The sequence below is a fragment of the Mustelus asterias genome, chromosome 1 (genome assembly GCF_964213995.1).
Source record: "Mustelus asterias chromosome 1, sMusAst1.hap1.1, whole genome shotgun sequence".
Classification (NCBI taxonomy): Eukaryota; Metazoa; Chordata; class Chondrichthyes; order Carcharhiniformes; family Triakidae; genus Mustelus; species Mustelus asterias.
This window is the reverse complement of record NC_135801.1, coordinates 63,147,346-63,219,434: the sequence shown is the minus strand read 5'-3', so window position 1 is coordinate 63,219,434 and position 72,089 is coordinate 63,147,346. Positions and strand designations below refer to the sequence as shown.

General features: G+C 42.2%; 2 protein-coding genes, 1 non-coding gene and 1 pseudogene across 5 annotated transcripts; 2 read left to right on the top strand and 2 right to left on the bottom strand.

Annotated features, from left to right (window-relative positions):
* Positions 1-15,704: 15,704 nt before the first annotated feature.
* On the bottom strand, positions 15,705-15,936 carry LOC144493157 (dolichyl-diphosphooligosaccharide--protein glycosyltransferase subunit TMEM258 pseudogene; annotated as a pseudogene).
* A 1,996-nt stretch (positions 15,937-17,932) lies between these two features.
* On the top strand, positions 17,933-44,627 carry tada2b (transcriptional adaptor 2B). 3 transcript variants are annotated; one of them, XM_078213322.1, is made up of 3 exons: positions 17,933-25,751; positions 37,757-37,890; positions 44,129-44,627. In XM_078213322.1, the coding sequence occupies exon 1, from the start codon at positions 17,997-17,999 to the stop codon at positions 19,257-19,259; it is 1,263 nt and encodes a 420-aa protein (XP_078069448.1). In that variant the 5' UTR covers positions 17,933-17,996; the 3' UTR covers positions 19,260-25,751; positions 37,757-37,890; positions 44,129-44,627. The 3 variants fall into 3 exon arrangements, with proteins under 3 accessions (XP_078069448.1, XP_078069438.1, XP_078069458.1); XM_078213332.1 differs by having other exon boundaries at positions 17,939-20,013; XM_078213312.1 differs by lacking the exon at positions 44,129-44,627 and having other exon boundaries at positions 37,757-38,057.
* grpel1 (GrpE-like 1, mitochondrial) lies at positions 38,113-49,952 on the bottom strand. Its single transcript, XM_078213345.1, has 4 exons — positions 49,762-49,952; positions 47,122-47,278; positions 45,833-45,914; positions 38,113-39,252 (listed from the first exon to the last, which is right to left on the bottom strand). The coding sequence occupies exons 1-4, from the start codon at positions 49,881-49,883 to the stop codon at positions 38,903-38,905; spliced, it is 711 nt and encodes a 236-aa protein (XP_078069471.1). The 5' UTR covers positions 49,884-49,952; the 3' UTR covers positions 38,113-38,902.
* LOC144501923 (U2 spliceosomal RNA) lies at positions 43,486-43,684 on the top strand. Its single transcript, XR_013499219.1, has one exon. It is a non-coding gene; the product is annotated as a U2 spliceosomal RNA (small nuclear RNA).
* Positions 49,953-72,089: the final 22,137 nt, after the last annotated feature.

Genomic DNA, 72,089 nt, shown 5'->3' with positions numbered 1-72,089 from the left:
AAGGGTTTCATTTGACACAGAGCATTAGAAGGGGTCTTTATTTGGTGATGAGCTAAAATAATTATCAGAGGGTTTGCGATAAATCCTGTCAAATGCTACATTTTCAAACCAGCTTCGCAAAGAGAGAAGGAACATACTCAGGCAGCTGGAAGCAATATAAACTCATCTCTAGATAGTGAAAATAGAATGTCTGTTGATTAGTTATGCAGTAAGGAGTCTAACAACACCAGGTTAAAGTCCAACAGGTTTGTCTGGTAGCAAATGCCACTAGCTTTCGGAGCGCTGCTCCTTCGTCAGATGGAGTGGAAATCTGCTCTCGCAAAGAGAGCAGATTTCCACTCCATCTGACGAAGGAGCAGCGCTCCGAAAGCTTGTGGCGTTTGCTACCAAATAAACCTGTTGGACTTTAACCTGGTGTTGTTAGACTCCTTACCGTGTTTACCCCAGTCCAATGCCGGCATTTCCACATCATGATTAGTTATGCAGCAGATCCTCTCTACGATATGTTTATTTTTAGATTATATAGAAATTTATAATCTTCCCAATCCACTTGCACAGGAGGTGCAAAATCTGCATTTTCACCTCCTCCCTTCCCACCACCCAGTTCCCCAACATTTCTGGGGGAAGTGTGTTTAGGGTGATTGCTTTTGTGTGTGTGTGGGCATGTGTGTGTGTGTCTGTCAGTTATTTTGAAACAAAACCTGTTATTGCTAGCTTATGTTTGTCCTTCCCTTGTGCCAATTTAAATATTGTGGTGTCTCAGAAATTAACATGATCCTCATGTGTTTAAAGTTTAATGGTGGGCTGGTAATTATTGAGAAAAGTGATGAATTCTTCTAGTTCTGCTTCTCTGAGAGCCCAAAAATTCATATGTCATCCAAATATCTGCAGTGACATATAAGGAGCCTGGGACACTGTTTAACTACACTCTCTTCCCACTTTATCATGTATTTTTCATAGACTGGGGCAAATTTCTTACCATAGCTGTGTTTTTGATTTGAAAGCAAAAGTCATTACTGAATTCAAAGTTGTCTATTAGTTAAACATAAGTGTAGGAACTAGATTGTCGATTCATCTATTCATTCATTCATCAAGGGCCTGCATAACTGCAGCAAGACATCCTGCTCCTGCACTCGAATCCTCTCGCTATGAAGACCAACATACCATTTTCTTTCTTTACCACCTGCTGCACCTGCACGCTTACCTCAGCAACTGGTGTACAAGGACACCCAGGTCGCATTGCACATTCCCCTCTCCCAGCCTATAGACATTTAGATAATAATCTGCTTTCCTGTTTTTGCTACCAAAGTGGATTATCTCACATTTATCCAAAGTATGCTGCATCTGCCATTTATTTGCCCACTCCTTCAACTTGTCCAAATCACACTGAAGGATCTCTGCATCCTCCTCACAGCTCACCCTCCCACCCAGCTTTGTGTCATCTGCAAATTTGGAGATATTACATTTCATTCCCTCACCTAATCATTAAAATATATTGTGAATAGCTGGGGTCCCAACACTGATCCCTGTGGTACCCCACTAGTCACTGTCTGTCATTTGGAAAGAGAACAAAGAACAAAGAACAGTACAGCACAGGAAACAGGCCCTTCGCCCTCCAAGCCTGTGCCGCTCCTTGGTTCAACTAGACCAATCGTTTGTATCCCTCCATTCCCAGGCTGCTCATGTGACTATCCAGGCAAGTCTTAAACGATGTCAGCGTGTCTGCCTCCACCACCCTACTTGGCAGCGCATTCCAGGCCCCCACCACCCTCTGTGTAAAAAACATCCCTCTAATATCTGAGTTATACTTTGCCCCTCTCACCTTGAGCCCGTGACCCCTCGTGAACGTCACTTCTGATCTGGGAAAAAGCTTCCCACCGTTCACCCTATCTATCCCCTTCATAATCTTGTACACCTCTATTAGATCTCCCCTCATTCTTCGTCTTTCCAGGGAGAACAACCCCAGTTTACCCAATCTCTCCTCATAGCTAAGACCCTCCATACCAGGCAACATCCTGGTAAACCTTCTCTGCACTCGAACGCCTCCACGTCCTTCTGGTAGTGCGGCGACCAGAACTGGACGCAGTACTCCAAATGTGGCCTAACCAGCGTTCTATACAGCTGCATCATCAGACTCCAGCTTTTATACTCTATACTCCATCCTATAAAGGCAAGCATACCATATGCCTTCTTCACCACCTTCTCCACCTGTGTTGCCACCTTCAAGGATTTGTGGACTTGCACAAAAGACCTGTTTATTCCTACTCTTTGCTTCCTGTCTGGCAACTAATTTTCTATCCATCTCAATACACTACCCCCAATCTGATGTGTTTTAATTTTACACGCTAATCTCTTATGTGGGACTTTGTCAAAAGCCTTCTGAAATTCCAAATAAATGACATTCACTGGCTCCCCCTCATCAACTCTACTAGTTACATCCTCAAATAATTCCTGTAGATTTGTCAAACATGATTTCCTTCATAAATCCATGTTGACTCTGTCCAACCCTGCCACTGTTTTTCAAGTGTTTGTTCAAAGCGTATCTTTGATAATGGATTCTAGAATTTTCTCCACTACCGAGTCAGGCTTACTGGTCTATAATTCCCTGTTTTATCCCTACTGTCCTTTTTAAATAGTGGGGTTACATTAGCTACCCTCCAATCTGTAGGAACTGTTCCAGAGGCTATAGAATCTTGGAAGATGACCACTAATGCATCCACTATTTCTTGGACCACTTCCTTAAGTACTCTGGAATGTAAATTATCAGGCCCTGGGGATTTGTTGGCCTTCAATCCCATCAGTTCCCCAACACCATTTCTCTATTAATACTTATCTTCTTTAGTTCCTTCCTCTAACTAAACTCTGTGTTTCCCAACATTTCTGGTATCTTATTTGTGTCCTCCTTTGTGAAGACAGAACTAAAATATATATTTAATAGGTCAGCCATTTCCTTGTTCCCTATTATAATTTCCTCTGTTTCTGACTGTAAGGGACCTACATTTGTCTTCACCAATCTTTTTCTCCTCTTACACTATAGAAACTTTTAGTCAGTTTTTATGTTCCCCGCAAGCTTACTCTCGTTATTTATCTTTCTCTTCGTAATCAATCCCTTGGCCCTCCTTTGCTGAATTCCAGACTGCTTCCAATCTTTGGGTCATTTTTATTTCTGGCCAATTTCTATGCCTGTCCATTGGATCTAATACTATCTCTAATTTCCCTTGTAAGGAATGGTTTGGCCACCTTTCCAATTTTACTTTTTGCATCAGACAGAAATAAACAATTTCTGCAGTTCACCCATGCACTCCTTGAATGTTTGCCCTTGCCTATCAACTGTTATCCCTTTAAGTAACATTTCCCAATCTATCATAGTCAAGTCGTGCCTCAGATCACTGTAGTTTCCTTTATTAAGATTCAGGACCCTAGTCTCAGAAACAACTACGTCACTCTTCACCTTGATGAAAAATTCTATCGTGTTATGGTCGTTCATCCCCAAGGGGTCTCATACAACTAGGCTGCCAATTATTCCTTTCTTATTGTATAATACCTAGTCTAGAGTTGCCTGTTCTCTAACGTATTGGTCCAGGAAACCATCTCATATGCACTCCAGGAATTCCTCCTTTATGATATAGTGACTAATTTGATTTGCCCAATCTATATGCAGAATAAAATCACCCATAATTACAGATATTCCTTTATCGCATGCACCTCTAATTCCCTATTGAATGTCATTTGCAACATCACCACTACAGTTTGGGGGTCTATGTACAACCCCGACTAGCATTTTTTTCCCCCTTGGTACATTAGCTCTGTTCTCTCTCCACAGATGCTGTCAGACCTATTGACATTTTCCAGCATTTTTGGTTTTTGTTTCGGATTCCAGCATCTGCAATAATTTGCTTTTATCTACATTGTTTATATTTACAGGTGATAAAGGATCTGATGTAAAACTACCAGGGCACCACAGCACAATCCAGATCAGGGAAAAGATGTGGCTGAAGGCCTACCGGCCCATTTTTCTTCTGCTACATCACACTACATGGTGGTACAGTGGTTAGCACTGCTGCCTCACAGCGCCAGGGACTTGGGTTTGATTCCTGGCTTGGGTCACTGCCTGTGCGGAGTCTGTACGTTCTTCTCGTGTCCGCGTGGGTTTCCTCCGAGTGCTCCGGTTTCCTCCCACAGTCTGAAAGATGTGCAGGTTAGGTGGATTGGCCATGCTAAATTCTCCCTCAGTGTATCCGAACAGGTGCCAAAGTGTGGCGACCAGGGGATTTTCACAGTAACTTCATTGCAGTGTTAATGCAAGTCTACTTGTGACACTAATAAATAAACTTTAAGCTTTAGCATTGTAGAGCAAACTCCAGCCCCTGATCATCCAAGGATAATGCCTGCTGGCCACTGTATCATTCAGGACAAGAGTGACATTGCATTGCTAAATGGGGACATCTTGTGGCCATGATGCATAGAGCACCAATAGTTTCACTTTGCCTCTTGTGCTTTTTAAAAATTCTCTTATTCATGTGATGTAAGCATCACTGGCTGACCAGCATTATTGTCCACCCTTATTTGCCCTTGAGTGGCTTGTTAGGCCATTTCAGAGGCATTGACGAGTCAAACCCATTACTGTGGGTCTGGTTCACGTGAATCAGGATGTGGAGATGCCGGCGTTGGACTGGGGTAAACACAGTAAGAAGTCTCACAACACCAGGTTAAAGTCCAACAGGTTTATTTGGTAGCAAATACCATAAGCTTTCAGAGCACTGCTCCTTCGTCAGATGGAGTGGAAATGTGCTCTCAAACAGTGCACAGACACAGAAATCAAGTTACAGAATACTAATTAGAATGCGAATCTCTACAACCAGCCAGGTCTTAAAGGTACAGACAATGTGGGTGGAGGGAGCATTCAACACAGGTTAAAGAGATGTGTATTGTCTCCAGACAGAACAGCTAGTGAGATTCTGCAAGACCAGGGGGAAAGCTGTGGGGGTTACTGATAATGTGACATAAATCCAACATCCCGGTTTAGGCCGTCCTCATGTGTGCGGAACTTGGCTATCAGTTTCTGCTCAGCGACTCTGCGCTGTCGTGTGTCGTGAAGGCCGCCTTGGAGACCGCTTACCCGAAGATCCAAGGTTGAATGCCCGTGACTGCTGAAGTGCTCCCCCACAGGAAGAGAACAGTCTTGCCTGGTGATTGTCGAGCCCCCCCTGGTCTTGCAGAATCTCACTAGCTGTTCTGTCTTGGTGTGCAGGGTGTGGTCACATCAGTCACATTCTGCAGGAAGATCTAACACCTCATGGGTTGGGAGGATATTCCCCGCCAGTACCTCTGAAGGTCACCGCTGCGCTATTTTTTAAGCCATGGATTGTTTCAGGGATCCACAGCAGACCTATGTGGTATCTCACAGTCTTCCATAAATAAATCTATCACAGAGGTGACAGATGTCCTCTAAAGTTCACATGCAGGTAGCCAGGCTGCTAGATTTCTCAGGAGTAGAGGTCGGGTTGCAATCGATTGCACACATGGCTTTGAAGGCTTCGTGGCAGCAGTCCCTAATGCTCACCAACAGGAACGGATTCCACTCAATGAACATTCAACTAGTGTGCCAAGTACCCTGGGAGTTCTGTGTCACTCTCAGGTGCCTCACATATTCGAAGGGCAGGAAGGAACTCGTTACTAAACCTTGGTGCAGTTTTCTTCTGGGATGCAGCCATCTCAAGAGGCTTCCTCTTCAAAGCTGGGCTGGAGAGTGGAAATGAGTGTACTAAGGTGGCATTTAAATATGGTACCCTAACCTTCGACCAGTAGTGGCAGGGCGGACAAATCCATTCCTGACCCATCATGTGATTGAGCAGATATTCACCAATGCATATTAATCAGATTCCAAGCACGATTTCCCACCACTCCGACCAGCAGGAACAACACTGAGACCTGCCCACCAAGGCACTTTGTTTCCAAAAGGGAAAATTCCACCAATAGCTCCTGCCAACAAATGCCACTTGCAAATAGCGGGCACCAAACTGTAATGGAGCTCCAGAAGTCTGCTGGGAAATAGTCCCTAAGAGCATCATCAAAGAAAGACAAGAAAGAGTGGCACATTTCAGAGTGCAAATCATTTATGGGCAGAAAACCCAAAACGAGATAGCTATACTCAACATACTGATTACAAAAAATTACAAACTACGATCTTGAAAACTGAGGTTTGAAATGTTTACCTTTTTCAGCATGCTCTCACTGTGAACAAGAAAAATGGAAACATTTTAGGGCTGGATTTTCTCAGGGTTTCTCCCACTCTTATTATAACTTCAGTCTGACAGGTGTCTGAATAAACGGAATTTCTGTCAGTGCAGGAGAAGTCTCAAAAAATTCACGGCCATTGTTGAATGTTTGATCGATTTTGTCCTTATTCTTTGTGAGTCTAAAGTCCTCCATAAGCAGGGGAAACACATTCAAAAGACAGAAAGAAATTGTGCAGTGTTTGGGAAATGACTGCTTTTGAAATGGAAAACATTGTACTCAGAGCTCTTTATAGAATCCATATAATCTTTACAATGCAGCAAGAGGACATTCGGCCCATTGAGTCTGTACCAACTCTTCAAAAGAGCGTCCCGCCCAGGCACTCCCCTCTGCCCTATTCCCGTAAACCCACGCATTTACCTTGGCTAATCCACCTACCTGCACATCTTTGGACTGTGGGAGAAAACCGGCACACCCGGAAGAAAGCCACACAGACACAGGGAGAATGCACAAACTCCACACAGTCACCCAAGGCCGGGATCAAACCTGGATCCCTGGTGTTGTGAAGCATCAGTGCTAACCACTGTGCCACCATGTTACCCAAGTGATGCCCTGATTTGATGCCCAGAGTGGCACATTAGGAAACACCCCCAAAGAGTTGTTCCCACTGAGGACAACACCCAATTGGGAGTGCCAAATCATAGGCTTGACCCTGGCATCTCTGTTAAAAGAACCATAAAAATGCAAGTTGTTACATTTTGAATCTGCTGAAGCAGAATGAGAAACAATAACAATAATTTGACTTAAATAGCATCTTTAGGATTGAAAATATCCTAAACATCTTTCTAGAATGTAGGGGCAATAAGAAATAGGTAAAAGGAACAAAGGAATGGGTGTTGTGTCAAAAAAATCTAAGAGAGGTGATCAACAACTTAATTGAAAAGGTGGGCTTTGAGAAGATTTTTAAAGGTGGGACAAGAAGTGAAGGAACATTGTGGGATTTAATGAAGAGTTTCAGGTAGCGGATTTGATGGCCCAGTGGTATTAATCCAGAAACCCAGATAATGTTGTAGGGACTTGGGCTCGAATCCCACCACAGCAGATGGTAGAATTGAATTCAATAAAAATATCTGGAATTAAGAGTCTACTGATGACCATGAAACTATTGCCGATTGTTGTAAAAACCCATCTGGTTCACTAATGTCCTTAAGGGAAGGAAATCTGCCATCCTTACCTGGTCTGGCCTACATGTGACTCCAGAGCCACAGCAATGTGGTTGACTCTCAACTGTCCTCTGAAATGGCCTAGCAAGCCACTCAGTTGTAACAATCGCTACAAAGTCTCAACAAAGAAATGAAACCGGACGACCACCTGGCATCGACCTAAGCACCGGAAAAGACACTGGCAAAACAAACAGCCCTGTCGACCCTGCAAAGTCCTCCTTACTAACATCTGGGAGCGAGTGTCAAAATTGGGAGAGCTGTCTCACAGACTATTCAAGCAACAGCCTGACATAATCATTCTCACAGAATCATACCTTACAAATAACACCCCAGACATGACCATTACCATCCCTGGATATGTCCTGAACCACCAGCAGGACATAACCCAGCAGAGGTTGTGGCACAGTGGTATACAGTCAGGAGGGAGTTGCCCTGGGAGTCCTTAACATCGACACTGGACCCCATGAAGTCTCATGGCTTCAAGTTAAACATGGGCGAGGAAACCTCTTACTGGTTACCACATACTGTCCTCCTTCGGCTGATGAATCAATATTCCGACAACGTTGAACAACACTTGGAGGAAGCACTGAGGTTGGCAAGGGTGCAAAATGTACTCTGGATGGGGGATTTCAATGTCCACCATCAAGAGTGGCTCAGCAGCAGCACTACTGATCGAGCTGGTCGGGTCCTAAAGGATATAACTGCTAGACTGGGTCTGCAGCAGGTAGTGAAGGAACCAACAAGAGGAAATAACATCCCTGACCTCATCCTTACTAATCTGCCGGCTGCAGATGCATCTGTCCATGACAGTATCGGTAAGAGTGACCACCGCACAGTCCTTGTGGAGACGAAGTCCCGCCTTCACATTGAGAATAACCTCCATCGTGTTGTGTGGCACTATCACCATGCTAAATGGGACAGACTTTGAACCGATCTAGCAGCTCAAGACTGGGCATCCATGAAGCTCTGTGGGCCACCAACAGCTGCGGAATTGTACCCCAGCACAATCTGCAACCTCATGGCCCGGCATATCCCCCACTCAACCATTACCATCAAGCCAGGGGATCAACCCTGGTTCAGTGGAGAGTGCAGGAGGGCATGCCAGGAGCAGCACCAGGCATACCTAAAAATGAGGTGTCAACCTGGTGAAGCTACCAAACAGGACTACTTGCATGCCAAATGGCAAAAACAGCAAGTGATAGACAGAGCTAAGCGATCCCACAACCAACGGAGCAGATCTAAGCTCTGCAGTCCTTCCACATCCAGCCGAGAATTTAATGCGAGTGGCTGGAGGGGAACTTTCAGATGGTGTGTTCCCACTTATCTGCTGCTCTTGTCCTTCGAGATGGAAGTGGTTGTGGGTTTGGAAGGTGCTGTCTAAGGATCTTTGGTGAATTGCTGCAGTGTATCTTGTTGATGGTACACACTGCTGCTATATTTAAACAATTAAACAACTCACTGGAGGAGGCGGCTCCACAAATATCCCCATCCTCAATGATGGAGGAGCCCAGCACATCAGTGCAAAAGATAAGGCTGAAGTATTCGCAGCAATCTTCAGCCAGAAGTGCCAAATGGGTGATCCATCTCAGCCTCCTCCAGTTGTTGCCAGCATCTCAGATGGCAGTCTCCAGTCAATTTGATTCACTCCACGTGATATCACGAAACAGTTGGAAGCACTAGATACTGCAAAGGCTAGGGGCCCTGATAACATTCCAGCAATAGTACTAAAGACTTGTGATCCAGAACTTACCACTCCCCTAGCCAAGCTCTTCCAGTACAAGTTACAACATTGGCATCTACCCAACAATGTGGAAAATTGCCCAGGGTATGTCTTGTACATAAAAAGCTGGACAAATCCAACCTGGCCAATTACTGCCCAATCAGTCTACTCTCGATCATCAGTAAAGTGATGGAAGGGGTCATCAACAGTGCTATCAAGCAGCAGCTGCTCAGCAATAACCTGTTCAGTGACACCCAGTTTGGGTTTCGCCAGGGTCACTCAGCTCTTGACCTTATTACAGCCTTGGTTCAAACGTAGACAAAAGAACTGAATTCCAGAGGTGAGGTGAGAGTGACAGCTCTTGACAGAGTGTGGCATCAAGGAGCCCTAGCAAAACTGGAATCAATGGGTATGAGGGGGCAAACTCTCTGGTGGTTGGAGTCATACCTGGTTCATAGGAAGATGGTTGTGGTTGTGGAGGGTCAGTCATCTCAGCTCCAGGACATCTCTGCAGGAGTCCCTCAGGGTAGTGTCTTAGGCCCAACAATCTTCAGCTGCTGCATCAATGACCTTCCCTCCGTCATAAGGTCAGAAGTGGGAGTGTTCGCCGATGATTGCACAATGTTCAGCACCATTCGTGACTCCTCAGATACTGAACAAGTCCATGTTCAAATGCAACAAGATCCGGACAATATCCAGGTTTGGGCTGACAAGTGGCAAGTAACATGCGCGCCACACGAATGCCAGGCAATTACCATCACCAATAAGAGACACTCTAACCATCGCCCCTTGACATTCAATGGTTTAACCATCACTGAATTCCCCGATGTCAACATCCTTTTAGTTACCATTGACCAGAAACTCAACTGGACTCACCACATAAACACAGTGGCTACAAGAGCAGGTCAGAGGCTCAGAATGCTGCAGTGAGTAACTCACCTCCTGACTCCCCAAAGCATACCCACCACTCATAAGACACAAGTCAGGAGTGTGATGGAATACTCCCCACTTGCCTGGATGGGTGCAGCTCCAACAACACTCAAGAAGTTTGACACCATCCAGGACAAAGCTTGACTGGCACCACATCTACAAACGTTCAATCCCTCCACTACCAACGCTCAGTAGCAGCAATGTGTACTATCCACAAGATGCACTGCAGCAGTTCACCAAAGATCTTTAGACAGCACCTTCCAAACACATGACCACTTCCATCTAGAAGGACAAGGGCAGATATAAATGGGACCACCACCACCTGCAAGTTCCCCTCCAAACCACTCATCATCCTGACTTGGAAGTATATTGTCGTTCCTTCGCAGTTGCTTGGTCAGAATCCTGGAATTCCCTCCCTTACGGCATTGTGGGTCAACCCACAGAACATGGACTGCAGCGATTCAAGAAAGCAGCTCACCACCACCTTCTCAAGGGCAACTAGGTATGGGCAATAAATGCTGGCCAGCCAGCGATGCCCATGTCGCACGAATGAATAAAAAAAAGGAACTGAAAGCTTTGCCTCAAAAGGTGGGATGTAGGGGGTGGAAGGCAGTGATAGTTATCAGACTAGAAGGGGAGAATCTATGAGATTGCAGGAGTTTGTGGAGGTTAGATAGATTCTGCTCTGGTATGTTTGCACTAAATCTTTCTTCTGTATGGTTTTGGTGTCCATAAGATGTATTTGTTTGCACACTTGATTTTGCATCTCAATAAGACTTCCAGGTGCTGGGAAATCCTCGTTTGCGGTCCTCTAACCTCTGTTTATCTATGTATCTATCACAGAGGCAATTTGATTAATAGTTCAGAATAGGCTTGTGTCCTAGTTTCTGGATTGGTTTCATCTTCCTGCAGTGAAAGACAACTCCCTTTCTAACGAGTTGCTTTGTGCAGTACAAATATTAAACGAAGCATTGAAAAATATAAATATCGAAAATCTTGTCAGCATCTAAAAAGATAAAGAGGAGTGATAAGGGCATTTATTAGAATTAGAAATCAGAGCAATCAAATGTACAGTACTTGGAGAACAAAGTTCATAACTCAAAGCTGCCTGCTACCTACAAAGCATGGAAAAACAAAGTGGCAAATTGTAACTTACCTCTATAAAACTTGCCAGCATCATATCAGCACTTTGCTTGCTGGTCTACATTTTCCCAGTCAGATAATATCTTCATTTTTAAATCCTCAACCTTAAGTATAAATCTCTTCTAGGCCTCACTCCTTCCTATCTTTGTGGCCTCCTCTAATTCTTCAATACATTTTCACTCTTCCCACTCTGATCTGGCAAACCCCAATTTCCATTGCACCACTGAGCTTCCTAAGCCTCCCTGCCTCTTTACATCCCTTGCCTCCTTAAAATTGCTCCCTAAAATGTATCTCTTTGAACAAGCTTTTTGTTACTTGTCCTAAAATCTCTCTATGCAGCTCGGTGTCAAATTTTGCTTGTTCACCTTCCTGTGAAGTGTTTTTAGGAAGCTCTACAATGTTAAAGCCACTATATGAACGCAAGATGCTGTTGCTTCCATCTCCAACCTCCCATTCTTCTCCAAAGTCATTGAACATGTGATGCCTCCCAAAGTCGTGTCCATTTTTCCTGTAATTCAATGCTTCAATTCCTCCAATCAGATCTCTGGCCCTGTCACAGTACTGAAATGACCACAAAGTGGTAATCTATCCCTTCTTATCCTTCTCAAACTGTCTACAGACTCAACAGTTTGTGACTTAAATTCTCCTCCAATGTCTCGTCTCCAGTGTCCTGCTGGGTGGAACTTGCCTTGCTTAGCTCCATTCTTATCTATTGAATCGTAGCCAGAGAATCACCTGCAATGACCTCTCTTCCCACTCCTGCATCATTACCTCTGGAATACCCAAGTATCTATCCTTAGCCACCAGTCACTTCTCATCTACATGCTACTTCTCATCAATATCGTTCAAAAACAATATCAGATTCCAAATGTATGTGAATGACAGTCAGTTCCATCGCACCATCATTTCTCTGGGCACCTCCACTGTCTCTGCTTGTTCAACAGTCAATATTAAATGAATAGGAGTTTCTTCCAATTAAATATTGGGAATACTGAAGCTGTTGCCTTAAGTATCTGACAAAAGGTCCACTCCCTGACTACCAGTTCAGCTCTTTGAAGTTGAGTCAGACTGTTTGTAATTTGTGTGTTGTGATTGACACTAAATTGAGCTTCCAATCACATATCACCAACACTGCCTACTTCCAACTCAGTAACATTCAACCTTGCTGGTCTGCTGTTGAAACCCTCATTCTTGCATTTGTTACCTCCAAACTTGACTGTTCCAATGCTCTCTGGCCAACCTCCCATCTTCCTCCCTGCATAAACTTGTGCTCACCCATATCTCTGCTGCCTGTACCTTAATTCATTCCAAATCTTATTCATCCATCACAGCTTGCCTCCACTGGCTCCTAGATTGACAACAACTCCATGTTAAATTCCTCAACTTTATTTTCAAAACTCTATCTGACCTCACTGCTCCCTGTGACCTCCTGCAGCTGTACAAGCCTTTCAGATGTTTGTACTCCTTCAATTATGACCTCTTACGTATTCCCACTGGTGATTGTGCTTCCATCTGCGTTGGCTGAAACACTGAAATTCCGCCCATGCACTTCTCTGTCTCTCTCTCTCACCTAGGATGGACCTTAAAACTGAGCTTTTTGTCCAAACATTTTGTCATTTGCCTTGATATCTCCTTCTATAGCATGGTATCAATAATGCTTGCATTGATCTCACTCTTCTTAAATGCCCTGGGATGCTTTGCCAGTTTAAAATTGCTGTATGGTCGAAAATTGTTGTTATTTAATAACACAAGTCTTGCTACACTGAAGAAATTAGCATCACTCCATAATTTAAAGCAGTGTGGTCTCCAATAGGATTGCTGATAAAGTGAATCCAACAGGGAGCATTGTATTGTTAATCAGCAATTACACAACTACTTTCTCAGGGATGGACTGATTTTTAACCTACTAATTAAGTCCATTTTCCAATAATGTGATGAATAGAAGATGTCCTCTTACTAATAAAACATACAATTGAATTTAGAGCAGATCTTAAGTATAGGACCTACGTGAGGCAGCATGTCAGTAAAATGGAACATGTCCTACTGTCACTAGAAAATGTTGAATCCCTGCTAATTTCTAAATGCCAAAATTGACACAAGAACAGCACTGCAGAAATTCTTATGGCTGCTGTGCATACGCTTGCTACATTTGTTCACTAGGCCTCTCTTCTGGTATTCATCAATCCCTGCCTATTGATTTCCCTCCAACCTGTCTCGAGCCTTCTCATCCACTTGCACAAGACCTTGCAGGAAAAATGTTACAAAATCTGCCTAAAACACATCCTTAAAATATAGTGGTCAGATTGAATGCTGGGAAAGGAAAGAGCTAATGCTAATTAAACTATGAAAGTTTAACCAAACAACATATTCCTTATCAGGGATACAAATAAAGCTATTAGGACCGAGGCGCAGAAATGCCTGTAAAGAAGGATATTAAGATGTTCTACCCACTACAGATCTGTGTGCAATCTCTAAATTACCAAACATCTGAGAAGCTAGTGAGTGGGCATAGCTAGGTGATGATGCTTCATTGATTTTGAGGAGATCTGGAGTACTAACAAAAGAGCTGAACTTCCCTAATACTGTACCACTCAGATGGGTCACAGCTCGATGAAATTTCTTTGAAAATTAAAGATTAAAGTGGCTTTAATAGTAAAGTCTCAATCTTCAATTTTAAGTCTTTTCTCAGTTTCAATGTTTTTTTTAGTAATTCCTGTAGTCTTTGAAGTAGGTGTTGGAATATTTCCTCCAGTAGAGGTAGAAGGGCCTCTCCATAAAAGTAGAAAAGTATAATCCTGACACAGATAAAGGTTACATAAGTTAACATGGCATGGCTACACCAGCTAGATACAAACTGGTTTCAATCAACACACCCTGAAATCATTACAGCTCACCTGCACAGGGCAAAGTCAGTAGTTTGGAGTGGCCCGAATTCATTGATAATACAGCAGTGAAACTGACAAAAATCTCAAAAAGAGCCACTATAGCTTAAAAGGATTCATAGAGTCAAAAAGCACGTAAGTCCATTCAGCCCAGCCTAAATGGCACAATTTTAAAGAGAATGCAGGGATAACAAGACTGGGTGGAGGTGATGTGTATACACAAATCTTTGAAGATAGCATGACAAGTTGAGAAGTCAAGAAATCAAATTGGATTCTTGGCTTTATTAAGAGTACGAAGGCACAAGAGTACATCTACAAGGCATAAGTCAGGAGTGTGGTGGAATATTCTCCAGTTGCCTGAATGAATGCAGCTCCAACAACACTCAAGAAGCTTGCCACATTTCAGGACAAAGCAGACTGTTTTATTGGCACCTGTTCCACAAAAATTCACTCCCTCCACCATCTATAATCAATGGCAACTATATACATCATCTACATGATGAGGCAGTACCTTCTAAACCTATGACCACTACTGTCTAGATGGACAAAGGCAGCAGCTACATGGGAACGCCAGCACCTGGAAGTTCCCCTCCAAGTCACTCACCATCCTGACTTGGAAATATACTACTGTTCCTTCGCTGTTGCCAGATCAAAATTCTGGAACTCACTCTTTAACAGCATTGTGAATTACCAACACCACAGGCACTGCAGCGGTTCAAGGAGGCATCTTTTCAAAAGAAATTTCCAATTTTCTATCTTTTGTTTTTACAAGAACATGCTCTTCACAAAGTCCAGATGCTACTCAGCGTCTCTTGAAAAACAGCAGCTTCTTTTTTTTTATTAGTCACAATTAGGCTCACATTAACACGGCAATGAAGTTACTGTGAAGATCTCCTAGTCGTCTCACTCCGGCGCCTGTTCGGGTAGACTGAGGGAGAATTTTGCATAGCCAATGCACCTAACCAGCATGTCTTTCAGACTGCGGGAGGAAACCCACATAGTCATGGGGAGAATGTGCAGACTCCACATAGACAGTGACCCAAGCGGTCACTGTCTATGTGGAGGGGGCGGCACGGTAGCACAGTGGTTAGCACTGCTGCTTCACAGCTCCAGGGTCCTGGGTTCGATTCCCGGCTCGGGTCACTGTCTGTGTGGAGTTTGCACATTCTCCTCGTGTCTGTGTGGGTTTCCTCCGGGTGCTCCGGTTTCCTCCCACAGTCCAAAGATGTGCGGGTTAGGTTGATTGGCCAGGTTTAAAAAAAAACTGCCCCTTAGAGTCCTGGGAGGTGTAGGTTAGAGGGATTAGCGGGTAAATATGTGGGGGTAGGGCCTGGGTGGGATTGTGGTCGGTGCAGACTCGATGGGCCGAATGGCCTCCTTCTGCACTGTAGGGTTTCTATGATTTCAAGCCGGGAATAGAATTCGGGTCCCTGGTGCTGTGAGGCAGCAGCACTTTAATCACTGTGTCACAGAGCTCTTCTTGTGACATTGAGATTACAGTGATGTGGAAACAGCACCTCCTGGTGAAATGGTCCCTCATATTTCTTCCCCGCAAATTCCCAGCTGCCCTCATATGTAGATTTCAATCCATTGGAGGAGGAAAAGTACTCCAATTTTTAGAAAAAAGAGAAGCCACTAGGGAAATCAGCAGCTCTGTGTAGATGTCCCATGTGTATTTGTTAGATGTTACCTTGTATACAAAGAACCATGCGGTGAAGAACATGCCAATTACAAGAACCGATGTCAAGCATGGGAAGATGGCAGGATTGACAGGGCTTGTATAATAGGTTATAGCTTCCATCCCCTGACCTGCGGCCTTTCTCCCGCTGGTATAAATGCCCTAATCCGCGGCTCCTCTCCATCTCCCTCATCATCTTTTGCTCACCACCAGCTTCTCAAGGGGCAAATCGGAATGGGCAATAAATTTTTAAAAAAAATACTTTTCCAATTCAATCAAATCAAATCCAATTCAGAGTCTCAACAAGTTGAGACATTTCAGATCCAGGCTGACAAGACAGGGCGAGCGACCAAAACCACCCTGTCCTGGGCCTGATCTACATGAGCCAAGCTGATTGGAGAAGGGGGAGGTTCCTCCTCCAAGACTTGAGCTCATTTGCGTCTTAGCCAAAATGCCGAGATGCCGCTTTTAAAAATTGCTTCATATGAAACATATGAAGCTTCAATGTAACCTAATGACCTCAACCAAGTGCAGCATCCTATCCATACTACACTTGATCTTAGCCAAAAGGCCGAGAAGCGAATGGCAATAAATGCAGACTTAGCCAGTGACGCCCATGTCCCGCAAATGAGCTTTTAAAAAGCAACGAGGTTGTGCTAACCCTTCATAAACCACTTCAGGCTTCAGCTGGAGGACTGTATTCAGTTCAGAGCACCACACATTTGGTAGGACATCAAGGCATTAAAGAGAGAATGCAGAGGTGATTAACTAGAATGGTACCAGAGATGAAAGTCTTGCATTTATATGGAGAGAGACAAGAGAAGTTGTGGTGTTCTCCTAAGAGCAGAGACAATTAAGGGGAGGTTGATAGAAGTGTTCAAGATCTTGAAAGATTTGAAAAAGGAGAAATGGTTTCAGGTGGCAGAAAAGTTGGTACTAAGAGGTCACAGATTTACAATAAATTGGCAAAAGGACCAGAGGTGACATGAGGAATAAAAAAATTAGCAAGACATTAAGATCTGAAATGCACTGCCTGAAAGAGTGGTGGAAGTAGATGCATTAATGGCTTGGATTTTGTGGTCAGTGGCAAACAAACAGTGCTAACAGTTCATTACATTAACCTTACCCACAAGCTCTCTGTAGGCTTTTCATTGGAACTTGCAATGATTAGAAAACCATTTCATCATGGCAACCTGTGCGAATCAGCAAAAAACTCTGCATCTCCTTAACCAATCAGTTTAATGAATTCTCTGAGATACAGAGTTTGAACCAGGAAATGCAAGTTAGAATATGTAATTCAATATTAACCCATCTACAGAAAACTGGAGAAAGATGTAATTAAGAGAGATAAAAGGAACAGAAAAAGAAAGCAAAAACATTTAAGCATTTTAAAAATCTCCCAACAATGATTAAAATCTGAAAGAAATAAAATTGCAGAAGCTAAATTTCAGTGCCAAAGAGGTTGTTTGGTCATAGTTAAGCCCATTAGAAATGTACTTACACCAGTGGAGAAGCCGTGACTTTTTCTGATGAGTTTAATGTGTATATACCTCACAAGCTCAACAACTATTTAATGACGGTGAGTGCTGACAGCCTGCTATTTTACTGCAAAATCCAGGCTATCCACTTTCAAAAGGGAACAGGATAAATACCTGAAATGGCAAAAAGAGCAGGGGAGTGGGACTAATTGGACAGCGCTTCCAAAGTGGTGACAAAAGCATGATGGGCCAAAGACCTTCCTCTATACGGCATCATGATATGATTAGATATTTTTATGTAAAGCTGGCTTTTATATGTATGGTAAGAGTTTTAACAACACCAGGTTAAAGTCCAACAGGTTTATTTGGTAGCAAATGCCATTAGCTTTTGGAGCGCTGCTCCTTCGTCAGATGGAGTGGATATCTGCTCTCAAACAGTATGCATATTTATATGTATGCACATATCTGATGTCCATATATTCATCAGCTATTGCTGTACCTGTGAGTGACCTAATAAGGCCCCTTCTGACCTGTGTAGTGGTACATTCCGTTTCCCCCCCTCCTTCCAGCTCAATGCTCCTTTCCTCAGCACTCCGCCCACCCCCAGGTGGCGCCCTCCCGCGCATGCTCGAACTGTCACCGAGAGGAGGAGGAGGAGCGGCCGGCGGGCGGGCGCGCGCGCTGTGTGCGCAGGCTCGTCGCACAATGGCGGAGCTGGGCAAGAAGTACTGCGTCTACTGCCTGGCCGACGTGACGAGCCTGCGGCTCCGCTGCACCGAGTGCCAGGACATCGAGCTGTGCCCCGAGTGCTTCTCGGCCGGCGCCGAGATCGGCCAGCACCGGCGCTGGCACGGCTACCAGCTGGTGGACGGCGGGCGGTTCACGCTGTGGGGAGCCGAGGCGGAGGGGGGCTGGACGAGCCGAGAGGAGCAGCTGCTGCTCGATGCCATCGAACAGTACGGCTTCGGCAACTGGGAGGACATGGCCGCGCATGTGGGGGGGCGCGCGCCGCCGGAAGTGATGGAGCACTACGTCAGCATGTATATCCATGGCAACCTGGGCAGAGCGTGCATCCCGGATGCCATCCCTAACCGGGTGACTGACCACACGTGCCCGGGGGGCGGGCCTCTGTCCCCCAGCCTAACGGCTCCTTTGCCGCCGCTCGACATCAGCGTGGCCGAGCAGCAGCAGCTGGGCTACATGCCGCTGAGGGACGACTACGAGATCGAGTACCTGCAGGACGCCGAGACCCTCATCAGCGGCCTGGCCGTCAACTACGACGACGAGGAGGTGGACATCGAGCTTAAGCGGGCCCACGTTGACATGTACGTGCGCAAGCTGCGGGAGCGGCAGCGCCGCAAGAACATGGCCCGCGACTACAGCCTGGTGCCCGCCTTCCTGGGCAAGGAGAGGAAGGAGCGGCCGCTCAAGCGCAAGGTGACCAAGGAGGAGAAGGAGCTGCGCGCCAAGCTGCGGCCCATCTGCCAGTTCATGTCGGCCAAGGAGTTCGACGACTGCTTCGACAACCTGCACAAGGAGCGCACGCTGCGGGCCAAGATCCGCGAGCTGCAGCGCTACCGGCGCAACGGCATCGCCAAGACCGAGGAGTCGGCCGAGTACGAGGCGGCCCGCCACAAGCGGGAGAAGCGCAAGGAGATGAAGAACAGCGCGGGCGCCAAGCGGGGCAAAGACGAGGCCGGCAAGGAGGCTGCAGCCGAATTCAGCTCCATGGAGAACCTGGCCGGCTTCGACCTGCTGTCCGAGCGGGAGAAGCTGCTGTGCAGCTCCCTCAACCTCAGCCCCACACGCTACCTGACCGTCAAGACCATCATCATCAAAGACTATCTGCAGAAAAGGCAGGGCATCCCTTCCAAGAGCCGCCTGCCCAGCTACCTCGACAAAGTCTTAAAGAAAAGGATATTGAATTTCTTAACGGAAAGTGGTTGGATTGCCCGGGACACTTCTTGATGATCTGCTCCTCTTAAGCGAGGGAAAACATAATTTTCATACAGCTATAGCCAAGAAAGACAAAATGGGCAAGATGTCTGTTCTTCAAAAAGATAGTCCAAAAGACTGTTGATTTAGTGTGCAACTGCCAGTCTGCTCCACTGGGAATTCGAATACGAGTTTTCATACAGTGGAATTTGACTAAATCAAAACACACTATCTCTTTAGATAAGCTCCAGTAAGGAGAGTAAATATTACACGAGCATTGTTTAAGACAGTCCAGGCATTGAAAGAGAATGCAACAATGACCATGAAGAGATTTGCCTGAATTTAAGGATGGTAATGTTTGGGTGCTGTCTTCAGGGTCACAACCTGGAGCTTTTCAGGCACAAATCAAGATAGTGTCATTTTAACTGTCCTAGCCTTATTCTACTGACTTAGCAGAGCAAGAACCTACTGAGCCACAGATTCTTCTGGCCATTTGGCAAGTCCTAATTTTGGCACATAGCAAAGTTATTTTGCTAAAAGACTATTGGAGGAGGAGGAAATATATTGTTGGATGATTGTGTTGAACGGATTCATTAAGGGATTTCACAATCTAGCCAACACATTTTCTGCTTAGCTGAATCTATGGCTTGCATTGAGAGTAAATCCTGGCCCAATGCAAGTTAGTGGCAGGTACCACTAATTCTTGTGGTAAAAAGATAAACAAATAATTGTCTAGTGGACAGCTTGAAGCTTTATTCGAGGTTTAATAAGACGTCTTCAAAGTTAGGTAATTTTTGCAGGGTTTTGACAAAATTTATTCACAGGAACTTTTTGTTAAGTGTTTCATCAGAGACACGTGGGTGTACAATTCACTTCAAAGAAGTCCTCTGATGTGATAAAAATGTAGACTTTTGAATGATCTTGCTTCACTCTTGCTAGAAAGCTCAAAGGAAATCTTGAGAATTAGGTCACATTTCAACAGGACTCATTAATAACAGTTCATTACACAATGGATCAGTGACAGTAGATTGACTGCTAATTAAAGTGTAATGTTTAAACAGGTCTGTGTGCCCACTTTTAAGCCTCTTGTGCACATCCTACAAATTGCCTTCCAAGAAATCTTTGTATAAAATAGAGTTGAATTTTCTTAAGTTATTAAGTTGGAGTACTGATTACTTATTTTGCCATTTATTGCTACTCTTCATTGTGAGCATTTTGGCTGTAAGCTTTTAAAACTCGTTATTTCTCAGATATTTAATATTCTCTTATTCTTTGCTACCCCTATAACAAGCACTGTTCCTCCCCTCTCACTTTAGAAGTCTGGCAACTGACCCATTTAGTGCCAATTCCATTAACATCTGAAAGTATCATTGGTTGATCCTTATTGAGTTTTTTTCTCCTGCACTATGAAGTAGCTCACCTTTGCTCAGTGCCTTTCCCAATGTGGCCTGACTGAAACCAAGGACCTACCATGTTGGTTGGCAAACACAATCATATGTTAAACAACACAAAAGATGCTGAAAAATCTCAAGCTCATCTGATAGCATTTGTGGAAAGAACAGCTAAAGTTTCAACTTGAAACATTAACTCTGTTCTCTCATGCTGTCAGACCTGCTGAGATTTTCCAGCATCTTCTATTTTTTGTTTTAGATTCCAGCATCCACAGTAATTTACTTTTATCATTTCCATGCCTTAAGTTAAAACATCATGGAATGGAATTGGTGAGATTGCAAACTTTAAGAAAAGAAACATCGTATTTGTTTAAAATTAAGGGCTGATGTGTTAACGGCAGACTGTCAATAATAGCAAATGATCATTGAACTGCTTACATATGCAAGAATATTACATACCTAGTCTGGTATACACATTTGGGAAATATATTGCTATGTAACAAAAAAAACATAACTTTTGAAAGTTACATAGTGATAGCAGGTGTTTGGTTTGTGTCGTTTTTATTTAAGTGATGTGCCATGTATAGAAGATTGCATTTTTCAATTCAGTAGGTGAGATTGCATTTTTACTTTTACGCGGGAGGGGAAAAATATAAAGGCAATACAGAACTTATATAACTGACTTTGTACTAGATACTGAAGTGAGCGTGAAAAAGATTTAAAAAGTGATGACTAACATAGTCAAGGATATTTGGTACAAACAGTTTACTGTCACTTACACAATGTTACAATGAGCACTGCTTACTTGGTTTCAAGTAGCCTGTCTACTTTTAGCCTTTGTTGCATTCCTTTCAAGATATAAAATTGGAGATGTTAATACGAAAGTGGAGTGTAGAACCAAGCTTCATCATTGGTACCTCTTTCAGAAATTCTGAAGGACATCCTTCTTGTTTATGTGGCAGTTTTATCTCCTTTCTCTACTGAAAGCTTTGAGTCCTTGCTTTGGATATAATTCACAGGTTCTACTAGTACTTTGGCAAAGAGGCTTTTGTTACGTCAACCAAATGGGCTGAGACAGTTGTACTATTCTTACTGAAATTAGCTAAATCAGAACGGACTGAATCAAATCTGTGATCTCTGATTTATGCAGGTCAGCTTCTGTCTTCATCAGTTGAACTGCTGGACAACTTTTGTTGCTATTCAATAATTGCAGAACCAACTTGAAAGGTGCTGCATGGCACCACAATGAATGTGAATTAACATGTAGTTGGAATGTGACAAGATTACTCGTATCTTGGTCAGGGTCAAATACACTATACTCTCTAAATTCTGTAAGGTGGTTATCTGTAAGTGACATTCAAACAAATATTCTTTTTATGGAATAAAGGCAAAAGAATGTTAGTTTATTGCAATAGATTTTGGGGAAATTATGGTTCTTAGAAGAAAATTTAACACTTCAACAACACGAGTATTTGAGGTTAAAGAATTATATCCTTACAATGGCTAGAAATTCCTTGATTTTACCCCCCCCCCCCAACAAGAAAAGCCTGATTTTTTTTTAAATTAACGCAATGTATGGATGAATTTCTAGTCACGCTTGACAATGTTGAACAGTTACTTCATGCTAATACAGTCCAGAATAGACAGACAAATTAATTCCTGACTGTACTCATTTGATGTTGGACGACCATGTCCACAACCAGAAAGGATAGTATTTGTATTTTATTCCTGACCAACCTCAGTAAATCATGGCTTGTAAGCCTACCGTTGAAGTTTTGAAATATCTTCCCAATATCCTTGACCTATATGCTGAGTATATAAAATGTGAACGACCTCAGGGTGTAGGTGGTCGTTATTTTGTTTTGAAAACACATTTCAAATCATAATTCCAGTAATTCAAATTACATTAGTATGTCACGTATTTGATAGGATTGTTTAACCACAATCATAATGTCGAAACATTCAAATTCTTCATCTTTGGCATCCAACATTGAATTTATCAAATTCATCCCGAGTCATTTTGGCTATGGCATAATTGTAAGGATCCCACTCTGGATCAAATGTGGTGCTTTCTGTTTCATTTCTCTGCAGCTTCCTCCCCATTCATTGAATTGGATATTCCACATTTTTGGAAAACCTGGCAGTTTGTGCATTAATAGCATCTCAACATTTGATAATGATATCTCACAAAACATTAAGCAGAACAGCACACGTGTTTCCACCCTTTGTGAAACTGGTTCCTCCATCAAACATCCACTTATTACATTTGTTGCTGGATTGGCATTTGATTTGGCCCAATTAAGTGTGAATATCTACATTGCGTTGCATTGATATAACCATTCTCATTTTACAGGACCCATTCTGATGCATGTTGCTCAAGATCAGTCCAGTGGCAGGTCCCTGTTGCCATGGCACACTTGCTCTTGAGCATCATCTTCATGGCAAATTCCTTCTTCCTTTCTTGTACTAGTTTTTCACTGACAATTTCCTCACTGTAGCACAGTTATATGATGAGTCAGCAAATATTACAAATTTTAGCTTAAACAGCTTCACATTTCATTCCTTTTGTAGGAGTACCAATTTCTGTTCATCTGTGTGTGGTCTTCTCTTTGTGGGAATGTCTTAAACTTTTATGCATCTTGGCAACACCTGTTTAATTCCATACGCTGATCCTACATGTATTTTTAAGCTGAAAAATTGAGGCCAACTCCTAATGTGTGTGTGTATAGGCCTAAGCATGCATTTTGGAGCTGAAAGCCTTTTACGCAGGGTCAACTTATACGCTGCAATCTATGGTACAAATTTTGTATAAAATTCAAGTGCCTGTTTTATCTATGTGGTTTTTAAACTTTGTTAGGCACCATGTTGGGATTAATAAACTACATATGTGAATAATTTGCAGCAAAGAAAAATGAAAACCTTCTGGTGAAAGATAAGGTTAAGATGTAATGTAAATCAGATCAAGTTGTGGATGGCTGTAAGTGTATTGCTCAGAGAATGAGCAATGGCTAGGATTATGTTGCAAGGCTAGAACACTGGGAATGGATGAACTGTCTTCTGTATAGTCGACAAGTTGATTGAATCCAAGCAAGATGCTATTCCTTTCCTTTATCATTTTGTTGGACCTTTTTATTAGTTTTACGTTAGTTTTTATTGCTTTTCATTTAAACAAGATGGCATGTTTGCAACATTATGATGTTGGACCAAAGCTCTGCAACAAAGGCATCATTCAGTGTAACACTGAGACAGGCCAGAAGGTCACTGCTTGAACTCCTGTTTTCTGCTGAATTTATTGATTTCACCTTGCGTAGGAGATGGGTTCTGTTACATTTGAGTTTAATGTCCCTAAGATGGGAAAATTGACAGTGGTTCCTTTTTTTTAAATTCAGTAACCCATACTGCAGAAGTGTTAAGTGTATGGATATTGGGAACAATCAGAATCGGCCTTGATTCTAATACTTTCTGCTATTGAGTAACCCACTGATACTGTGTTGGACCAGAAAATACAGCCTTTTTGGGTGAGTTAACAGTAGATAGCAAGGGACCAAAGCTGGCAGAAGGGAGAGAAGCATACAATTAATGTTAAAAATGTCTAATTTAATAGATCAATGGATATATTTAGTATTGCTACTCTGTACTTTGCTGATAAAAGTAGAAAGACCCTTGTGCAACAGTCTGAGATGTTAAATACAGTCCTTCATGGGTTGTAATTCCATTTGATTGGATGAAAGTATTATTTTGCTGTCGGCTGAAAAAATAAGGTTGGTAGATTCAACCCATTCCCAATTTCTGTGGCCCTCCCAGATCAGTAAAGAGTTGGCAATAATCTGGCAATTTCATTCAGAGATTGAAAGGCTGGTTGGCAAAAATAAAATGGAAATGTGAGCTTGAGGTCAAGGAATCTTGTGGCTAGGTAGAGGGAGCTTTGCACAATATCTACCCATATTATGTCTGAGCTGAGAGTTTGTGGGCACTGGGTGGAAAATGACCCACTTGCTGTATCGAAATTTCTCATTTTGGTGGATATCCATAAAATTTGCTAGCGGCATATAGTTTGAATAAGTTATGGGAAGAGTGTTGGTGTATGTATTAATGGACTCGTCAGTAATTCTCATGTAGCATTAATTCTGGGCACAGTACATTAGGAGGATAAATTAGAATGGAAAGGTTATTGTGCTCTTCATTTTATGCAGTCTCCAGAATTTGGAATTCATGTTGAAGCTTCAAATACATTCCTAGTTTTTAGTTACTTAATTACATCTGAAATTTTCACTCTCTTCAGCTTATCTTGGTTGCCATTTCTGATGAAGTAATTTGTATTCAAGGATGATTATGTTTGAAAATAAATGAGTTTTTGGTTTGTGTGTTGCAGATACAGTGCCTTTCTTTGCTGGAGCTCTTTATCTCAAGTAAATTCCATTTGGTGTATAATGTGAGATAATTACCTTTTATGGATGATGGGATTGAGTTCTTATTGAAGTAATGATGCTGGGCCTGCTTGTTTGACATTAGAGTATTTTAGAGAAAAATTAAAACAGTTAAAATCTGTATGGGATAGTTAAAATGTACATCTGACTAATTCAGTTGATGGTTAGAATGACTGCCAGAGTGAAGATCAAGCCATTCAGGTGAACTCTTGTTTAGTCACTTGTATTTTGTGGTGCTTTATCTTAGCCTGATGTGAAGAGCTTTGTAAAACCCACAGGTTTATAGCACAATGAGATATGCATGTGTTTAAGCATGGGGAGGTGGTGACTCTAGCTTTGGATAAATTGTGTGTGTCTCCTGCTTTCAAAAGAAATTCTATATTTTATCCAACTTTTTTACCTAAGCTTTTTGATTTGGCATCTTGAGGGTTTAATTTCATATTTCCTCATGATGGTAAAAGTTACAATCATATTGCTTTCCTAGGTTAATCAGTGTCCTTTATGCAGCACAAGAATATAATGTTCAAAAATATAGTGACAAAGAAACTTTATTATTTGAATTTTTATTAACAATGAACAAATTGTTTATTTTTTCATTTTGTATAGTTTCAAAAATCCTTTTTATTCCTTTGAAGTGGAAATGGAGGCTCAGATCTCTGGTTTACAGTATTTCACCCTAACCACTGTTTTTGTAGCAGCAAAGCAGAGTGAGGATTTTTCTGTATACACTGTAGCAACTAATCAGATTTCCTGTTCCTAATTATTCCCAGTATCTATATTTATTTTTTTGCTGTTTAACTACATTATTTTTGTAAATACAAATGATGCATGGTGGTTATGAAATGGGTTTTTGTGACCCTTTGGGGAATATTAGTAGTGATCAGAACTTTTTCTGTCTTTTGCAAAGATGAAAAGCTATCAGATGTCTTGTTAAGAAAATTTGGAGGAAGTAACGGTATATTTTTACTTCTGAAGTCATTTTTTTATTAAAAGCACCTTTCGAAATACATTACTATGTTCATCATCTAATATTTAGAAAAAGTGGATTATTTTTGTAAATTTGTACTGCTGGACATTCAAGAGGTAAAGTAGACTTGCAAAGAATTACAGGGCACTTCTTAAATGGACAGTATTCTTTTGAGTCAATTCACTTTTTTTGGTACACTTGAGTTTTAAATTTTGTTGCAGAAATGCTACTTATAGTTGATACGGATGAATTAATACCCATTTTTCAGCCTGTCTGTATCTGTATTTTGGAGTGAATGTAATGCATTTAAGGTAGCATTTTGAGAACAGGCGGTGTGTGCTGAGTAAGACACTAAGCTTAAAAGTGGGTGCTCAATGTTTATAGCAGTGCACTCCTTTTCGGTATTGCTTGTGAACAAAATTACTGTTAAATTTGTCCATGGCTACTATTAAAAATGCATGTTAAAATGAATGTGTTCTAAAGTTACTTACACCACCTGCATTTTGCAAAGAAAAAGTTGTTCTAATAGCTTACCAGTGAATATCACAGCTTTGGCATTTCTTTGCCTTTGATTCTCAAGGGTATCCCATTCTCTGCATATGGGTGACCTGGCAAGGTTGGTGTTTATTGCTCATCTCTTGGTGCCTTTGAAAAGTTGGTAAGCTTCTGCCTTGAGCCACTGCAGTCAGATTTGGTGATGGTATTCCCACAATGTTGCTGAGTAGGGAGTTCCAGAATTTTGATTTTAAATGGTCAGCACTCAGTTTAATGTTTTAGGATATCTTTGTTGTACACTTCAATGTAGTGTTCACCTTGAAAAAAGATTTGGGAAGGGTCCTGAATGTATCTTTTTTGAAATGGGTAGCAGTTCTCTTGGTCACCTTAAGCTTTTGTTTTATAACCACCAAAATCCTACTCCGTTAGCAAACGCGTGTGCAATTTATTTCAACTTATTGTGTTTTGTGTGTAGCTACTGCATAAAACAAAGTTAGCACCTAATTTTTGCAGTATTGCTCTAACATGATTAAATTATCCTTTGGATTGCCTTGAATTTTCTGACCAGTCTGAGAATTGTAAAAAAAAGTATAATCATTTGAAAGAGAACTAAATAGGGGTTTCACTTTGAGATAAAGTGGGTGGTGTGATTTTTAAGTATCAAGTGCAGCAAGAAATAATTTATTTGGTATTCTGAATTTAATATGTTGGTTTTCAAACCACTTTTTAATTTTATTTTTATATTGTATAAATCGGTAATATCTGTTAGGGCTAATGAAACGATAGTTTAACTTTACCAATCGGTTCCCGAGTTTTTTACCCATCCCCATGGTCACCTTTCCACCCCCTCCCCCCTGCCAAATATGCAAATCTGAACACCAACCAACCGGAAGGATTGGTGTGTGCTCTACTAGGCTTGCTTACCTAGTTGATCTGTATCTCTTTCATCATTCAAGTTATGTTCTTTGTTACAAATAAAGAACATGCAAGCCAGAAAGTCTCAAGTGGTTCCTGGTGTCTGTTGATTTCAGCTGCAGTGCTACAGGTGGCCTCGGTTGGCAATAAATGCCAGCCATGCCAGTGACACCAGAATCCCAAAAAATAATTGAATTTAAGTAACATTTGACTCATCAAGATTCTCACAATGTGGACACTTGGAAAGAAAATAGTGGATCGCTGCTAGTGGCTAGACCATTCTTAGCCAGACTCAGCACAAGCAGGAGGGCAGACAGTTGATTTAAAAAATGAAATCTAGTATAGTACAATGGTAACTAAACTGCTATTTTTAACTCTTTGGGAAAAATCCAACAATCCAGCTAAGTGCAGGACAATTGGATAATTACATTCTTGTAATAAAAATAGTTTGTCGCAGAAGTGATCATTGTCTATTGTATACGTATAAAGTGTCTATAATTTTATACAGAAGAACCCTACTTTAGAAAAATAAAGGATGTTCAACAAGGTATCTTGCTGTAATGTTGTAAATCTGTTGCACTGCTTGTGTAGTATATAATAAGGCTCCTGGTGAGAGCCAAGCTTACAGGAAGAGTTCAGGATGACTCTAAACCATGTTGCCCATGTCATCAACCCAAATATTTAACAAAAGCCCCCCCCATCACTTTTTTCAGAGAAGGAAACTTAATTTAAATCATTGTGTGGATTATAGACTCTGTTCGCAGAAGACTTGAACCATTTTCATGGCCCCACCAGTCTCCAAGATGCAGCCTATGATTTCTGCCCATTCATTTTACTCATGATGCATGCCCTCCAAGTGCAGCTTCCCACTAGCATTGTGGAATCACCTCTAATATCCTATAAGGAGCAAATAGAATGGCACTTTATATAATACATCTGTCAATACCTCAAAGATGTTAAATGTAGCTGAAGCAGTTTGAACGGCAGTGATATGGAGATGTGCAGTGTCCATTTTGTACACAACATTATCCAATAAACATTGAAATGAAGACCAGTGCCTGAGACACTGGAAGAAATTCCTGCCTCTTTTAAAATCTTGATTCACTGGACCATGTTATGGGGAATGGCTTAAAGTCTCACTCAAAGTAAAGTCTATAGAGGGAATAGAGTAGAAATTCATCTTGTGCTGTATTAGCTGCGTGGAATTGAATATAAGATGCTGCATATAACAAGTGATCATTCCAATATTGTCCATTTTGCACCACTGCCCAAGACAAATTTTATCCCTACAGGTCTTGATAAGGCTAGGATTGGATAAGCAGAAACTTCTGCAGCTAAATATTGGGAAGGTAGAAGCCATTGTCTGGTCCCTGCCACTAACTCGATCCCTCTTTAGCCACTTTGAGACTGAACCACATCATTTGAAACCTGCTGTCCTACTTTATCCTGAGATAAGCATCTGCTATTGACATCTCTAACCCCCTCCAGCTCCAAAACCCTCTGGGATCTTAGTGCTTCTCAAATTCAGGCTTCTTGTGCATGTACTACTTTCATCGCTCCACCATTATTGGCCACACCTTCAGCGACTAAGGGAGGAGCATGACCACTTGAAAATGAGGGTGAGAATTTTTAAAATTGAGGTGACATTAGATCAGGAACCAATAGAACAAAGAAAAGTACAGCTCCAGAACAGGCTCTTCGGCCCTCCAAGCCTGTACCGATCATGATGTCCTAACTAAACTAAAAAAAAAACCTACCCGTACTTGATCTGTATCCCTTTATTCCCTATTCATGTAGCCATCCACATGCCTCTTAAATGTTGCAAATGTGCCTGCTTCCACCACCACTGGCCTACTTCGAGGGCTTTGTCAGTTTTTAGTTGCCTAGACTTATCGTATACTTTTTGACTAAACTTACAATTTTCCTTGTTATCCAATATTCCTGAATCCTGCCATTTCTATCCTTCACTTCAATCAACTGGCCTTTAAAAGTCTCCCACATGCCAGATGTAGATTTGCCCTCAAATAGCCACTCCCAAACCACATTCCCCAGTGTAGGTCAGTGAGCACAGGTGATGGGTGAATGGAACTTAGTGCCAGTTAGGATAGCGGGTAGAGTTTTGGATGAGCTCAAGTTTTTTTAAAAAGTGCAAGGTGTTTAATGTTTATTTATTAGTCACAAGTAGGCTTACATTCACACTGCAATGAAGTTACTGTGAAAATTCCCAAGTAGCCACACTCCAGTGCCTGTTCAAATACACGGAGGGAGAATTTAGCATAGCCAATTCACCTAACCTGCATATCTTTGGACTGTGGGAGGAAACCGGAGCACCTGGAGGAAACCCACACAGACACGGAGAATGCACAAACTCCACACAGACAGTGACCCAAGCCAGGAATCAAACCTGGATCCCTGATGCTGTGTGCCACCATGCCACCCGGGAGGTCTGGAGAGAATTGTAATTGTCCAGCCTGGAGATAACCGAACCATTGAGGGTTTAAGCAGCAGATTTTTTTAAAAAGGTGAATTCGGATAATGTTATGGAAGCGGAATTAGGGAGTCCTGGTGCTCGAGAGGAATATGGGATCAGAATGTCAGATTGGCTAAAAGAAAAATGCCAAGATTGAGTGATCTGGTTTAGCGCCATTGATATAGGGGAGATATGGCATCTGTGGCTCAGGGATGTGGTTGTGGGGATAAAAGATGATTGCTTTGATCTTCCAAATATTTGGAGGAAGTCCTATACTGGATGTCAAAAAAGCAGTGCAACAAATCTGAGGCAGTGAAAGGGTCAGAGCTGTGCTGAGGGTGAGCTGGGTGTTATCAGGCTGCATGTCAAACCTGACATTTTTGGATCTTATTGACGGGCAGCATGTTGATAGAAGGCCAAAGGTGGATCCTTGGGGTCTCCTGAGCTACTGGTATGGGAAGAAGAAGTCATTGTGGATGATTATCTGACTATAAGTTGATCGAAAAGGAAAAAAACCAAGAGAGGGCTGTCTCACCCAGCTCTATAATGGATGATGGGTGTGGGGGGTTGGGGCATTGTTGGGGACATCCATATCAACTGCTGTAGTCCAGTTAAGAAGGATGAAGAGGGATCATTGACTAACGTCACAATGCAATAGGATGTAATGTTTAATTTTGATGCAACAAAGGGGGAATCCTGAATGGAGGAGTTCAAGCATGGAGTTACTGGAAAGATACCTTGATTTTGGAGGGGGCAATATATTCAAGGATTTTGTAGAGGAAGAGGAGATCGGAGATGGGTCAAAGGCCGCTTTTTGTTTAGATGAGTGGTGATGCTGGTAGATTTGAAATGGGGGACAGTAACCAAGGAGACAAAACGGTTAATGTGGGGCTTGGAAGGAAAGTTGGATGGCCAATGGTTTGGTGGGAATTGGGTTGAGGGAACAGGAGGTGGGTCTCTTAGTTGAGATGAACTCAGGGTGCATGAGGGAGATATGGAAACAAGAGAAAGATGCATGTTCAGGCCAATGGCAGAGATCGGGAAATCTTGGGGGAAGTTTTGCTTACTAGGTTACGAGAAGGGAGGGAAATGAGTCAAAACTGAACAAATGCTGTCACTCTTGCTGACCCAGAAATAGACTAAATATTGTACCTTCTCATACATTGTTCCAGCAGTGATGATTGAATAAGGGCTTTAAGGTCATGAAATACGTGAGATTTCTGAGGTTTTAAATCTGAATAACTTGTACCAAAAGCTTTGGGAACTACACACACAAATATTTGTCAATAATTATTGCTCTGTAACTCTTTCTGTGCTAAAGATCCTATATAGAACATAAAACATAGAACATTACAGCGCAGTATAGGCCCTTCGGCCCTCGATGTTGCGCCGACCAGTGAAACCAATCTAAAGCCCATCTAACCTACACTATTCCAATATCATCCATCATGCAATTTATGAAGTTCACTAGATGTGCATTGCAAAGAACCCTTCAAAATGTAGCAACCAGCTCTGGCTTCAGAGCAAAAAGATATTTGTATGATCCCACTTGACAATTTAACAGGTAATGATGAGGGTTGAAGTGGTAACCCTAACAACAGTTGAGTACACTTGGTTCCCAGAGCGAAGAATAAGTTTAAGATTGCTAGCTCATGTGTTTTCTCACAAATCTTGAAATTTGAATCAGATGTGTAAATCACACTTGACCCTCTAATGTGATTTTATTTTATAATTCTATCATTGATTCAACATCAAAAATGAAACACAACACAGATAAATCCATTTTAAATATTCATTCTATAGCTGCATTGAAATTCTGTCCATTCTAGACACAACTTTAAGAAGGATGTGAAAGCTTCTATGAAGATGCAGAAATGATTAACGAGAATGGTTCCAGGTGGGAGAAATTTCACTTATGTGGGTGAAATGGAGAAGCTGGGGTTGTTCTCCTTAGAGAAGATTAAGAGATTTGATGGAACTATTCAAGATCATGATGGGTTTAAAAGAATAGTGTTCCTCTTGGTGGGAAGGTTGAGAATCACAAGACACTGAATTCTATTGCTAATCACCTTCAATCAAAGGTGACATTGGGGAAAAACTTTACAGAGCACAGTGAGTGGTTATGCTCTGGAATGCTCTGCCTGAAAAGGTGCTGGAAGCAGATTCAATAGTGGCTAATTAAAAGGGAATTGGAGAGCATCTTACTGGAAAAGATTTGCAGAACTATGGGGAATGGGACTAGCTGAGATGCACTTATGGAGGACTAATGTAAACCTAACAAGCCGAATGGCCTGCTTATGTGCTCTGACCATTCTACGATTGTAAGCTGTCTGTACAGATTTTAGCAAATTTTGCCCTGGTGGCATGGTAGCACAGTGGTTAGCACTGCTGCCTCACACCATGGACCCAGGTTCGATTCCCAGTTTGGGTTACTGTCTGTGCGGAGTCTGCATGTTCTCCCCGTGTCTGCGTAGGTTTCCTCCGGGTGCTCCGGTTTCTTCCCAGTCTGAAAGACACGTTGGTTAGATGCACTGGCTATGCTAAATTCTCCCTCAGTGTACCGAAACAGGTGCCAATGTGGCAACGAGGGGATTTTCTCAGTAACTTCATTGCAGTGTTAATGTAAGCCTACTTGTGACAATAAATAAACTTTAGACTTTAAAAAACAAGGTCCCACGTGGTAAACAAGTCAGGAAAGTGAGAACAAGTACTTGGCAAGTTGAATCCAAAATTGGCCCAATGGCAGGAAGTAAAACTGCTAGGTTGTTTCTAGTGGAGCTCTGCAGTGATCAGTTCTATATTCCTTGTTTTTTGTGGTATGATTTAGACTCATGTAGGGAGCAAGTTTAAGATGTTTGCTGCTGATAGTCATGTGATTAACAGTGTGGAAGAAAGCTGTAGCCAGCAGGTAGATATAAATGGACTGGTCAAGTGGGCAGAAATGTGACAAACAGGGCAAGGAAATACGTAATAAATGGTGGGACACTAGGAAATCTAGAGGAAAATTGAAGTGCATGTCCATGGATCCCTGAAAGTAGTAGGACAAGCAGATAAGATTTTTAATAAGTCATATGGGATACTTTCCTTTATTAGCCAAGGCATAACATATAGGTTAAAGTCCAACAGGTTTATTTGGTAGCAAAAGCCACACCAAATAAACCTGTTGGACTTTAACCTGGTGCTGTTAAACTTCTTACTGTGTTTACCCCAGTCCAACGCCGGCATCTCCACATCACAACATATAGGAGCAGGCAAGTTATGTCAGAGCTGTACAAAACACTAGGATGTAGAATTTTGATAATTCTATTAATTTTTAATGTGTGTACAGAAGTCCTACAGAGCAGAAGGATGCTATTCGGCCCATTGAGTCTGCACCAATCCTCCAACAGCATCTTTACCCAGGCAAACCCGATCTCTGTAAACACACATCTTGCTAATCCATTAGCCTATGCATCTTGGGACAGTAAGGGGCAATTTAGCATGACCAATCCACCTAACCTGCACATCTTTGTGACTGGGAGGAAACCTATGCAGACACAGGGAGAACATGCAAACACCATACAGTCACCCAACCCTGGATTCGAATAGGGTTCCTGGCACTGAGGCAGCAGTGCTAACCACTGTGCCACCATGCAGTGTAACATCAATGGATTTTATTCTTTAACCATGGCTTAAAATTAAGTGGTTCAGTTTTGATTTTCTGTTGGACAGTTAACAGTGACAGTAGCTGGGGAAACAGGAAAGCAGTTACTTGTGAATAAACAAAGCTGTTTTGTTTCATGATTTGGAGATGCCGGTGTTGGACTGGGGTAAGCACAGTAAGAAGTCTCAAAACCAGGTTAAAGTCCAACAGGTTTATTTGGTAGCACGAGCTTTTGGAGCACTGCTCCTTCATCAGGTGAGTCCTGTCCTGAGACCCACCTGATGAAGGAATAGCACTCTGAAAGCTCGTGCTACCAAATAAACCTGTTGGACTTTAACCTGCGAGACATATTATTTTATGACAGAGCTCCTTTGAGTTTCAGCTGAACCTGTCTTTAATGGCCACATTATAATTAGGTATTTGTTTTTAAACCCGCTTGAAGGACTATTTAAAATCAGCCTGAACTGAAGATGGCACTGTTTAAACAAACCATGCATTGCTTTAATTGATCTGTACCAGAGAGGAAAACTTTATTCTCTGATATGATAGCTCAGCTGGAGTCAGAACTTCAAACACTAACACATCAGGAAGGGGGAGAATTACCTGGACTTTTCAGGAGGCAGTCACACCCCTTAGATTAACATCAAATTTGGTCAGGGACAGGAGGGTGTGACTGCAAGCAAGACAGGTAGAGGGATCCAGGAGATAGTGTTGAAGGAGCCTCAACCCTTGACCTTATTTAACAAATTAGATTTTTGCTGTGTGGACAAGCATAGAGGCTATAGGGAGAATGAGCAACCTAACCATAGTACTGTGGTTTAGGGAGCCATTCAAGGGGGAGGGGAGGGAGAGAAATGTAGTTGTAATTGGGCATAGTATAGTCAGGGCAATAGACACTTCCCTGAGGCCAGGATTGAGAGTCCCGAAGACTGTGTTGCCTGCCTGGTGGTCGGGTTCAGAATATCTCATCTGGACTGCAGAGCAGTTGGAGGGGAAAGATCCACTTGTTGTGGTCCACGTGCGTACAAACCAAATAGTTAGAAAAAGGCTCTGCTGAGGGAGTATGAGCAGCTAATGACTACATTTAAAAGCAGAACAAAAACGGTAATCTCTGGATTACTACCTGAACCACAAGCTAATTGGCACAGGATCAACAAGATTAAAAGGTGGCTCCAAGATTGATGTGGGAGAAGTGGGTTCAAATTCATGGGACAATGGCACTAGTACTAGAGAAGGAGAGAGCTGATCCAATGGGAAGGGCTCCATCTGAAGCATGCTCAGACCAGAGTCCTGGCGAATTGCATAACTAGGGCTTTAAAATAAATAGTGAGGGATGGATTCAACTGCATGGAAACTTTTGAAAAACGTTAAAGGGGAGAGCTCATGAGAGGTTATCCTCTCCAGAACAAATAATAGGACATAATTTGTAAAGGGTTAGGAATCTAACTTAAGGCACAGCAGACAAACAGGACAACTATGAGAAGGGGGACAGTCAATGCAGGACTGAGGGTGTTGTATTTGAATGTGCACAGTATAAGAAATGAGGTGAACGAGTTCGTAGCGCAGATTGAAATTGGTGGGTATGATGTGGGCATCACAGAGACATGGCTGCAAGGGGTCAGGACTGGGAGCAAAATATCCAAGGGATACACATTCTATCAAAAAGACAGGTAGGTGGGTAAAGGGGGTGGTGTTGCCTCTTTAGTAACAAATGAAATTATATCAATAGCAAGAAGCAATATAGGGTCAAAAGGTGTAGAATCTGTGTGGGTAGAGTTGAGGAACTGCAACGGTTAAAACCCCTGATGGAAGTCATGTACAGGCCTCCGAGCAGTAGTAAGGATGTGGGGCACAAAATACACCAGATGATAGAAAAGCTGTTTAGGAAAGGCAGTGTTACTGTGATCGTGGGGAACTTCTATATGCAGATGAACTGGGAAAATCAGGTTAGTAGTGGATCCAAGAAAAGGAATGTGTGGAATGTTAAGATGGCTTTTTGGAGCAGCTTGTGGTAGAGCCCACAAAGGAACAGGGAATTCTGGATTGGGTGATGTGTAATAAGGGAGTTTAAAGTGAGAAACCTTTAGGAGGCAGTGACCATAATGTGACATATAATTCACCCTGCAGTTTGAGGGAGAAGCTGGAATCAGATATAATGGCATTACAGTTGAGTAAAGGTAACTACAGAGGCATGAGTTGGTTGGAAGAGGAGCCTAGCAGGAGTTTCTGGGAGTAATTCAGGAGAGACAGCAGAATTTCATCCCAAGCAAGAAGCAGCTTACTAAGAGGAGGATGACGCAACCATGGCTGACAAGGGAAGTCAAACAGCATAAAAGCAAAATAATAAGCATAAAATGTGGCGAAGATTAGTGGGAAGTCAGAGGATTTGGAAACCTTTAAAAACCAACAGAGGACAACTAAAAAAAGCAGCAAGGGGAGAGAAGATGAAATAGGAGGGTAAGCTAGCAGGTAATATAAAATATTGCAAGAGTTTTTAAAAAATATATATAAAGGGTCAGCAAGAGTGAATATTGGACCGTTGGAAAATGGAGTAGTAGTAATAGAGTTCAAAGAAATGGCAGAGGAACTGAATAGGTACTGTGTGTCGGTCTTCATGGTGGAAGACACCAGTAACATACCGAGTGTGTCGGGGGCAGAGGTGAGTGTGGTGGCTAAGGAACTGGTGCTAGGGAAGCTGCAAGGTCTGAAGGTGGATAAATCACCTGGAGATGGACTACACCCTAGAGTTCTGAAGGAGATAGCTGAAGAGATTGTCGAGGCAATAGTGGTGATTTTCCAGGAATCACGAGTCCGGGATGGTCAGAGGACTGGAAAATCATAAACGTAACACCTGTTTAAGAAAGGATGGAGGCAAAGGGAAATTACAGGCCATTTGCTCAACTTCGGTTGTTGGTAAGCTTTGAGAGTCCATTACTAAGGAGGAGATCTTATTGAAACTTACAGAATACTGAAAGGCCTGGATAGAGTGGACGTGATGTTTCTATTAGTAGAAGAGACTAGGATCAGAATAAAGGGAATGAACCTGTCGAACTGAGGTGAGGAGTAATTTCTTCAGCCAGAGTGGTTAATCTGTGGAATTCATTGCCACAGAAGACTGTAGTATGCAAGTCATTGAATGTATTTAAGACAGATAGGTTCTTGATTGGTAAGGGGATCAAAGGTTACAGAAAAAAGGCAGGAAAATGGGATTGAGAAAAATGATCAATGGTCTTAACTGTTGATTTTAATAGCTTTAATGTAGGCCTTGGGTTAAGATACGTTAACAATAAATGTGGTCCAATGCAGGTGCTTAAGAGCCTCATCTTGCCACTGCTGATTTAATGGGCAGCAGGAGAGGCCAGCACTCAACATGCAGCCCACCACCATGTTGGGGAGGATTTGTGGTGGGTTTGAAGATGGAGGACATAGGAGCAGTTAGACTATTCAGCCCCTCACGCCAACTCCACTATTCAAATAGATCATGCCTGATCATTTACCTCAAAGCTACCATCCCTTGACAGTATCTAAAAATCCATCAATCTCGGTCTTGACTAAAATGACTGTGCTTCCACACCCCTCTAGGGTAGAGAATTCCAAAGATTCACTACTCTTTACGTGAAGAAATTGCTCTTCACCTTAGTCCTAAATGGCTGACTTATTCTCCAACTGTGTCCCCTGGTTCTAGAACCACCAGACAGGTGAAACAAATTTCTACATCTTCTCCGGCTAGCCCTTTATGAATTTTGCAAGTGAGAATACAGACCAGTATTCCCAGTTGCTTCTCATAAAATCTGACTATCCCAGGAATTGGGGGATACCAGGAAGTAGATAACTAATGCAGCACAAAATTGTGCAGGTCTGAGAATCCAAGGCTGTACCAAATTAAGTAACCTCATTCGGGTAATAGTTTAGAAACTTCAAACAGATCCATCTCCTTAAAATGGGTCAATCACATTGACCTGTAATTAATTGGACAATGCAGTCAATTAAGTGGTTGGTCAGGTTGCAGCAGAGGGGATGGCACAAGCTTGTCTCAACCCACTATCATGATGATGAACTGGCAGATATAAATTATGTTTTCTTATTGTAGTCCTATCTGCTGTTCATGACATGGAACACTATCTTTGGATATCAGTAATCACCTGTATAAAGAACTCAAGTCAATCTTTCAGATACAGATCCATGTTCAAAACGCTAACCTGTCTGTCTGTTCTCTTCACAGATACTGAATGATTTGCTGTTTCTAATATTGTGTGTTTCTGGTGGATTCCAGCATCAGCAATATTTTTATTTTATTGCAACTTTCAAGTGATATTAGACAGCAGTCCAACTAAGCAACTTTGGCTCCATCTACAGGCAAGTTAGACTAAATTACCCAGACATCTGAAGAGAAAGCAACTTTACGTGCTATATTAGACTGTCTCCTTTCCTCCACCCTCAGGATAATGAATTTATGCTTTGTTCATTTTATTTATTGAATTGAAAAAAAAAATGATAATTTAGAATATATTCAAAATTAGTTTAAATTGGTGAAATTTATTTTTTAAATATTGTGGTATCTTGAACAATTGAAGTAATTAGCTTCTTAATGTTACAAGTGAGGGAAAATAATTGTTCACTTACACAATCATTCCTTGTAATCCACAGAATTTATAGGGAATAGTCCCACATTTTCCTGTATAACAAGTGACATTGTCGCAGCAAAGATTAGCGCTTACACCAATTCTTAACATACATTCAGGAAAATTAAACTTAATATTTCATCACCTGATCAGTTTAATAGTAAAGTTTAAATAAAAATTGAATTCAATTTTGTACAGTGTACAATTCACAATTTTAAAGACAAAGTGTAAAATACTAAACAGTCCACAAAGTGGACAGTTAATTTATTCACAATAAGACCATACAAGTGGATACTTTGAACAACAGATTTTTTCCTTTGTTTTGATAAGACCACCAGGTTAGCTTTTGTGATAAAAAGAAGCCCTTAGGGATCAACAGGAGAAAGATGAATGATGCATTGTGCCAGAAGAGAACTAGACAATTATTAAATGAGACTAGAACTGCAACCAAATGCCAAGCTGCATAGTCCAACATTTTTAACTAGGGAAAAAAGTCTATTGTAAATTCTATGGGAAACTGTTAAAAGATCTGAATATTTATTGGTGACCAATACCTGAAACAGAAAGCGCTAATTTTAATGAAGTCAGCACATTTTCACTTCTAATAGTAAAATATCTTTCAAACCTGCAGACCCTAAGAGGATTATCTTCAATTCTTCATAAACAGAACAAAATATCCACTAGTCAAAGAACATGAACTGTATGGCCTTTTAAACTGTACTGTAGTGAGTCAGTCCCAAATATGGTTATTCTGTTCCTTTAACAACACCAACTAATGCTGGCCGAAGGGTGCGTCCATAAAGCTTGTACCCTATCTTGGTCACTAGCGCCACTGAGCCTGGCTCCTTTCCTTCCACAGGAGTGTGGAAGAGAGCTTCGTGCTCATATGGATCAAACTTTGCTCCAATGGGATTCAGTTTGACAAGACCATGTTTGGAAAACACTTTCTGAAGTTGTCCTTCAGTCATGATGAGACCTTCGTAGAGACTCTTCAAATGGGGGTTCTGTCCTGTGATCTCATCTTTGGGTACACTCTCCGTTGCTTTCTCAAGAACGTCCGCCACCTCCAAAAGATCCTTGCAGAAACTTTGAATACCTTAAAAGGGAAAAATGACAGTCAAAACTTTGATGGAATTCTAATATAAGTAAAATATACAAAAGAAGGCAAGAGAGAGAGAAGTGTTAAAAACACAAGACAGAATGGTGAAAGCCAATCGGAGATGACTTCACTTTGCTAAAACAGCAACATTTTAGTTTCACAAGGTGTCAGTACCTATGCAACTAAGTTCCTCTGGGTTATTTTTTCTCCTCGTGAGACTTTTGCCATTTTACCTGACAATTGGTCAGGGAAAATGTTACAGCGGTACTCAGGCAGGATAGATTAGGGAGCTTGTCTACAGAGGCCCTATGGTTGGAGCTGAGAAACAGGAAAGGTATGACCACATTAATGGGGTTGTATTATAGACCACCCAATAGTCAGCGAGAATTGGAGGAGCAAATCAGCAGAGAGATAGCTGACAACTGCAAGAAACACAAAGTTGTGATAGTAGGGGATTTTAATTTTCCACATATAGATTGGGACTCGCATACTGTTACAGGTTTAGATGGGGTAGAGTTTGTAAAATGCATTCAGGAGAATTTTCTACATCAGTATATAGAGGTGCCAAATAGAGAGGATGCGATATTGGATCTCCTATTGGGAAATGAGTTAGGGCAGGTGATGGATGTGAGTGTGAGGGAACACTTTGGATCCAGTGATCATAATGCTATTAGTTTCAACCTGATCATGGATAAGGATAGATCTCGTCCTCGGGTTGAAGTTCTGAACTGGAAAAAGGCCAAATTTGATGAAATGAGAAGGGATCTGGGAAGTGTGGATTGGCACATGCTGTTCTCTGGTAAGGATGTAAATGGAAAGTGGGAGGAGGCCTTCAAAGGAGAAATTTTGAGAGTGCAGAGTTTGTATGTTCCTGTCAGGATTAAAGGCAAAGTAAATAGGAATAAGGAACCTTGGTTCTCGAGGGAGATTGTAACACTGATTAAGAGGAAGAGAGAGTTGTATGAAATGTACAGGCAGCAAGGAACAGATCAGATGCTCGAGGAGTATAAGTAGTGCAAGAAGCTACTTAAGAGGGAAATCAGGAGGGCTAAAAGACGACATGAGGTTGCTTTGGCAGACAGAGTGAAGGAAAATCCAAAGAGCTTCTATAGGTATGTTAGGAGCAAAAGGATAGTGAGGGATAAAATTAGTCCTCTTGAAGACCAGAGTGGTAGACTGTGTATGGAACCAAAAGAGATGGGGGAGATACTAAATGGTTTTTTTGCATCCGTATTTAACGAGGAAACGGGCATGGAGTCTATGGAAATAGGGCAAACAGGTAGGGAGGTAATGGAACCTTTACAGATTAAAGGGGAGGAGGTGCTTGCTGTCTTGAGGCAAATCAGAGTGGATAAATCCCCAGGACCGGACAGGGTATTCCCACGGACCTTGAGGGAAGCTAGTGTTGAACTTGCCGGGGCCCTGGCAGACATATTTAAAATGTCAGTATTCACGGGGGAGGTGCCGGATGATTGGAGGGTGGCTCATGTTGTTCCGTTGTTTAAAAAAGGTTCCAAAAGAAATCCGGGAAATTATAGGCCAGTAAGTTTGACGTTGGTGTGGGCAAGTTATTGGAAGGTGTGATAAGGGATAGAATCTACAAATATTTGGATAGACAGGGACTTAGGGAGAGTCAACATGGCTTTGTGCGTGGTAGGTCATGTTTGACCAATCTATTAGAGTTTTTTGAGGAGGTTACCAGGAAAGTGGATGAAGGGAAGGCGGTGAATGTTGTCTACCTGGATTTCAGCAAGGCCTTTGACAAGGTCCCTCATGGGAGGTTAGTTAGAAAGGTCAGTCACTGGATATACATGGGGAGGTAGTAAATTGGATAAGACACTGGCTCAATGGAAGAAGCCAGAGAGTGGTTGTGGAGGATTGCTTCGGAGTGGAGGCCTGTGATAAGTGGTGTGCCGCAGGGATCGGTGTTGGGTCCATTGTTGTTTGTCATCTATATCAATGATCTGGATGATAATGTGGTAAATTGGATCAGCAAATTTGCTGATGATGCAAAGATTGGGGGTGTAGTGGACAGTGAGGAAGGTTTTCAAAACTTGCAGAGGGATTTGGACCAACTAGAAAAATGGGCTGAAAAATGGCAAATGGAATTTAACGCAGACAAGTGAGAGATATTGCACTTTGGAAGGACAAACCAAGGTAGAACGTACAGGGTAAATGGTAGGACTCTGAAGCGTGCAGTTGAACAGAGGGATCTGGGAATACAGGTACAGAATTCCCTAAAAGTGACATCACAGGTGGATAGGGTCGTAAAGAGTGCCTTTGGTACATTGGCCTTTATAAATCGGAGTATCGAGTATAAAAGTTGGAGTGTTATGGTAAGGTTATATAAGGCATTGGTGAGGCCGAATTTAGAGTGTGTCCAGTTTTGGTCACCTAGTTACAGGAAGGATGTAAATAAGGTTGAAAGAGTGCAGAGTAGGTTCACAAGGATGTTGTCGGGACTTGAGAAGCTGAGTTAGAGAGAGAGATTGAATAGGTTGGGACTTTATTCCCTGGAGCGTAGAAGAATGAGGGGAGATTTGATAGAGGTGTATAAGATTTTGATGGGTATAGATAGAGTGAATGCAAGCAGGCTTTTTCCACTGAGGCTAGGGGAGAAAAAAACCAGAGGGCATGGGTTCAGGGTGAAAGGAGAAAAGTTAAGGGAATATTAGGGGGGGGCTTCTTCACGCAGAGAGTGGTGGGAGTGTGGAATGAGCTGCCGGATAAAGTGGTAAATGCGGGGTCACTTTTAACATTTAAGAAAAACTTGGACGGGTTCATGGATGAGAGGGGTATTGAGGGATATGGTCCAAGTGCAGGTCAGTGGGACTAGGCAAAAAATGGTTCGGCACAGACAAGGCGGCCCAAAAAGCCTGTGAGCTTTAATTTTCTATGGTTTCCTATGGTAACATTTTGATTCTCTGGCATTTCATATTTGATCAGGACAACTCAATCAGCACACTCCAATTACTTCTCTGAATTTAACAAACTTCATAGATCATAGAAACCCTACAGTGCAGAAAGAGGCCATTCGGCCCATCGAGTCTGCACCGACCACAGTCCCACCCAGGCCCTACCCCCACATATTTACCCGCTAATCCCTCTAACCTACACATCCCAGGACTCTAAGGGGCAATTTTTAACCTGGCCAATCAACCTAACCCGCACATCTTTGGACTGTGGGAGGAAACCGGAGCACCTGGAGGAAACCCACGCAGACACGAGGAGAATGTGCAAACTCCACACAGACAGTAACCCGAGCCGGGAATCGAACCCGGGACCCTGGAGCTGTGAAGCAGCAGTGCTCACCACTGCGCTACCGTGCCGCCCACGTGTAACAAGACTATAGACACCAACCGTGCCGCCCACTTGTAACAAGACTATAGACACCAACACCCTGGCAAATCAGAATGTTCAACTATTTTTTTATATAGTTGGGAAAAAGCCTTTATTCTACTTTTAAAGCAGTGGATAATTTAAGCATAATGTAAAATGCCTGTAATTACATCAGCTAACCTTTGAAAAATAGACCTGTTCCCATCAATAAAAAGTTTTCAATCCAGAAGGCCTACTGAAATCCAGTTGAAATAAAAAGCCTCAAAAATTGTTTAATAGCCAAACTCACCTGAGTGGGGAACCACAGAAGGCTGGTACAGGAAATGGGAAAACATTCAGAAAGGTACAACAGGGAAATATTCTTTCGCGGTCAAGGCAAATGTACATTTTTTTAGCATGAGTGTTGAACATTGAGCAGTGCAAAAGAAATGGCACAGCACTGCATCCCAGCACTGACCCCTTTCAGCTCAAGGACAGAAGTTCACCCCTTCTGGATGAAGATGTTGAGACCTCAGCTTGGACTTCAATGGTTATTACCAAGTATCAAATTGTATAATTACAGAATGAAGTGCTTTAAAAGTAATTTTATCAATATGGGGATAGGACCAAGAACAGACTAACAAGTATATAGAATTCAAAAACAATAGTGAACAAATTTTCAGTTCTCAAATTTTGAACACTTGGGCCCTACTGTATTGTGCATGGTCTTGTTCCAATTGCAGCCATTATCTATTATATCAAGACACCCAGGTCTTTGATAGAACAGCAAATAAAATGTATTTACAATACTGCAAGTACATTTGATACTGTTTCTCTCTACACAAATGCTACTAAACAAGTATTTTCCTGCATTTTCTGTTTCCCCAAACCATAACATTTTTGTAATTGAATATCGCTTCTCGGCCTTTTGGCTAAGATCAAGTGTAGTATCGACATGCTGTGCTTGGTTAAAGTCAGTAGGTTACATTTTAGCTTCATTTGAAGCAATTTTTAAAAGCGGCATCTCAGCCTTTTGGCTAAGATGCAAATGAGATCAAGCCTTGGAGGAGGAGCTATGCCTACTCCAATCAGCTTGGATCATGTAGATCAAGCCCAAGACAGGATGTGAGAGCCCTGTCTTGTCAGCTTGGATTGGGAATGTCTCAACTTGAGACTCCGAATTGGACTTGATTGAATTGGAATGAAAACAAAAAAAAACTTTTATGTGGACAATGTTTTGAAGAGAGAGAGACCAGTTGGAAGATTTCATAAAAATAAACAAATTTGACCCACAAAAGTAATCTATGGTAAAAGCCTAGACTTGCATGGAACTCTAGTGAAGTCTAAGTTGATCACTACCAAAACACATACATTGAAATATTTTCTGCTAGTTGTTTTGTCCAGGACAATTCCAAGCAATGTTGTGCTTAGTGGCTACTCTAAGGAAGACTGCACCACAAAGTTACCAGACATGAGCTACACCCACAGTCCTTCAATTCAAATGTATACGCAAGTAGCTACCAGGTGGAGTCTAACATTTTTTCCCCACCCTCAGGAAGGAAAAAATCCAAGTACACAGCAAACTGTCTCTTTTCACTTTTCTACCGATGCTAAATTAGCCTAAAACCATCACTATACAAGACAGAAGAAATACACCGAATACCACCTTATTGGCATCTCACAGCCAGCAAGCCACGGTTGAAGATCCATAGATGAAACATTTCTGCTATGATCCACTTGAGGGGTGAACTATGCCTACATCTACGAACACTATCAGTAACCCCCACAGCTTGCCTCCTGGGCTTGCAGAATCTCACTAGCTGTTCTGTCTGGAGACAATACACATCTCTTTAACCTGTGTTTAATGCTCCCTCCACCACATTGTCTGTACCTTTAAGACCTGGCTGGCTTTAGGGATTCGCATTCTAATCAGTATTCTGCAACTTGATTTTGTGTCTGTGCCCTGTTTGAGAGCACATTTCCACTCCATCTAACGAAGGAGCAGTGCTCCGAAAGCTTATGGTATTTGCTACCAAATAAACCTGTTGGACTTTAAACTGGTGTTGTGAGACTTCTTACTGTGTACATCTACAAACACATCAAACTCATTTTACCCAGTCAACAGTTGTTTCTGTTCCAGTTAAGTCATTTTCCTTGTCAGCTTTTGAATAAGCCCTGTACATACACACAGTTACCCTAATGCATTGTGTACATTTCAACATAGCCCATCTACAAGGAAACTTAAATTTAAAACAAAGGAAAAATAATGCAAGCTGCCATTAGCATTTTAACAAGAATAAGGCACACAAATTAATATTGGGATAGTGCTGGGAGAGAGAATAAAATTATAGGGTTAACAGAACAAAGGGAAAGAAAGGTGAAGCTAATGCAAGCACAGATCAAACATTAAAAAAAATTAGTTGTGGATGAGCCTGAACAACATGACCAAAGCGAAGGAACTGGAAAAAATACAAGTGGTTGTTAGAACAAATGAAAGAGGAAAAATATTACATTAAAACAAGCCACAGATTTTTAAAAAAAGTTAGCAGATCATGAAAAGACAAAGCAATGCAAACAGGAACAGACCAAATTTGGAGGGGGAACCCCGACCAAATCATTAGACTTGGAAAAGAAAATCAGTAAAAAAGAGGCAAAGTTAAATTTCATACGATAGCATATCTGGAACAGTCAAATCCAACATTTTCATGGTCTCATAGCCACAAAGGCATGATTGCGTTACAAACAAAATAAAGCACATATTTACACTTAACCCATTGCACAACAACTGTGTGGAAACAGAAGGCACAGTGGACTTCACCTGAGTCTTAAACTAGATGAGATGGTTAGAATTTATCCTTGAATTAATAGAAAAATCCTTCAAATTAAAGTGTATTTATTTAAAATCAGATGTCGGTCATTTTGCAAACCCGTAATAGAGGCCAAAAAGTTAAACAACTCCCTGTACAACTCATCACAAAGAAAGTAGCCTGTTAGCCACTTAATTTCAATGATTTGAGAACACATTAGTTACACTAAGACAAGGACATTCAATCCCAATAGGAAATACCCACAAGAAGCTCCAACAGGAAATAGATGGCTAATTTCATCTGTTCATGCATTAAGAATGCTTACTTCCTGTTCCCCCAACAGCACGATAGGACTTCACAATCTCTAACATCACCAATCTGGAAGTGAATGAACTGTGTAATTAACAATAATGAAGAGTGTGGATTGTGTGCAAATGTTGGGATGCGCTTACCATATAACTTAGCTTCTTCAACCAGTTTTTGACTTCTTTGACGTAGATTTTCAGTATCTGCTAACGCTCGCTTATACTTGTCCTACAAAATATAAAGTATCCACATAATATCTTTTACTTCACTTTGTTGTATCTCACTATCTTTATTTTTAAAAGTTGAACCAATTTGGCTGTGAGCAATTCTTGCATTCAATCTATAAATTTACCATCACACTACTCCCAGCTGGTTAAGGCACTGACTACCTGAGCCATAAAAAGGTTACAGATTGTGTTGATAGGTGAATTAGAGTTATATGGGGCACTACAACCGATGTCAGCACACCTGGGTTTGGGAAGAGTTCCCAATCCTGAACATCATCTAACATCATCTGTCAGAAATGCACATTTACACATTAGGGAATAAAAAATAATTGTATTCAGCTATGATGCTGTTCAAACATCAAATAAGCAGATGGAATTCAGGTTCTAGTCACACATAGGGAGAATGGAGAGTTGGGAAAGTTATTATGGTTCAATGCTATTAGAACTCAAGTCCAATGAAGAGTTGCCTGATATGAAAACTTTACATGCAGCATTTCATGTCTGTCATGTTTCAGACATTAAAAACATTTGCTTCCAATATTGTATAAAAAAAGAAAATACAGCATTGTCTTTTGGAATTAACACAGAAGAGTATAAAATACCAAAAATCCTTAAACCCGATTAATTGATACAAATAAGGTCAGTATTTTTATTTGGCAATTATACTTTGTAGCCTTGAAGAAACAGACCTACAATTTGTCCAAAAAGTACAGTGCAATCAATTTTTCTGGCAAGGCAGAAGCATATATGGGTGGAGTGGTAGTGTATCTTGTACAATCACTATACCTTTGGCAGAGAAAAAGTTCTAGGATTTAAAGTATTTCAATATCACTTACAGATTGCTGTAGATGGCCTAAGCTGTCTACCTCAAGGCAATGGCTGAAGATTCAGAAGTAGTCAAAAATGATTTTGAAATATTAATTTGTTTTCATAATTGCATCAGGGGATCCTACAAATTCTACTGTCTCCAACACATTCAACAAAACTGAAATCAAGTTTCTTCACAAGTATTGTTAAAACAGAGGTACATAAAATGTCAATAATATCCAACACAACCATATTCCACTCAGTAGTGTCTGGAGGTCAATATCAAGGAAATTCAGGCCATTCCCTCTTGCACTGTAGAACTGTTGTCATAAGACAGCACATCCTTTGACTCTCTATCTTCTCACCAAGGATCAATGCAAAGTTTAGTTATTAACGCTTACTGTAAGGTCCTTCAGTTGCTCCTCCAGTTTGGTCTTTTCTTCCACAAGTGTTTTCTCTGTTGAGTTGGGTTCTCCTTTGTCTCCATTCTGAGTCTGGCTTTGGTCATCTTCATAGCTTTGTCCAGTGTTTTTCTGCCGAGTAGCTGTACAGAGAAACCTAAGGAATATAATAAAGTCACATTAGTCAAAAATACTATGCAAAGGCATATCAGACTAAAGGCTGACAAGACCCCTGGACCTGAAGATCTGCACTTCAGAATCTAAAATTAAATGGCTGCAGAGGTAGTGAATGCTTTGGTTATAATCTTCCAAAATTCTCTATTTCCTGCAATGGTTCAAGCAGATTGGACAACCCCCACTTTCAAGAAAGGGAGATGATTAAGCAGGAAATGATAGACCAGTTAGCTAATATTATCGGGGGTAAAAGCAAAATACTGTCGGGAATCTAGAATTAGGGGACATAGTTTCAGAATAAGGGATTATCTATTTAAGATAGAAATGAGGAGGAATTTCTTCTCTCAGGGTTGTGAATCTTTGGAACTCTACCCCAGAGAGCTGTGGGGGCAGTCATTGAACATAATCAAGACGGAGATCGGTGGACAGATTTTTGAATTATAGGAGAGTCAGGGGTATGGGGAACAGGCAGGGATGTGAGCTGAGGTGAAGATCAGACCAACCATGATCTCGTGAATAGCAGATCAGGCTCAAGGGGCCCTATGGTCTACTCTTATTTTGTATGTTTCGTTCTTATCTCAAGCTGGAGCACAAACGGGTGGAAGTTGCACTATATGGTGCAGAAAGCTCTGGTTAACTACATCTGGACTACTGCATTCTGTCTGGGCAACACACCTCAAAAGTTATGCTTGTGCCGAGGTAAATTCACAATTATACCACAGCTAAATGGATAAAATGAAGACAGTGTTCCTAGATTAGGCTTGTAATTACCAGAAAGTATATAGGACTAAGTGATACCATTTAGGTATCTATATTAAAGAATTTAATAGCATTGAGCAAAACAATTTCCTCAGGTGGGAGTGTCCAGAACAAGGGGGCATAACCTTAAAAATACCATTCAAGGCAAGGTCCAGAAATATTTCACACAAAGGGCAATGAAGATTTGAAATTCCTCCATCCCACCCAAAAAAAAGTTAGGCGAGTTGAAAATTCCCTATGTTCAATCCTAAAAGCAAATAAACCGATATCAAAACAAAGCTATTTTGAACAATTAAAACTTAAAATGGGAGCAAAGCTATGCAAAATGAGGTCAAACAAGGATATTTTCTGCTATGGAATAACAATAATACAGATTATTCCAATTTAACGGTTTTGGGAGGACCAGAAGGCGCAAGGAAGCAGCATGTTGTGCATTTCTGTACGACTCAAAAGACTTGATTGCTTTCAAATGCAACAAATAATTAATAAGCACAGGGATAGAGGGGGACTGGGAGAAACAGGAATGGGATAGAGCCATTTGGGGACGGGGAAATCAAGGTCAAGATATCACTGTGTGGAACAAGCTTGATAGACCAGCTGGTCGTTCCTGTCCGTCAACAGTGTGTGCCCGCAAAAAGGTTTTAGGTAAAAGCAAAATCCTGCAGATGCTGGAATCTGAAACAGGAATAGAAAATGCTGGAAAATCTCAGCAGGTCTGACAGCATCTGTGGAGAGAGAATAGAGCCAACTTTTCGAATCTGGATAATCCTTCATCAGACCTACTGAAATTTTCCAGCATTTTCTGTTTTTGATTGAAAAGGGTTTACATTGTTCTAAACCAGGCATTTTAAAGCTTGGTAAGAAGTTTAACAACACCAGGTTAAAGTCCAACAGGTTTGTTTGGTAGCAAATGCCACTAGTTTTTGGAGCGCTACCCCTTCGTCAGGTGGAGTGGAGAAATGCTCACAAACAGGGCATACAGAGACACAAACTCAATTTACAGAATAATGATTGGAATGCAGTCTTTACAGGTACCTGTAAATTGAGTGTGTATGCCCTGTTTGTGAGCATTTCTCCACTCCACCTGACAAAGGGTCAGCGCTCCAAAAACTAGTGGCATTTGCTACCAAACAAACCTGCTGGACTTTAACCTGGTGTTGTTAAACTTCTTACTGTGTTTACCCCAGTCCAACGCTGGCATCTCCACATTTTAAAGCTCCACAGTAAAGCAAAACTCAGTCTCAACAGGAGAAGGAACCCTTGAGATGATGCAACATTTGGCAACCTTACCGGTCAGTTTTGGGCAGGACTCTAAGAATCACCATAAATATCTGTGCTGTAAACACCGAAAAACCATTCAGTAACTTACACTTCTATCGTGGTCGTCATATTTACCAGGTATTGGAGTGTTTTAGAATGGGGATTGAAGAGGCTTCCAGTGATACTGGAGTTGAGAGAAGCACAGAACAGCGGGGGGGGGGGGGGGGGGGAGAGAGTGGTCAGCGGGAGAAGCTCCCAAGACCACTGCCCCCAGGCCGAGGCCATAACGGAAAGTCGCGCTCGGTGGGAGTGGGGATTGCTGGCTGAGAAGAGGACCGGGGCAGCCAGTCTTCGGGGGCCCAAAGCCGCGGCGCAGTGTAGCTGGAGTAGCCCGTTGGGCACACGACCCCGAAGGGAGTGAATCTCCCCCCCGCCCCCCGGACCTACCTGTGGCTGCTGGCCAGGCGGTTCCGGCTCGAGCAGTTGACCGATGCCGCTCTCGCGGCCCCTGTCAGCGCGAGACGACCTCCCGCCCTCATCAGCCGCGCGCCCCACTCCGCCATGGCCATCCTTCCGCACTGACGCGGTTCGAGCACGTCACTCCCGCCTGACTAATCCGCGCTCTCCTTCCTCCGCCCGGCAACGTCACGCAATCAGTGCGCGAGCTCGCGATTCGCTCCTGCCAACCAAAGCAGAAGAGAGCAATCGAGAACAGAGGGACGGATCGACAGGTGAATTAATCGTCGCAATCAGCGATTGCTGAATATTGAACTGTTGGGAAGGAGGGAACGCCAGCGCGAGGAGGTTTCCCCCTTCCAAGCTGCACAGCACTCTGACTGGGAAATATATCCTCACTGCCACTGGGTCAAAATCCTGGAGCCCTCTCCCTAAAAGCATTGTGGGTGTACCTACATCACATGGACTGCAACAGTTCAAGGCAGCTCACCACCAACTTCTCGAGAACAATCAGGGATGGGCACTGAATGATGGCCCTTGCCAGTGATGCTCACAGCGCTTGAAGGAATATTTTAGAAAAGTACACATGTAACTCTGCTATTTAGGAAAAGTAGTAAGAGTTTTAACAACACCAGGTTAAAGTCCAACAGGCTTATTTGGTCGCAAATACCATTAGCTTTCGGAGCACTGCTCCTTCGTCAGATGGAGTGGAAATGTGCTCTCAAACAGGGCACAGAGACACAAAAATCAAGTTACAGAATACTGATTAGAATGCGAATCCCTACAACCAGCCAGATCTTAAAGATACAGACAATGTGGGTGGAGGGAGCATTAAGCACAGGTATTTAGGAAAAGTAACAGACTGTAACCAGGGAATTTTAGATGAGTTAGCCCAATGGTTGGAAAATTGGTGGAAATATTTTCTCCCAATCCTCCCTATCAATTCTACCTAAGGCATGGTAGCACAGTGGTTAACACTGCTACCTCATGGCGCCAGGGCCCGGGTTCGATTCCTAGCTTGGGTAACTATCTGTGCAGAGTCTGCACATTCTCACCGTGTCTGCGTGGGTTTCCTCCTACAATCCGAAAGACGTGCTGGTTAGGTGCATTGGCCATGCTAAATTCTCCCTCAGTGTACCTGAACAGGTGCCGGAGTGTGGCAACTAGAGGATTTTCACAGTAACTTCATTGTGGTGTTAAGTAGTAAGCCTACTTGTGACACTAATAAATACGCTTAAACTGATTACAAATTCACACTTGCGTAAGTATAGAAACTAGAAGCAGGAGTAGGCCCTTTGAGCCTGCTCCGCCTTTCATTTTGATCATGGCTGATCATCAAATTCAATATCCTGATCCCTTCTCCCCCCCGATATTTCTTGATCCCCTTAGCCCCAAGAGCTATATCTAATTTCTTCTTGAAATCACACAATGTTTTGGCCTCAACTACATTCTGTGGTAGTGAATTCCACTCGTTCACCACCCTCTGGGTGAAGAAATTTCTCCTTACCTCAGTCCTAAAATGTTTACTCCTCACCCTCAAACTATGACCCCCTAGTGATAGACTGGGCTACATTCACAACCTTTTGTCATTTCTTGCGGTCTTGGTCAGAACAAGATACTATACCTGCAACATTTCTCAATCCATACCATACACTTTCTTTTATCCTAGCTGCCTCACTAATGTGCATTCAGCATAATTTGAGAAACTGAAATGACAAGTCAGTCAGCACGGTGACTTTGAAGTGGAAGACTTGGACAGGACGACACCTTTCCTGAGCCTATCGTTTTTGCTCTTGCCCTAAGGAACACAAGAAAGCACCAAGGTGTCGTCACTTGGTTGGTCGTGAGAAGGGCAGATCCTTCCTGCATGCATGCTGTCTCAGCATCACCCTACATTGTTAAAAAATAAGGGCTTGCCCATTTAAGACAGAGAGGAAGAAAAATAATTCTCTCAGAGGACTGTAATATTTTGGAATTCTCTTCCTCAAAAAGTGGTTGAGGTAAAGTCTTTGAATATCTCTGAGGCAGAAGTGGATAGATTCCTGACAAGCAAGGAGGTGAAAGCTTAACAAGGGTAGGCAGGAACATGAAGTTGGGGTTAAAATTAGATCAGCCATGATATTATTGACTGGCAGAGAAAGCCCGAGGGGCTGAGTGTCTTATCCCAGCTCCTAATTCATATGTTTGTATGTTCACTGCCTTGAGGCTGTGGTGGGGAAGAGACCATTATCCACCTCATTCTGGAATGTACCATTGCAAAGAAGGACTGGAAAAGGATGCAGGCATTATTACTGAGGTTCATCCCAAGAATTCCATAAGGCAGTACTCTATGCTTTACAGAATGTCCCAGTGATGCACAGTGGGACAAACATCAATTACTGCTGGAGGACCATCAATTTTGTGAAAGGCACATTTTGTTCTTAGAGCTTAGAACTTAGAGCTATTCACCATTGAATTGTGCCAACTTGCACATTCCAATCGCCAGGAATATGGCATGGTGACACATCGATGAGCACTGCTGCCTCACAGTGTCAAGAACCCGGGTTCGATTCCTAGCTTGGGTCACTGTCTGTGCAGAGTCTGCACGTTCTCCTCGTGTCTGCATGGGTTTCCTCCAGGTGCTCCGGTTTCCTCCTACAGTCCAAAAGATGTACTGGTTAGGTGCATTGGCCATGCTAAATTCTCCCTCAGTGTACCCGAACAGACGCCGGAGTGTGGCGACTAGGGTATTTTCACAGTAACTTCATTGCAGTGTGAATGTAAGCCTACTTGTGACACGAATAAGTAAACTTAAACTTACGGTATGAAGGACGCAATCATGTTGGGGCAGCCACTGCAGAGGCTCATTGGGGAAAGGCCACTTCTAAGGTCCTCCCACTATAGTACATTGATAGGCTAAAACTCCTTGGGTTGGAGGCACCAGAGAATATTTGGCATGAAATGTAAATGTATATTGTAAAATTAATCTGTAATAGAAAGTGTGGTGAGGTATATGCAGTTGTAGAGCTATGTGAATTTTTATAAGTTTATGAAATGCCATGAAGCAATTGATTCAGTAAGCAAAGCATGACTATTAGCTGTACCTAAAACATTCTAAAAACATGTTTTCTTGTACTAACATTTATGCAAAGAAAAATGGGAGAAACCGAAGCCAAGTACGATGTATCAGCTAAAGGTGTGGCCACTAACTTGTGATGTGGAGATGCCGGCGTTGGACTGGGGTAAGCACAGTAAGAAGTCTCACAACACCAGGTTAAAGTCCACGTTCTCCCCGTGTCTGCGTGGGTTTCCTCCAGGTGCTCCGGTTTCCTCCCACAGTCCAAAAGATGTGCTGGTTAGGTGCATTGGCCATGCTAAATTTTCCCTGTTGGAGAAACTTGTTGGACGTTAACCTGGAGTTGTGAGACTTCTTACTGCACTAACCTGTGCCAGGGGACAGTGCCAGAGGCAGGCCCCAGGGGGAGCCTCATTGAGGGGCTCATTTATTTGTGGTGGGAATGGAGCGGGCACTGAGATTATGATGGGGAAGGGGTGGATGCCGGCGATGATTGTGTGGGGTGCGGATGTTAATTTCGGCACTGATGGGGTGGTAGGGGGGGGGTAGTAAGCTTTGTGTTCCGATCGGGGCGCCCTTTAAAGATGACACCCCAATCTCAGTGTAGCTGGTCTTGCTGGTTTTAAGAGTCCCCACCTCACCAGAGTGATGGCAAAAACCATGCCCATTCTTTTTCTTTGCACTAAGAGACTCAAAATGTGGAAAGAAAACTGGTCAATGCAGCTTGAGAGTTTCACACCAGTTTTCTCAACAGAACTGACACTTCTGCACAGGACCTTCAATTGTCAGCTCCTCTGTTTGTAGCTCTCCTTTTTTCTACAACTCTCCTTTATGTCTGACAATCTTTGCCCCTGAAGCAGTGAAGTAGGAAAATGTGTTTTTTTAATAATAACTGTAGAATCTGTAATTGTTTATAAGAATGTTTGAAAAGGACTTTTAAAAGTTTGAATCAATTGTGTAGGGATCAATTGCGATTTTCTTGGATCATCAGAAATACTGATCCATATGACATAGCAACAATTGACCTGGAAGCAGTGCCAACAAGAAGGAAGTTAAAACCAGATGCCACTCTAGTCTCTATCAGTTGAGAAAGTGTGCAGAACAGGAAGTGTAATGCTTGCAGTTTAGATCCTTACTTCAGAGACAAGAAAATCAAAGCATATAGTGGGTAGTCAGGAAGCCACAATCAGACCAGTCATGATCTTATCAAATGACAAAGCAGCTCAAAGGACCAAATGACCCACTCTTACTCCTAATTCATTTGTCTGTATCTACTTAATATATTAGATACCAGTGAAACCTTCTTTCAGAAGCTTCCAGACAAGTGGGAAAGGATAAATGAGTTGCAGTTGGAGCTAGGTATATTTAGCACACACAATTATGATAATATCTCTCAAATCTTATGACTCCTGTACATCAATGGGGCGGGGGGCGGCGAGGTGGTACGTGGAGGGGAGATTAGTTGGTGGGAAGTCCTGTCCTGCTGCAATAGGCATCAGTTGTATATTAACTGAGTGTAATTGTACGCAGGTTGTTATAATTCAGGTCAAAAACTCCAAAGTATTTTATGAAGTCTACCTGGATCAAAGTTTTGCATTTTGAATTTGGCTAAGGTGGCTAAGGTGGTGAAGAAGGCATATGGTATGCTTGCCTTTATAGGACGGGGTATAGAGTATAAAAGCTGGAGTCTGATGATGCAGCTGTATAGAACGCTGGTTAGGCCACATTTGGAGTACTGCATCCAGTTCTGGTTGCCGCACTACCAGAAGGACGTGGAGGCGTTAGAGAGAGTGCAGAGAAGGTTTACCAGGATGTTGCCTGGTATGGAATGTCTTAGCTATGAGGAGAGATTGGGTAAACTGGGGTTCTTCTCCCTGGAAAGACAGAGAATGAGGGGAGATCTAATAGAGGTGTACAAGATTATGAAGGGTATAGGTAGGGTGAACGGTGGGAAGCTTTTTCCCAGATCAGAAGTGACGATCACGAGGGGTCACGGGCTCAAGGTGAGAGGGGCGAAGTATAACTCAGATATTAGAGGGATGTTTTTTACACAGACGGTGGTGGCCTGGAATGCGCTGCCAAGTAGGGTGGTGGAGGCAGACACGCTGACATCGTTTAAGACTTACCTGGATAGTCACATGAGCAGCCTAGGAATGGAGGGATACAAACGATTGGTCTAGTTGAACCAAGGAGCGGCACAGGCTTGGAGGGCCGAAGGGCCTGTTTCCTGTGCTGTACTGTTCTTTGTTCTTTTGTTCTTTGTGAGCATGAGATGCTTCACTTCAGGTATGATTCAACTGACCCACTAAGAAGCTTTTATCAAAAAAGTTTATTTAAGAATACAGTTAACATGTATGGCAAGAAAATTAGCAATAACTTTTAGCAATTACAAACAAAAAAAATCATGATATTGTATAAAGCTTAACAAGTATACAAAATGTTCCAATCAAACAAACTTCCCTGTACAAAACCCTCGCAACAAGTTCAGCACAGAAAATACAAATACTCACATGAGGCTGGAATTTGGTCCTTTGGTTGGAAAATTGAAACTTTGACTTCCCAGCCTTGTAACTTCTAGCAGCCCTCTTGATATACACACAGGCCAGCTTGAAGTCAGAACAGCTTCCCAAAACACCAGGGTGAGAGAGACTCTAGGCAAACCAACCACCAACAGCAGATTTTCCACTCCAGGTAGGCCAGGAGACCTGTTTCCAGCACAATCTATAATACCAGGGAGAGAGAGAGAGAAAAAAACTGCCTGCCACTTGACAACCAGGGCAGTTTCTCTCTCTGAAACCAAAACTGAAAAAAAGTCCTCGAGTTCTTCTGGGGATGAACCACCTGACTTTGACTTGTCAATCAATCTTTCCACCTCACAATGTGGGGTCATAAGAGACAGAGCAAGAGAGATAGGCAGGTAGTGCAGGAATCTCCAGTGCCATTCCCCTGCAAAACAAATATACAGCTTTGGATACTGTTGAGGGGAATGATCGCTCAGGGGAAAGCAGCAGCAGCCAAACTCGTTGCACCACCATTGGTTCTGCTGCAGAGGGGAGGGGTAAAAAGTGTGCCAGTGCAATAGTTATAGGGGATTCAATTGTAAGGGGAATAGATGAGCGTTTCTGCGCCCGCAAACAAGACTCCAGGATAGTATGTTGCCTCCCTGGTGGTAGTGTCAAGGATGTCTCGGAGCGGGTACAGGACATTCTGGAGGGGGAGGGTGAACAGCCAGTGGTCGTGGTACACATCGGTACAAATGACATAGGTAAAAAAAGGGATGAGGTCCTAAAAGCAGAATGTAGGGAGCTAGGAAGAAAGTTAAGAAATCAGACCTCAAAGGTAGTGATTTCAGGATTACGACTAGTCAGAGTAGAAATGACAGGATATCTCGGATGAATCCATGGCTGAAGAGATGGTATCAGATTCCTGGGGACATTGGGACTGGTTTTCGGGGAGGTGGGACCTGTACAAATTGGACGGGTTACACCTGGGCAGGACTGGGACTGATGTCCTCGGGGCACTATTCGATAGAACGGTTGGGGAGGGTTTAAACTAATATGCCAGGGGGATGGGAACTTATGTAAGGAGTCAGAGAAGGAGGGAGCAAGGACAAAAACAAAAGGTAGAAAAGGGAACAAGAAAAGTGATAGGCTGAGGAACCAAGGACAAAGTTCAAACAGGGCTATAGAGAAAAATATTAGGGGCAAGACAAACAATATTAAAAAGACAAGCTTAAAGTCTCTGTGCCTTAATGTGTGGAGCATTTGCAATAAAGTGGATGAACTAATCGTGCAGATAGATCTAAACAGGTACGACATAATTGGGATTACGGAGACATGGCTGCAGGGTGACCAGGAGTGGGAATTGAATGTCCCAGGGTATTCAATATTTGTGAAGGACAGGCATAAAGGAAAAGATGGTGGAGTGGCACTGCTGGTTAAAGAGGAAATTAACACAATAGTGAGAAAGGATATTGGCTCTGATCATGTGGAGTCTGTATGGGTAGAGTTGAGAAATATCAAGGAGCAAAAGACATTAGTGGGTGTCATATATAGACACCCAAACTACAGTGGTGATGTTGGGAATGACATTAAACACAAACTTAGAGATGCATGTGATAAGGGAATATCAGTATTCATGGGTGATTTTAATCTGCACATAAATTGGGCAAATAAATTAGCCACAATGCCAGAGAGGAGGAATTCTTGGAGTGTATATGGGATGGTTTTCTTAACCAATATGTGGAGAACCAACTAGAGAGCAGGCCACCTTAGACTGGGTACTGTGTAATGAGAAGGGGATCATTGCCAATCTAGCTGTACAAGACCTCTTGGGAATGAATGACCATAAAATGATAGAATTTTTTATCAAGATGGAAAGTGAAGTAGTTGATTCGGAGACTAGGGCGCTGAATCTTAATGAAGGAAACTATGAGGATATGAGGCATGAGGTGGCCTTGATAGATTAGGGAGAGTTACTTAAAGGGATGACAGTGGATAGGCAATGGCAAACATTCAAGGAACGCATGGGGGAACTGCAGCAACTGTTTATTCCTGTCTGGCACAAAAGCAAAATAGGTAAGAGGGCCAATCCATGGCTTACAAAGGAAATGAGAGAGAGTATCCGATCTAAGGAAGAAGCATATAGATTGGTCAAGAAAAATAATAGGTCTGAGGATTGGGAGCAGTTTAGTATTCAGCAAAGCAGGACCAAGGGATTGCTTTTGTTATTGCAATGGAGAGGGATAGGGCCGTACGGCAGGGCAAGGTTTACAATTGGGGGAGAGGTAATTATGATGCGATTAGGCAAGAATTAGGGGGCATAAGTTGGGAACAGAAACTGTCAGAGAAAGGAACTAATGAAAAGTGGAACTTTTTCAAGGAACAAATACTGGGTGTCCTTGATAGGTATGTCCCTGTCAGGCAGGGAGGAAATGGCCAAGTGAGGGAACCATGGTTCACGAAAGAGGTGGAATGTCTTGTGAAAAGGAAGAGGGAAGCTTATGTAGGGATGAGGAAACAAGGTTCAGATGGCTCGATTGAGGGTTACAAGTTAGCAAGGAATGAGCTGAAAAAGGGGCTTAGGAGAGCTAGGAGGGGACACGAGAAGTCCTTGGCGGGTCGAATCAAGGAAAACCCCAAGGCTTTTTACTCTTATGTGAGGAATAAAAGAATGACCAGGGTGAGGTTAGGGCCGGTCAAGGACAGTAGTGGGAACTTGTGTATGGAGTCAGTAGAGATAGGCGAGGTGATGAATGAATACTTTTCTTCAGTGTTCACCAAGGAGAGGGGCCATGTTTTTGAGGAAGAGAACATGTTACAGGCTAATAGGCTGGAGGAAATAGATGTTCGGAGGGAGGATGTACTGGCAGTTTTGGATAAACTGAAGGTTGATAAGTCCCCTGGGCCTGATGAAATGTATCCTAGGATTCTTTGGGAGGCAAGGGATGAGATTGCAGAGCCTTTGGCTTTGATCTTTGGGTCCTCACTGTCCACGGGGATGGTGCCAGAGGACTGGAGAATGGCGAATGTTGTTCCTCTGTTTAAGAAAGGGAATAGAAATGACCCTGGTAATTATAGACCGGTTAGTCTTACTTCGGTGGTTGGTAAATTGATGGAAAAGGTCCTTAGGGATGGGATTTACGACCATTTAGAAAGATGCGGATTAATCCGGGATAGTCAGCACGGATTCATGAAGGGCAAGTCGTGCCTCACAAATTTGATAGAATTTTTTGAGGAGGTAACTAAGTGTGTTGATGAAGGTAGGGCAGTTGATGTCATATACATGGATTTTAGTAAGGCGTTTGATAAGGTCCCCCATGGTCGGCTTATGATGAAAGTGAGGAGGTGTGGGATAGAGGGAAAGTTAGCCGATTGGATAGGTAACTGGCTGTCTGATCGAAGACAGAGGGTGGTGGTGGATGGAAAATTTTCGGATTGGAGGCAGGTTGCTAGCGGAGTGCCGCAGGGATCAGTGCTTGGTCCTCTGCTCTTTGTGATTTTTATTAATGACTTAGAGGAGGGGGCTGAAGGGTGGATCACTAAATTTGCTGATGACACCAAGATTGGAGGAGTAGTGGATGAGGTGGAGGGCTGTTGTAGGCTGCAAAGAGACATAGATAGGATGCAAAGCTGGGCTGAAAAATGGCAAATGGAGTTTAACCCTGATAAATGTGAGGTGATTCATTTTGGTAGGACTAATTTAAATGTGGATTACAGGGTCAAAGGTAGGGTTCTGAAGACTGGTGGAGGAACAGAGAGATCTTGGGGTTCATATCCACAGATCTCTAAAGGTTGCCACTCAAGTGGATAGAGCTGTGAAGAAGGCCTATAGTGTGTTAGCTTTTATTAACATGGGGTTGGAGTTTAAGAGCCGTGGGGTTATGCTGCAACTGTACAGGACCTTGGTGAGACCACATTTGGAATATTGTGTGCAGTTCTGGTCACCTCACTATAAGAAGGATGTGGACGCGCTGGAAAGAGTGCAGAGGAGATTTACCAGGATGCTGCCTGGTTTGGAGGGTAGGTCTTATGAGGAAAGGTTGAGGGAGCTAGGGCTGTTCTCTCTGGAGCGGAGGAGGCTGAGGGGAGACTTAATAGAGGTTTATAAAATGATGAAGGGGATAGATAGAGTGAACGTTCAAAGACTATTTCCTCGGGTGGATGGAGCTATTACAAGGGGGCATAACTATAGGGTTCGTGGTGGGAGATATAGGAAGGATATCAGAGGTAGGTTCTTTACGCAGAGAGTGGTTGGGGTGTGGAATGGACTGCCTACAGTGATAGTGGAGTCAGACACTTTAGGAACATTTAAGCGGTTATTGGATGGGCACATGGAGCACACCAGGATGATAGGGAGTGGGATAGCTTGATCTTGGTTTCAGATAAAGCTCGGCACAACATCGTGGGCCGAAGGGCCTGTTCTGTGCTGTACTGTTCTATGTTAAGGGGAAAATACAGTACGAAAGTAAGCTTGCAGGGAACATAAAGACTGACACTAAGAGTTTCTATAGATATGTGAAGAGAAAGAGGTTGGTGAAGACAAATGTAGGTTCCCTACAGACAGAAACGGGGGAATGTATAATAGGGGACAAAGAAATGGCTGCACAACTGAATACATACTTTGGTTCTGTCTTCACAAAAGAGGACACAAATCAGATACCAGAAATGTTAGAGAATGCAAGATTTAGTGAGAGGGAAGAACTGAGGGAGATCAATATTAGTAGAGAAATGGTGCTGAGAAAATTGATGACATTGAAGACAGATAAATTCCCAGGGCCTGATAATCTACTTCCTGCAGTACTTAAGGAAGTGGCTCTAGAAATAGTAGATGCATTGGTGGTCATCTTTCAGCATTATATAGACTCTGGAATAGTGCCTGCAGATTGGAGGGTAGCTAATGTCACTCCAGTATTCAAAAAGGAAGGTAGGGAGAAAGCAGAATTATAGACCAGTAAGCTGAACATCGGTAATGGGGAAAATTCTCGAATCCACTATTAAGGACTTTATAGCAGAGCATTTAGAAAGTAGTGGCAGGGTCAGACACAGTCAGCATGGATTTATGAAGGGGAAATCATTCTTGACAAATCTGTTGAATTCTTTGAAGATGTAACTAGTAGAGTTGACAAGGGGGAACCAGTAGATGTGGTTATTTGGACTTTCAGAAAGCATTTGACAATTATCGTGCAAGATTAAAGCACATGGGATTGGGGGAAGTGTATTGAGATGAATAGAAAACTGGTTGGCAGAGAGGAAACAAAGAGTAAGAATGAGTGCTTTTCAAATTGACAGGCAGTAACTAGTGGGGTGCCACAGGGATTGGACCCCAGCAATTCACAATATATATTAATGATTCGAATGAGGGAACAAAATGTGACATCTCAAAGTTTGCAAATGATACCAAGTTGGGTGGGAGGGTGAACTGTGACAAGGATGCAGAGATCCTTCAGAATGATCTGGGCAGGTGAATGGGCAAATCAATAGCAGATGCAGTATAATTTGGATAAATGTGAGGTTATTCACTTTGGAAGCAAAAACACGAAGGCAGATTACTACTTGAATGGCTGTAAATTGGGAGAGCGGAGTGTGCAGCGGGACCTGGGTGTCCTTGTGCACCAATTACTGAAGGTAAGCATGCAGGTGCAGTAGGCGGTAAAGAAGGCAAATAGCATGTTGGCCTTCATTGTGTTAGGTTTCGAGTACAGGAGCAGGGATTTGTTGTTGCAATTATACAGGGCCTTTGTGAGGCCACACTAGAGTATTGTGTACAGTTTTGGTCTCCTTTTCGAGGAGGAAGGATGTTCTTGCTCTCGAGGGAATGCAGCGAAGGTTTACCAGGCTGATTCCAGGGATGGCGGGACTAACAAAAGAGGAGAGATTGACTAGGTTCGGATTGTTTTCACTAGAGTTCAGACAAATGAGGGGGGATCTCATAGAGACTTATAAAATTCTAACAGGACTAGACAGGGTTGATGTAGAGAGGATATTCCCGATGGTGGGGGAGTCCAGTACCAGGGGTCACAGTCTGAGGATTCAGGGTAGACCATTTAGAACGGAGATAAGGAGACATTTCTTCACCCAAAAAGTGATGAGCCTGTGGAATTCATTACCACAGGAAGTAGTTGATGCCAAAACATTGAATGTATGCAAGAGGCGGCTGGATACAGCACTTGGGGCGAATGAGATCAAAGGTTATGGAGAGAAAGCAGGATTAGGCTATTGAGTTGGATGATCAGCCATGATCGTAATAAATGGTGGAGCAGGCTTGAAGGGCCAAATGGTCTCCTCCTATCTTCTATGTTTCTATGTTAAAAGATCCCAGAAGGTTTCTCAGGCTCAGAGTAAAAATAAACAAAACCCAATTTAAACCATTGAAACAGCAATAATAGGACTTCTAACCAGACAACCCAGCAACAATGAAACACAAGGCCTGCTTACAACTGTAGAGAACATGATTTTAAAAAACACTTTGTAAAGATACACTAACGTCACAAGGTGATGGGCATTAACTGGGTATTCACTCCCTTCCTCTTCCTTTTTGTCTATGCTTCCTAAATGTTGAATATCCTTGAACATTCAGTTATCATTTTTGGTCACCTTGCAGCCACATCTCTGTAATAGTGATTCGGTCATATCTGTTACTTCTATTTGTGATGTCAATTCATCTACCTTATTGCAAGTTCTCCATGCATTCAAATAGAGTGTCTTTAACTCTGTATTTTTATTATTTTTGCAACCTCTAACCTTATCTGCTGTTACACATTTAAATTTGCATGCTTGGTCCCTTCCTGTCACACTTTGACAAGTGCTCTCTTGGCTTATCTTCTCTCTTCAATTTATCACAGTCTCCTAAACATGATCTGGCCTGTTTATTTAGTTTACAGTCCATTATCCCCACTATTAGTTTAAAGCTACTCTAGTTATATGACCCGCCAGAACACTAGTCCCAGAACAGCTTAGTTGTAAACTGGGCCAAATGTACAGCTCCCACTTTCCCCAGTGTCAGAGGAATTAAAGCCCACTTCTGCCACACCAACTTTTGAGCTACACATTGAACTCTCTAATCTTATTTACCCAACTCCAATTTGCTTGAGGTTCTGCTCTGTAATTTAACCCCTTGCTGCTCATATTCTTGAAGCAGAACCTCTTTCATAGTTCTACCTATATTGTTGGTAGCTCCGTGGGCCAATTAATAATCACATTGAATCCTACAGTGCAGAAGGAGGCCATTTTGGCCCATCGAGTCTGCACTGACCACAATCCTACCCAGACCCTATCCCCATAACCCCATGCATTTACCCTAGCTAGTCCCCCTGACACTAAGGGCAATTTAGCATGACCAATCAACCTAACTCGCACGTCTTTGGACTGTGGGAGGAAACCGGAGCACCCGGAGGAAATCCACGCAGACATGGGGAGAACATGCAGACTCCGCACAGACAGTGACCCAAGCCAGGAATTGAACCTGAGTCCCTGGTGCTGTGAGGCAGCAGTGCTAACCACTATGCCACCATGCCGCTCGTTATAAAGCTGCCTTTAGAGAAGAGTAACCCTAATATGATAGAATTTTACATTAAGTTTGAAAGTGATGTAGTTGAATCCGAAATTAGGATCTAAATCTAAACAATGGAAACTACAAGGGATGAGGGTAGATTGGCGATAGTAGATTGGGAAACTACATTAAAAGGTATGACCGTAGACGGGCAATGGCTAAAGAATTTAAAGAACTAATGCATTTTAGCTTTCAGGGCACGCATACAACAAATTTACATTCCTTCGAGGCACAAAGACCCAGTCAGAAAAGTGATGCAGCCATGGCTAACCATAGAAGTTAAGGACTGTATTAGATTAAAGGCTTATAAAGTTGCCAAACAGGTAGCAAGCCTGAAGATAGGGAGTATTTTAGAATTCAGCTAAGAACCAAGAACTAAGAACTGATAAAGAGAAAATAGAATATGAAAGTAAATGAGCAAGAAACATAAAATGGACTTTAAAACCTTCTTTGGGATGTAAAAAAGGAAATTATTATCAAAGACAAAGAAAATGAGGAGCTATAGATCTGTTAGCCTGACATCAGTAGTAAGGAAAATGCCTCAGTCTATTCTGAAGGATGTGATGTGATACCTGGATCCTTAGTCAACATGCATTTATGAAAGGGAAGTCATATTTGACAAACCCGTTAGAGATTTTTGAGTATGTAACTTACAGAATAGATAAGGGATGTGGAGTATTTTGGTTTTCAGAAGGCTTCCAGTAAGTTCCCTTACAAAAGGCTAGCAAATTAGAGCACATGGGATTGGGGGTAAAAAACTGGTGTGGATTGAGGATTGGTTAATGTACAGAAAACAAGAGTTGGAGTAAACGGGTCGTTCTCAGGATGGTAGGCTGTGGACTGGTAGGCTATCATAAGGACAAATGCTTGTGCTCCAGCTATTCACAATCTATATCAATCTTTTGGATGTGGAGACCTAATGAAATATTTTCAAGTCCGTTGATGACACAAAACTTGTGAGTTGTAAGGAAGGTGCAAAGGGACTTCAAAAAATTTAGACACGCTGAATGAGTGGGCAAGAAGGAATACAATGTGGAAAAATGTGAAGTTATCCACTGTGGGAGAAAGAACAGAAATGTAGAGTTGATGAGAGTTTGGGAAGTATTGACGTCCAAAGGGTCCTCAGTGACCTTGTTCATAAATCACTGAAAGCTAACATGCAGCTTCAATAAGCAATTAAAAAGGTAAATTTATTGCAAAACGATTGTGAGTACAGAAGTAAGAAAGTCTTGCTGCAGTTTTATAGAACCTTGGTGACATCACACCTGGAATATTATGTTCAGTTTTGGCCTCCTTACCTACACTTGCCATGGAGGGAGTACAATGGAAGTTCACCAGACTGATTCGTGGGATGGTGAGTGCCTTATGAAGAGAGATTGAGGACATTGGGCCTGTATTCTTTGGCGTGTAGAAGAATGAGAGGTGACCTCATTCTTACAGGACTCGTGGGTAAATATAGGAAGGATGCTTCCCTGGTGGGGTTCTGGAACCAGGGTCACAGTCTCAGAATTTATGACTCAGCCAAAAAGGAATTTCTTCAGTTGGAGAGTCATAAATCTTTGGAATTATTTACCCCAGACTGCGGTGGGAGTTCAGTCATTCAGTGTATTCAAGACAGAAATTGTTAGATTCATGGATATTAAATGTGTAAAGGCTTATGGGTATAGTGCAGGAAAATGGCATTAAAGTTGAAGATCAGCCATGTTCAAATTAAATGGTGGAGCAGGCTTAAGGGGTTGAGTGGCCTAATGGTGACTTGGGCATAGGTAAAGAATCACAAGGATCTTTTGAAATGTAGCCCTACATGATTCATCACTTCTAGCCTACTGCCATTTTCAGAGCACTCTTTGGTCAACTGACTGGAAGCCATGGAGTGCAGGCGATCCCCACTCTCAATTGGCAGCCATTTAAATTCTAGTACAGATCCATTAATCAAGATTTCTGTGATTTTACTGTTTTAATATGTAATCATTATGGTGGCACTGATTTGTCCTTGCAACCAATTAGAATACATTGCACAGTTTACATCCTCGCTACCACAGTATCAGCTGGGATTCACTGGTTCGGAAACTGAATTCACCACTATGATTTTCCTGGATGGAAAAGGGTGATTAATATACTGCAGGGAAGAAACAAAGCACAATACTTTACTGATATGTGTAGTCCGTCTCCATCTATCAAGCAGAATGCAACAAAATGGACGTTAAAATTCTGGCTGTGCAATGGCTTCCAATGGGGATTTGTCTTTCGCTGTCAGATTTTTCCCATCTGTGTTCAATTTTCCTCTGCTGCGTTTTGGGGCATGATGAAGTAAAGCTACATTATTAAAGATTCTTTTTGGATTTAATGTTGTTTTATGGCACCAGCAGTCGAGTGTGAAAAATGTCACTTCTTAGACATAGACCAGAATAACAGTGTTTTGATTTTCACTTTGTTATATAATATTAATCACAAGGATATGTAACAACATTATTACTTTTATATGAAAATGACCAAGTTGAATCGACACGCATGGGACCAAAAAGCAAACAAATTTATAATATGATCCTGACATTTACTTTAGTTAAATTAATAATAAATCTAGTTCATTTTATGCAAAGAAGGCTTTGTGTGAAATTCTGTTTATCCTGTCTTTATGCATTTAATGAAGAGCTATGTTTTTCTCTTTTTTCAAAAAACAGGAAAAAATCTCATTTTCACTGTAATAAACAATCCATTAACAAAATCACAGAATCGCACATTTTTTAAAATTTGAGATTCCTGAGAATGTGATTTAATTAGAGGATGCTAATGCTTACTGGCAATTGTGACATACCTGTAATAATGATTTGTAAACATTTCTAAGGCAGGGAGTAAACCTGTCCAAAGTTTGTTCATGAAGCTGTGAAATGCACAATATTTGTGACAATCATAGAATCCCCCTACAGTGCAGAAGGAGGCCATTTGGCCCATCGAGTCTACACCAACTCTCTGACAGAGTATCTTATCCAAGCCCTCTCTCCTGTCCTATCCCTGTAACCCCACACATATTTACCATGGCTAATCCACCTAACCTGCTCATTTTTAGATTGTGTGAGGAAACCGGAACACCTGGAGGAAACCCTGCAGAAATTGCCTTGTCTCAACTCTTTGGTTTACCACATTTTTCCAGATTTGATCCCTTGCCCCCACTATTCAATTTAAAATTCCCTCTACTTCCCCAGTTATGCGACTTGCCAGAACATAAGCCCCGGCATGGTTTAGGTGTAGACCATCCCAGTGGTACACAGAATGGTAGAATCCCTACAGTGCAGAAGGAGGCCATTTGGCATATCGAGTCTGCACCAACAACAATCTCACCAGACCCTATCCCTGTAACCTCACATATTTACCTTGCTAATCCCCTGAAACTAAGGGGTTATTGAGCATAGCCAATCAACCTAACTTGCATACCTTTGGACTGTGGAGGAAACTGGAGCACCCGGAGGAAACCCACACAGGCACCGGGAGAACATACAAACTCCACACAGTCACCCAAGGCCAAAATTGAACCCAGGTCCCTGGCGCTGTGCGGCAGCAATGCTAATCACTGTGCCACCATGCCGTCCACTGATTAATGACAACTGAGAAAAACTCCATTTTTTGTAGGTAGACAGCATGTGCTTGTAATCTCTAATATTCAGAGTTGTTTAATAGCGAAACGTAAAAATTGATAGCCATAAATTTACACTTAACTGTGAAACAAACTATTTTAGTCAAATATCACACAATAGCACTGCAACATGACAGTCTTTGTTCCAACAGTTTGACTTGACTACCTTATAAGCAATCAATAGGTCCAGATACATTTTAAGTAGAAACGAGATTGAACCTTTGTTATTAGAACCATAAAGGTAGAATGTCTGTAAATTTAAAGTAAAACTAGGCTTTGACAGCAAAATACTATTAATGATCAAAATTTTTCTATTAAAAATTTTGAAGTAAATACTCTTTTGAAAAAATATTTTTTTTTCTATTAAAAATTTTAAAGTAAGTAATCTTCCTATGGTCTTTATCACATTGACTTTGTGCACATCTACATGTGATACATATCCATGATGCTTGCTTATAATGGCACTTAATGAAAACTTTCAACGCTGATCTGAGCACTAAAATGTAACAAGGAAAAATTGAAAAACCGATTTAAATCTATACTGAGTTGCAGTCAGCAGGTGGCACTATAATATCTTTTCCTCACAAATCATGCAAAATGTTTTGGAAAAAACTTCAAAATGCTAGTTTTGGCTTCTACATCTGGATTTTTAAAAAATCCAAATATAAGAGGTTCTCTTAAATTTAAAAAAAATAGATATTTTAAAATAACATGATTAAGTTTATTCATTGAATTGGTACTTCATGCCTTAGTTTAATTTTTTTCAACTTTAGTTTCTGCCAAAAGTCTGGGCTTGCCATACTTTTGCTCAAAACAATAATTCTGATCTGAATTTGGATTGGGTCATCTGAATATGTGTACGGTTCCTAATTTCCCTTTGTTCTATGTAGTTAGCAATGCTGAGGAATATATTTCTGTAGCTTTATGCATTTTCAGGATTAAATAATCTTGAAGCACTTTTCAGCACTGATCAAAAGTGCTTCAAGATTATTTAAGAGCTGGAGAACACATTTCGAGAGCTTTGCTGAGGTAAAATTTACATGAGTGTTAAAAACAGAGGCTGAGTCTGTGTGTCTCTTGTGTGAGAGAGTGAAAAAAAATGATACTGTGGACTACACCCCAGTTGTAGCTCAGATTGTCCCGAAGTCTCCAGGAATTAAAGATTAATCCCTTGAACACTGCAGCAAGCAACGTGGATGAAGCATCTTTAGGGTATTAAAAACAATTGTGGTTTTTTTTGTTTGTTTGAACACTTACATTTATTTACTCCTAAAAATATTTGAAGATAGGTCAGGGTTAGAGGTGATGTGGAGTTGCTGACATTGGACTGGGGTAGGCACAGTAAATAGTCTCACAACATCAGATTAAAGTCCAACAGGTTTATTTGGTAGCACGAACTTTCGGAGCGCCGCCCCTTCATCGGGTGAGTGCAGGATTTGTTTCACAAACATATAGACACAAACTCAATTACAAGATAATGATTAGACTGCAAGCCTTAACAGGTAATCAAGTCTTTACAGGTGCAGACAATGTGTGTGGAGAGAGGGTTAAGCACAGGTTAAAGAGGTGTGTTTTGTCCCAAGCCAGGACAGTTAGTGAGATTTTGAAAGCTCAGGCAAGTCATGGGGGTTACAGATAGTGTGACATGAACCCAAGATCCCGGTTGAGGCCGTCCTCATGTGTGCGGAACTTGGCCATCAGTTTCTGCTCAACGATTCTGCATTGTGAGTTCTGAAAGCCACCTTTGAAAACGTTTACCCAAAGATCAGAGGCTGAATGCCCTTGACTGCTGAAGTGTTCCCCGACAGGAAGCAAACACTTCTGTCTGGTGACTGTCAAGTGGTGTTCATTCATCCGTTGTAGCGTCTGCCTCGCTAATGTACCATGCCTTGGGATATCCTTTCCTGCAGCGTATCAGGTAGACAACGTTGGCCGAGTCGCAAGAGTATGTACCGTGTACCTGGTGGATGGTGTTCTCACGTGAGACATGTCAATGGTCCGGCACGTCTTGCAGAGGTTGCTGTGGCAGGGTTGTGAGGTGTCATGGTCACTGTTCTCCTGAAGGCTGGGTAGTTTGCTGCGTACAATGGTCTGTCTGAGGTTGTGCGGTTGTTTGAAGGCAAGTAATGGGGGTGTGGGGGTGGCCTTGGCGAGATGTTTGTCTTCATCGATGACATGTTGAAGGCTCCGGAGAAGATGTCATAGCTTCTCCGCTCTGGGGAAGTACTGGACGATGAAGGGTACTCTGTCCGCCATGTCCCGTGTTTGTCTTCTGAAGAGGTCTGTGCGGTTTTTCGCTGTGGCGTGTCAGAACTGTCAATCGATGAGTTGAGCACCATATCCTGTTCTCATGAGGGCATCTTTCAGCGTCCGTAGGTGTTTGTTGTGATCCTCCCCATCTGAGCAGATCCTGTGTATACAGAGGCTTGTCCGTAGGGGATGGCTTCTTTAACGTGTTTAGGGTGGAAGCTGGAGTAGTGGAGCATCGTGAGGTTATCCGTGGGCTTGCGATGTGAAGGGCTGAGATGACTGTTCTTGATGGAGATGCATGTGTCCAAGAATGCAACCGATTCTTGAGAGTAGTCCACGGTGAATCTGATGGTGGGATGGAACTTGTTGATGTCATCATCGCTGCAGGAAAGGATGTCCCGAGGCATGGTACATTGGCGAAACCATGCAGACGCTACAACAACGGATGAATGGACACCGCTCGACAATCACCAGGCAGGAGTGTTCCCTTCCTGTCGGGGAACACTTCAGTAGTCAAGGGCATTCACCCTCTGATCTTCGGGTAAGCGTTCTCCAAGGTGGCCTTCAAGACACACGACAACGCAGAATCACTGAGCAGAAACCGATAGCCAAGATCCGCACACACGAGGATGGCCTCAACCAGGATCTTGGATTCATGTCACACTATCTGTAACCCCTACGACTTGCCTGGGCTTGCAAAATCTCACTAGGCTTGAGACAATTCACACCTCTTTAACCTGTGCTTAACCCTCTCTCCACTCACATTGTCTGCACCTGTAAAGACTTGATTACCCATTAAGACTCGCATTCCAACCATTATCTTGTAATTGAGTTTGTGTCTATATATGCCCTGTTTGTGAAACAAATCCTGCACTCACCTGATGAAGGAGTGGCGCTCCAAAGCTCTTGCTACCAAATAAACCTGTTGGACTTTAACCTGGTATTGTGAGGGTTAGAGGTGGGAGGTAATGTCAAATCTCCAGAAATATGTCTAAACACAGTTGGCAAACCTAGTTGTTAGTCTTTGTTTTGTGTTCTATAAACATAAGTCAAGCAAAGAAGGGAGAAAGATATGAGTCAGAGAGATTGGGGAAAATCAAGAGCGCAGTGTGAGAAAGACAGCTGAGGTTCAGACTGATTGGAGCAAGAAATAGAAATAGATGGAGGCAGAGTTTGTCTCCTGTCATTTAATGTTACTTCAATTCACCACACCCCCCAAAAAAATCAGATGAATTTTGAAGCCATCTAATAATTCATCTGTCTTTTCTTGACAATTGGAAAAAAATCAAGGCAATTGGTTGTATCTGGGTGACAAATGGCATCAATTTCCATATGATTTCTCCCAATCGTCTACCCTAGTTTCAGTGCAAGATCTATGTTAAACCTGGAGAAACAGCATAAACAGATTTTAAATTGGTTTTCCACGGTTTCTTCAGATCTTCCACAAAGTTGTGGAAGACAACCACAATATTCCCATGGAAATTCAAACCCAGAGATTCTAATTTCAAACAAGTATAAGAGAGTGGGAGACAGAAAGACACAAATTGATAGGCAGATCTTTTTCCTCTTGCTAACTTTAATTTGTTCCAAAGAAAAAACAAGTTGAACTTTGAAAGCTAGCAAGTCTTTGAAAGCAGCAGATAGAAAAGTAAGAGTGGTTTGAATACTGGTTCGGGCAAAGAGGCCTTTAACCTCTACTAGTGGTCCTTTGAGCAAGTGAATGGGTGTGGGGAGAATAAATGGAGGAGTAACAATTAGGTCAGTGACTGCAAGGGAAAAAAGATAGAGATTGAATGAGTAGTTAAAGGGGAAGAGGTGTGAGTAGTGAGAGGTTACATAAGATAAGCAACAATGAGAATATGGTGGTAGTAGGTAGTTTAAGCGATGGGGGAGGGGATAGTCCTGAGCTTGTTTCCTATCACTCGAAATGAAGCCTGATACTGGCTGGATCATTCTCCCACCTTACCAAGCTATGCATCGCACTATCATCCACACATCCTGGGACACTAAGGGGCAATTTAGCATAGTCAATCCACCTAATCTGCACATCTTTGGACTGTGGGAGGAAACCGGAGCATCTGGAGGAAACCTCCACAGACACGGGGAGAATGTGCAAACTCACACAGATAGTCACCCAAAGCTGGAATCGAACCCGGCTTCACATCGCAAGCCCATGAGAAACATAAATGACAAAAGAGATACACAATCAATGAGAGAGAGAGCAAGGAAGAGAGGAATAACATGAGTTGGCATAGTTGGTACATAAGTAACAGAGAGAACCTGATTTCCAATTTCACTGTGTGTAATCTCACAATTAACTCGTAATGTGTTAAAAAAATCTTACATCAGTGCACATCTCCTGTCATCCTTCCCCAATATAACTTTCTGTTTCCGCGTTTTATTCAAGAACCACAACACTATTCAAAGACGAGTAGAGATGTCCCGTGTCTGAACCAATATTTAATGCCGAGTAAACATCACAGATAAACAGATTATCTCTTATTACTGTTTGGGACTTTGCAATGCCAAATTGATTGTTGTGCTTCCTAAAGCACAACAGTAAATTGTCAAGAAAAGTAAGTACTTTTCAAAAGTATTTCATTGGCTGTAAAAGTTTTAGGACATCGTGAGAAAGGTCCCAAGTTTCATCATGAGTCTGTGCTGAGTTAACAGATCTCAACCAAAACAGCAGTAGTCTATTAGAATTGACTTTAGAGTTAAGAGACAAATGAGGAATGGTTCTCACTCTGAAATATGATTTAGTAACCACTACTGTAAGTTTCACAGATTGATAGAATTATAGAATCCCTACAATGCAGGAGGAGACCATTTGGCCCATCAAGTCTGCATCGACCTTTCAACAGAACATCCTACCCAGGCCTATCCCCATAACCCCATGTATTTTACCCCACTAATCCCCTTAACCCACACATCCTGGGACACTAAGGGGCAATTTAGCATAGCCAATCCACCTAATCTGCACATCTTTGGACTGTGGGAGGAAACCGGAGCATCTGGAGGAAACCCACACAGACACGGGGAGAATGTGCAAACTCACACAGATAGTCACCCAAAGCTGGAATCGAACCCGGGTCCACGGTGCTGTGAGGCAACAGTGCCACCCTGCCACCCGATAAGCTAAAATATATAGGAATCAGTTAAGCACCAAATTGGCTCACTGAGACATCACTTTCATTTCATCTTCGCATACTCACTGTCAAATGTAATGTGTGAAGAATGGATGCTTTCAGTGGGGTATTTCTTTTGATACCAATCAAGTAAACGAACTCAAATTAACTTAGGGACAAATTAAAAGGGGCAGCTCCCCAAAAG

Bases quoted from the DNA above. Each gene is read 5' to 3' on its own strand.
- tada2b (XM_078213322.1), top strand. From the start codon at position 17,997: ATGGCGGAGCTGGGCAAGAAGTACTGCGTCTACTGCCTGGCCGACGTG.
- grpel1 (XM_078213345.1), bottom strand. From the start codon at position 49,883: ATGGCCATGGCGGAGTGGGGCGCGCGGCTGATGAGGGCGGGAGGTCGT. The intron at 47,279-49,761 runs GTAGGTCCGGGG...TATATTCCTTAG, and splicing joins CGCCTGGCCAGCAGCCACAG to GTTTCTCTGTACAGCTACTC. The intron at 39,253-45,832 runs GTAAGCGCATCC...TTCCCTTTTAAG, and splicing joins TGAAGAAGCTAAGTTATATG to GTATTCAAAGTTTCTGCAAG.